This window comes from Amblyraja radiata, chromosome 1 (assembly GCF_010909765.2).
Source record: "Amblyraja radiata isolate CabotCenter1 chromosome 1, sAmbRad1.1.pri, whole genome shotgun sequence".
In the NCBI taxonomy this organism is placed as follows: Eukaryota; Metazoa; Chordata; class Chondrichthyes; order Rajiformes; family Rajidae; genus Amblyraja; species Amblyraja radiata.
This window is the reverse complement of record NC_045956.1, coordinates 88,250,778-88,312,499: the sequence shown is the minus strand read 5'-3', so window position 1 is coordinate 88,312,499 and position 61,722 is coordinate 88,250,778. Positions and strand designations below refer to the sequence as shown.

General features: G+C 41.7%; 1 protein-coding gene across 1 annotated transcript; it reads left to right on the top strand.

Moving 5' to 3' along the window:
* Positions 1-1,130: 1,130 nt before the first annotated feature.
* Positions 1,131-35,931, top strand: LOC116979790 (peroxisome proliferator-activated receptor gamma coactivator 1-alpha-like; the record flags this gene model as incomplete). The annotated part of the gene is given in 11 exon segments (XM_033031650.1): positions 1,131-1,170; positions 1,173-1,415; positions 1,418-1,563; positions 1,599-1,676; positions 1,678-1,735; positions 1,738-2,092; positions 4,493-4,609; positions 8,498-8,618; positions 8,707-8,828; positions 9,757-9,908; positions 33,699-35,931. Coding segments are annotated over 11 exon segments (1,536 nt in total), but the record flags the coding sequence as incomplete, so codon positions are not given.
* Between the last annotated feature and the right edge of the window lie 25,791 nt (positions 35,932-61,722).

Here is a 61,722-nt window from a genome sequence, read left to right as displayed (position 1 = left end):
CTCTCTCTCTCTCTCTCTCTCTCTCGCTCTCTCTCTCTCTCTCATCTCTCTCTCTCTCTCTCCCCCTCGCTCTGTGTCTCTGCCCCTCTCTCTCTGTCTCTGCCCCTCTCTCTCTCTGCCCCACTCTCTCTGTCTCTGCCCCCTCTCTCTCTACCCCCCTCCCTCTCCTTCTCTAGACGTGCCTGCGAGTTGCGGGCTATGCGTGAGGGATAGGGTGGGGATGGGTAAAGGAGGTGAATGAATAATATTAATATAATATCAAGGGGGGTGGTTAGTGTGTGTATGTAGGAAGTAGTTAGTGTGTGTGTGATGCCACAGGCCACCCCCACCCCCCCCCCCCCCCCCGCAACCGTTGAGGGGATGAGACCCAAAAGGTCCCACTTGGTCTAATACTTGCATAAGTCTGTCATTATTTGTGACCACAACACCAGTATAAGGATAGTGAAAGTGCTTGCGTCATATTGAGAAGAAATTATATATTAGCAATAACCATTTTAGCAGGTAGAGGACAAATTGTATAAGAATTCCGTATGAGCCATGCCAAATCAGATATGGAAATTTTATCAAATTTTGCCTTTTTGCTCTGCCACAGAAGGCAGTTGAGGCCAATTCACTGGATGTTTTCAAGAGAGAGTTAGATTTAGCTCTTAGTGCTAAGGGAATCAAGGGATATGGGGGAAAAGCAGGAACAGGGTTACTGATTCTAGATGATCAGCCATGATCATCAACTGGCTCGAAGGGTTGAATGGCCTACTCCTTCCTGTACCTATTTTCTATGTTTCTATGTTTCTATGTTTTATGTCTGTGGGACTGTATTATTTGTTGCGTGGATATCTGTATAAATCTGAAGGATATACTGTTTCATTTATAAAATACAAACTGCATTAGTAGTACTTCATTTAAACAATGAGCAGCAATGAGACAGGGACATTGTAATCAAGCCATTTAAAATCTGTTGCTCACTGCATTAATGCAAATTGTGCTGCCAACTGCACAAGGAAGCACTGTACTGAATACATCACAATGTGATTTAACTTTTGCCAATGATTATCTGAGAATGTACTGTTTCAAATTAATTTTAACTATTTGCCTCATAACTGGCAAGAACATATATTTTTTAATTTTATATTTCAGGTCTGACACCACCAACCACTCCTCCACATAAAGCTAACAGGATAATCCGTTTAAGGCTGCAGTCAAACACAGGTCATCTTGCGGTTCTTCAGTACGCAGTCCACCTCCAAAGAAATTACGGTTAAGTGTTTCTGCCTCAAGCTCTCAACGAAGCAGTCCCATAAAGATAGGCACTGAACAAACTGAACTCTATGCCCAACTCAGTAAGAATTCAGATTTACCCAGTGCATTTAGCATTACCCAAAGTGAAGAGAGGAAGATGAAACGGACAAATACAAGACTCTTGGTGATCATGACTACTGTCAATTCATGAATGCAAAGGCAGAGTCATTAACTACCATGACGTTCTACAAAGCAAGGGAACCCAAAGACATTAAACTCCAGGATTTGTCTTCCAGAGTGGCCTCGCCCAGAGACCGTAAAATAAATGTACTTCCTGTTAAAGAAGATCCATATGTAAGAAGGAAAGCCAGCAACTGGAAGCACAGCCCAGCAATTATTCTGGTCCCAGATTACAATTGAAAGACCAAGAAATCAGGGCCAGAGCTAAACAAGCACTTTGGTCATCCATGTCAAGCCTTCTTTGATGAAATGGAAGAGAGGCAAGTCTTCAGAGGGAAAAAGACTTTTGTCCTGGATATTACTCAAAACTGCCAACTTTTCTCAGTGCAGGAATGTCGCTGGACGGTGTGTTTGATGAGAGTGATGATGAGACTGAAAAGTTCCTCTATCCATGGGACGGAACACCTGATGGGTTATTATTAGAAAGATCTTGTTCTCGTTCTCTGTCCAGCTCTCCATGTAGCGATTCCATCTACTCACCAAAGACTTATGCACCTTCTCAAAGAATAGTCAGGGCAAGATCGAGATCTAGTTCCTATCCTAGACGTAGACATTATTCTCGCTCCCCATATTATCATTCCAGATCAAGATCTCCTTACAATAGATCCTCATCTAGGTATGTATACAATTTTCTAACTCATTCAGGTGGATGGGATGTGCAATATTGCTCTTTTATATCATATTGTGCAGGGATGCAAATGGATAGCCTATTTTCCTGCTCAAAATGATTGGCTGATGCAGCTACTGATAGACACTCATTGTCTCCATCTCAGCTTCGAGTTCTGATAGGAGTGGTAGAACCTAGTCCTATCCATACTATCAATTGATTGTATATCAGGAGTGATAATGGCACCTTCTAAATCTGCTCTGAAAGTGGGAGGAATCTAGCAAGAAAATACTTTTCAGCATTCCGTATTTACTGCAAGCTAAATTGAACCCTTTTATGTTCAAGAATTTTTTCTTCCCCTTTTGAATTATATACATTAACAACCCATGCATTAGTTTGTTGTACATTTTAAAGTTAAAAAAAAGAAAATAATAATTTTAGATTCAATGATTCATAAATCTACTGCACCTGCTTTAATTTAGGGTCAATGTTATTAAAGCTCTATTAACATTGCTATGAATTATTCACCTGAGCTCAAGATCTGTTCTTGGAATTCAAAAATGATTAAGAAAGAGCCTCACTTATGCCATCAGAGAGGTCACTTCCTTTTGTTGAGAAGGTTACATTTATATACAAGATCATTAAGATATTGTGGACTGTGCATCACGGTCGAGTAACAAATAGTGTAGCAAATCAATACATACCAATTTAGCAGAGGCAGCTGCCTTGCTTGTGATATAAGCACAGTATTCCTTTACCCATTATCACAGGAAAGCAGAAATAGTATTAGATCAAGAAGGTTCACTGCACAAGCAATATCGTCTGTGGCTGTCATTGTCACAAATGATTTTTTTTGCAATAACATGAGCTTTATATATCAGCATTATATATCGAAATGACTGAGAAGATACTTGAGATAGTTTACACTATGTTTAAGGATAATTGAAGAAACAAGACATTATACTTAGTTCAATTATTTGCAATAAAGATATTTTACTGATTAACAAAAACATAGATTGTGTACTGATGTACATTACATAAAATAAAGTGTGACCATTAATATGTGGCTGTATACCCAAGTATACCCAAGTATACCCAAGTATACCCAAGTATACCCAAGTATACCCAAGTATACCCAAGCTACTTGGAAAACAAAATTCTGTCTTAAGTCTGGAGACATAATATAAATTTAAGATATTTGTGTTGACGGTTGCAGTGGGTAATTGACAATGTCATATCAGCATACCATTCACACACTATAAAACTGATAATCCCATATATTGGCAAAAGCTGGACTCAGCAGGAGATGTGACAGGAGAGAGAGGGAGAGAGAGGGGGAGAAGGGAAAGAAATAATGATGAAAGGGCATTGAGTGCATGTCATTTGGTACTGGGAAACTTTATGAAAAGCTTGCGCAGGCTACAGTTAAATTAATGACCTCTACTGGAAAACAGATTTTATTCATTTATACAAGAACCTGACTTTGCAATTAGAATGCTTGATTCAAAGGCAGGATATGAATTGCTTTTTTTTCTGTTACATTTAAATGAGACATTTTTCCTATTGATTTTATGATTACCTGTTTTACTTGTCCTTGGTTAGCAATGAATAGTAATCCACAAGCAACATATGGAGATTTCAAAATATGATTTTTATTTTTTTCCTCTTGTTTTCTTCTTTCCTCTCCCAAAGATGTTGATTCCTTGTTGGTCAAGGATCCGGGGGCACTGCTTGCCCTCTATTATCATGCCCCACGCATTCTTCATACGTGACCATAGCCAGTGAATGGCAGCAGGTTTTTGCATCATGAAAGGCAACACAGCTTAAGCCAAATCTTTGCATAGATTGCCAAGCTGTACTTCAACCAGAGGCCACCGGATAGTAATCAGGTGGGAATCCTGATCCATTTTCTCTTTATTAACTCAGGGTAACTCTCATCCCCACTGCTGAGACCTGCTATCTCAATGCAGACCAAGAAATTCAGCTTAACCCCTCCTGGTTAACCATCACCCGGTTGACTATCTAGAATACCATCTAAGGAACTGAGCCATTGGGAGAATTATTTTATAATTTATGTACAATTTCGTCATGTAATTTAAAAAACTATTTTCCCTTTTTCTCATGTGCCCTTCTACCAGGTCACAACGTTCAATAATCTGGAGGTCATCTTCCTCACATGCTTTTGGTAATAAAGTGTACAAAATATTTTGAGCTTCTGGTGTGGAATTATCTAGCCTCTGTCCAGCTCCTTCCCTGAAGGTCTGGCTGTGCATGTGAAGAATAAATCCGTGGCCTACTTTTAGTGATTTAATAAATGCTGAAATGATACCCATTCTCTTACCTAAGGAAGATGAACTATTGGTTTTTATTTTTTTTAAATTGTATATTTATGTTCATTTTGCTTTATAGATCACACCACTGCTATGATTCAGGGCGCAGTAGGGTACAACACAGGTCTCGTGGAAGCCCTTGCTCATACTCAAGGTCACGCTCCAGGTCTCCCTTCAGTCGTTATAGTAGACCCAGGTGAGGGATTACAATAGTGTAGAAATGCTTTACATCATCTATTAAAGCGGAAAGATTATAACTTCAGGTGGCTTGTTACCAGCTTAAAGTTTTATTTTTGAAAGGTTTGTTGTGAAGTCGAAATTCGTTCAGGTGCACCAAAATTTCCTAACTTGCTTGTTTTAAATGGATTCCTTACCTAAGTTGAAACTTGGTCCTCTTTGTTCAGCAGCGTCAGGGGCAAGGTTGGATGTAGCTCTAAGGGGAAATTTGCTGGAAATAGCATTGATTATTTGTATTTAATGACTGAGAAGAACAGCAGCCAATAGTGCATATTCATTATCCATCCTTTTCCCCATTTATTTACCGTAGTCTAATGCCTTCTCGAGTATTTGATGCCATTATGCTTCTGCCTTCCTGTTTATGTCGAGTTCTCTTTGCGGGCACCTAGTTTCCCTATTGTATACTATTAGGTCTACCTCAAGATTTTGATCTCCTATTTCTCTACTTTCTTTTAAAATGTAACAGTCTCCCAAGCAACAAACATATCGCGTCAGTAAATACATCATCGTCACTCTCCCTTGAGGTGTGAATGCAGTCTAATTCCCAGTGAAGATAACAGAAGGTTTCAAAAAGAATAGTGACCTGGATAGCCTTCACTCATTTTCCTCTCAATGTTTGTGCAGGAGATAGTAGTTCTATTTTAGTGATCAGTGTTCTTGATAAACACAAAAACTAAACACAAAGCAAAGTAAGTATTGGTTTGCCTGCTGATGTTATGTAACATAATTCTGTACAAGTTCTCAACAGGTTTTTATTATTATTATTTATTTTTATTTTATTAATCAAAAAATGTATTCAATTATTAAAAATTAATATTTACACTACAATAAAACAAGTCAGAACCCACCACCATAATACAATACAAACATGTATCCATAATAAACTACTATACAACTATGTTACAATCTTTATTGAGGATACATTCAACACCCTGCGGAGCCCAGCGGTCCCGGAACTCCCTCAGGGTGCCCGTAGACAGGGCATATTCCCTTTCTAACCCCACCCAGGCACGGAAGTAACCCCGGAAAAGGGGCAGGCAGCCGACTCGGGTAGAGCCTTCCACCGTCTGGCGCCGTGACTCGCGGACGGCCAGCATCTCAACAGGTTTGGTAGGCTAGGAGTGCAGGCAACTCAGCGTTGTTTAAAATCACGAGGGGAATAGATAGAGTGAATGAACAGAGTTTGTTACTCAGGGTAATGGAATCAAGAAATAGAGGGCATGGATTTAAGGTGAGGGGGGAAAGAGTTAATTGAAACCCGAGGGGCAGGCTTTTCACATAGCTGTATAAAGAACAAGCTGCCAGAGGAAGTAGTTGAGGCAAGTACAAAAAACAACATTTAAGGGACATTTGGACAGGTACATGGATAGATATGTTTTCAGAGGGACATGGGCCAAATCCAGGCCAATGGGACTAGTTTGTTTGGCATGCACAGGTTCGGCTGAAGAGTCTATTTCCATGCTGTATCACTGTATAACGATAATAAAACTGCTGCTGTGGAAGTTGGTAATAGGTTTCTGTTGGTTCGGAACCTTAACAAATTATGAGAAGGTGCTGTGAAGATTAATTTAACTGCTTCTTGCAAGTTGTTTCCTGTTCAGTATTACTGACCTACTTCTAGAGTGTATGATCAATACTGTAAATTTCAGAGTGACAATATGATTACATGTGTTTTGCTGCAATGGGAAAATCACAATTTTAGTGCACTGCATGTAAAGCAAGGATAGAAGATGCTAAGCCAACTCCAGACATTTAATTTACAATAGCAATGTGTTTGGCAAGTGCAGGAGTGCTGCAACATAACGGCATGTATTTTGCAATTGGTGGCCAAAGGATGGTGCCTAGACCTTGACCTAGAAGAAAGCTTCCCACAAAGATTTAGCAGATTCTCCTTTTCCAGTGCGATTTGTACAGGGACTTGCTGTGTTCAGATCCAGCACGGTTCTCAAGCAGCCTGAGCAGTCAATAAGATTCAAAATCCCTTTATAGACCAGGCCAGAAAATAAAAAGCAGACAATGATTAACTAATACGTATTTTTCCAGAAAATAGAGAAACAACTGAAATGTAGGCACAAGGGAACTGCAGATATTGATTTACAAAAACAATAATATGAAGTGTTGGAGTAACTCAGCAGGTCAAGCAGCATCTCTGGAGAACATACATAGGCAACATTTCGGGTTGGGACCCCTCTTCAGACTGATTGCAAAGGCCAGAGATGAAAAGATAAGAAGTGTGAGATAAGGATAGAAGTACGATAGAAGAGGTGGCAAAACAGTTGCCTAGTCTGCACTTCAATCACTGATGTAAAGGAGGCCACATGAGGTGCACCAAATGGATTGGATTGGAAGGATTCATTAACCATGTTCCTTTCACACAACTCTTTATGTCTAAATAGAAAGAGCAGATTAAAATGGTCTGTCCCTCCGTCAATCAGTGGATGGGGAAACCTGAGTACCAAAGAGATGCGACTGCTTAGTTGTTAACTACACTCAAAATTCATGTTGATAGACTTTTGGACATAAGATTTTTGGATAGATTCGGCAAGTTTAGTTGAGGTGGAAGACCAACCATGAAATTGTTGAATGGTGATGTATCCTCTTTAACTTTGGAAGAAACCTTGTTGTGCAAGGTCTAAAATTAAAGAGTGATAGAAGCCCTGAGGAAGTTCAACCTACTTTATGTATCCAGATTCAGATCTTACTATATGAGGAATATGTTTATGAGGCCTATTCTGGCTCCCGAGTGCAACCCCATCCTGGAGACCAATGGACCAGATATATTCACTTAAATTTCTTAATGGTCCCCTTCCAATGAGTATGTTTTCTGTGCACTAGGTCCCATCCAATTTTGAGGGATAGGATCAGATTTGTGGTGATAGTTACAAATCTTCCTGCAATGGGAAGCAGTGAGGCATTTCAGAAAATTGGCCTGAAGATTGTCATAACTTCAAACACAGGGCTCCACTTTCAATGTCTTCACTAAGTACTTTTGACAGAAGCACTTATGCTTATGCCATCTTGTTAGATCAAATAATTTGCAACTTGCATCTCTGAGCCATGCATATCACGACAAGCAGGAGCCACATGGTCGGGTGGGGGTGGATAGGAGGAGCGATGTGAGAGTTCAGGGTAAGGGCATAGCTTGGATATCGAAGCTTACTGATAGAAGACATAACAGGTCTCATTAACACACTTCACCATGCAATAAGCTCATGGCTGAATCTGGATACTAAAAGCAAGTTGTTGATAACATGTTTCAGTATTGACTTCCTTATACAAGGGACTGGAAGAAGCTTTAATTGTCCCCCAGGAGAGTGTTAGCCTTCCCCTCTCCACTGGATAGAGGTTTGGCTGCATGGTTTCTGGTGCATGAGGAGACAGGTCCTCACAACGCTCAAAGTTGTATTGCTACTCACACCAAATAAAGTCCCCTTGAACTACCACCATAATTCCTGGTGATGCTCATGGAGATTGGCATGGGATGCCAGAACTTCAAAGAAAGCTCCATTTCAAAAGTTGTTAAGTACTTTAATGTTACTCCGAAGGTTTGCAACCAGGAACCTTAATGTACTTCTTCTGTTCTTCTATTCTAATCATGCATTAACTGTGGCAGCAATCCTGTTTTAACTGCTGATATTTTATCTTTATAGTCATGTTAGCTGAGGGAGCGAAACCTTGTGGAAGTTTAACCTGCTAATAGTGCCCAGATCCAGTTTCATATCATACATAGTTACCAGAGTTTCACTAGAAACTGTCAAACAGAACCTGTTTTTATTTGAAAATATCACATGCACAAATTTGACTGTTAAATTGTTTTATTTCCTTGCAACACAATACATTACTTTAGATATGACAGCTATGAGGAATATGAAAATGAGAGGCTGAAGAGGGAGGAATATCGAAAGGACTATGAGAAACGTGAATTTGAAAGAGCAAAACAAAGGGAACGTCAAAGGCAAAAGGCAATTGTAAGTATTATTGTGGCTCTCTTTTATTTCATTTAGATTTAGCAGCATGATGCTCTGGTTTACAAAAATGTTCTTAAAATCTCCCCAGGAGGAACGCCGTGTTATTTATGTGGGAAAAGTCAGGGGTGACATAACACGCACAGAACTTAAAAGACGTTTTGAAGTTTTTGGTGAAATCGAAGAATGCACTGTACATTTGCGTGAAGATGGGTAAGATTACCAACAGTTACATTTCTCATGATAAACTTGCTCCTGAAAAATTCAAATCAGTTTTTTTTTAATTAATGGAGCTGATAGAGAACTTTAATAATAACTGAATGGGCATGTAAGAGTTCTTATAATTTTGAAATATGTGTTGATATTTTGAATTTATATTTTCTTGGAGATTATCTGGTCATCTTTGTGGCTTGATTTCCATCACACTGACATCAAACAGACCTCCTGATACCAGTCACAGAATTTGTTGATTCAATTCAACTCATTGCAAAAAGATATTGTTGTGTGGATGAAGGATGGTTATGGCCCAAGCTGTCTTTTTGCAGAAAAATATTCCTGCTGCTACAGCCAACACCAACATAGCATTAGCTATAGTCTTGATATTTTACCATATAGAGTGTGCAGAGTATATTTCTAATCTAGAGAAACAATTGAGATCTTAGTATCTGGCTTTGTACTTTGACACGGTGATGCATTGGCAACTGACAGGCAGATTGGGCATCATGCAGCACTGCCCCTTTCAAATTTACAAGGTTTAATAGAGGCATGGCCAACTATTGTGCATTATTGCCAAAAATACCATAAATTGAAACTAATATCTACAGATAATAAAATCTTATTTTTTATTGTCTATTTCAAAAAAGAAGAAATAAGTCTCTTTGTGTGCTCCCTCAACCAATGACCAAACAGATTTTCAGTACTGTTTGTGGTATTTTTTTAAATCTGAAGAAATTTACATATTTATTTAAATATACATCAAATTGTGTGCAAATTATTTTTATATCTTTCTACATTGATGCAATGTTTTGTTTTTATTGGTTAACAAATGGAAGGTACCAAATTATATTCTGCAATTAATTCACAATGTGCACAATTGGCTACTATGAGTGACATCCGTTCATTGTGTTCTCATTTTTTCCAGTGACAACTATGGTTTCATCACATATCGTTACACTTGTGATGCCTTTGCTGCCCTCGAGAATGGACACACTTTGCGAAGGTCTCATGAGCCACCATTTGAATTGTGCTTTGGTGGTCGTAGACAGTTTTACAAGTCAAACTATGCAGATCTAGGTAAGGTTGGTATGTAACATAATAGCTTTACTTTCTCATTGACAGTATGGATATTTGAATTTTGATGGTTTTTAATTATTATTTTCAAAAACTTTGAAGTATTTAATCATAAATTCAGACTCTGCCTCTCTTATCATATTCTTACACGTGACTTTCAAAATAGAAAATCATACAGAGTCAGTAGAGGTTTGTGTAATACGGCATTCTGGGCAAAACTAACCCATATTTATTCTTGAAGTACCATGTGAATTTAACAGTAATGTTACTTGCTAACTTCACCTAGGAAGCAAGATTTAGAAAATACACGTTATTTTATGTACTGTACCTTATGTACATATGTACTGTACCTTATTGGAAAGTGGTGAAATCATTGGACAAAGTCAGCATGGATTTACGAAAGGTAAATCATGTCTGACGAATCTTATAGAATTTTTCGAGGATGTAACTAGTAGCGTGGATAGGGGAGAACCAGTGGATGTGTTGTATCTGGACTTTCAGAAGGCTTTCGACAAGGTCCCACATAAGAGATTAGTATACAAACTTAAAGCACACGGTATTGGGGGTTCAGTATTGATGTGGATAGAGAACTGGCTGGCAAACAGGAAGCAAAGAGTAGGAGTAAACGGGTCCTTTTCACAATGGCAGGCAGTGACTAGTGGGGTACCGCAAGGCTCAGTGCTGGGACCCCAGCTATTTACAATTTATATTAATGATCTGGATGAGGGAATTGAAGGCAACATCTCCAAGTTTGCGGATGACACTAAGCTGGGGTGCAGTGTTAGCTGTGAGGAGGATGCTAGGAGACTGCAAGGTGACTTGGATAGGCTGGGTGAGTGGGCAAATGTTTGGCAGATGCAGTATAATGTGGATAAATGTGAGGTTATCCACTTTGGTGGCAAAAACAGGAAAGCAGACTATTATCTAAATGGTGGCCGATTAGGAAAAGGGGAGATGCAGCGAGACCTGGGTGTCATGGTACACCAGTCATTGAAAGTAGGCATGCAGGTGCAGCAGGCAGTGAAGAAAGCGAATGGTATGTTAGCTTTCATAGCAAAAGGATTTGAGTATAGGAGCAGGGAGGTTCTACTGCAATTGTACAGCGTCTTGGTGAGACCACACCTGGAGTATTGTGTACAGTTTTGGTCTCCAAATCTGAGGAAGGACATTATAGCCATAGAGGGAGTGCAGAGAAGGTTCACCAGACTGATTCCTGGGATGTCAGGACTTTCATATGAAGAAAGACTGGATAGACTTGGCTTATACTCGCTAGAATTTAGGAGATTGAGAGGGGATCTTATAGAAACGTACAAAATTCTTATGGGGTTGGACAGGCTAGATGCAGGAAGATTGTTCCCGATGTTGGGGAAGTCCAGGACAAGGGGTCACAGCTTAAGGATAAGGGGGAAATCCTTTAGGACCGAGATGAGAAGAAACTTTTTCACACAGAGAGTGGTGAATCTCTGGAACTCTCTGCCACAGAGGGTAGTTGAGGCCAGTTCATTGGCTATATTTAAAAGGGAGTTAGATGTGGCCCTTGAGGCTAAGGGGATCAGAGGGTATGGAGAGAAGGCAGGTACGGGATACTGAGTTGGATGATCAGCCATGATCATATTGAATGGCGGTGCAGGCTCGAAGGGCCGAATGGCCTACTCCTGCACCTATTTTCTATGTATCTATGTATCTATGTAAGAGCTGTAGGAAAATGAATTATTTTTTGTTATTGATGAAAGACATGACGGCCCAGGAATAAAAAGAGGACTCTAGCTAATGTGAAACCTTATGACTAATTAAGGGTATTCAAAGAGAAATTGACTTCCTAAAATTATTGCACAACGTATGAACGGTCTTTTGTCAAAGAAATGAGGAAAAGTATAAAAAGCTGAGAATAACTTACATCAGTATCAGGCAAATAGATAATTGTCCCATTGATCACAATAGAATCAGAGAATAGACGGAAATTTCATTTTTTGAGGGATTGTTAGGCTGGGTTATAATTTGGAAGATGGCTAATAGTCAATAGACAATAGGTGCAGGAGTAGGCCATTTGGCCCTTTGAGCCAGCACCACCATTCAAAGTGATCATGGCTTATCATCCCAAATCAGTACCCCATTCCTGCCTTATCCCCATATCCCCTGACCCAGCTATCTTTAAGAGCCCTATCTAGCTCTCTCTTGAAAGCATCCAGAGAACCTGCCTCCACCGCCCTCTGAGGCAGAGAATTCCACAGACTCACCACTCTCTGTGAGAAAAAGTGTTTCCTCGTCTCCGTTCTAAATGGCTTACTCCTTATTCTTAAACTGTGGCCCCTGGTTCTGGACTCCCCCAACATCGGGAACATGTTTCCTGCCTCTAGCATGTCCAAGCCCTTAACAATCTTATATGTTTCAATGAGATCCGTCATCCCGGGAATTAACCTTGTAAACCTACGCTGCACTCTCTCAATAGCAAGAATGTCCTTCCTCAAATGAGGGGACCAAAACTGCACACAATATTCCAGGTGTGGTCTCACTAGGGCTCTGTACAACTGCAGAAGGACCTCTTTGCTCCTATATTCGATTCCTCTTGTTATAAAGGCCAACATGCCATTCGATTTCTTCACTGCCTGCTGTACCTACATGCTTACTTTCATAGACTGATGTACAAAGACCACCAGATTCCGTTGTACTTCCCCTTTTCCCAACTTGATGCCATTTAGATAGTAATCTGCCTTCCTGTTTTTGCTACCAAAGTGGATAACCTCACATTTATCCGCATTAAACTTCATCTGCCATGCATCTGTCCACTCCCCCAACCTGTCCAAGTCACCTGCATTCTCATAGCATCCACCTCACAGTTCACACTGCCACCCTGCTTTGTGTCATCTGCAAATTTGCTAATGTTACTTTGAATCCCTTCATCCAAATCATTGATGTATATTGTAAATAGCTGCGGTCCCAGCACCGAGCCTTGCGGTACCCCACTAGACACTGCCTGCCATTCTGAAAGGGACCCGCTAATCCCAACTCTTTGTTTCCTGTCTGTCAACCACTTCTCTATCCATGTCAGCACTCTACCCCCAATACCATGTGCCCTAATTATGCCCACTAATCTCCTATGTGGGACCTTATCAAATGCTTTCTGAAAGTCCAGCTACACTACATCCACTTGCTCTCCCTTGTCCATTTTCCTAGTTACATCCTCAAAAAATTCCAGAAGATTAGTCAAGCATGATTGTCCCCTTCGTAAATCCATGCTGCCTCGGACCGATCCTGTTACTGCTATCCAAATGTGCGGCTATCTCATCTTTTATAATTGACTCCTGCATCTTCCCCACCACCGATGTCAGGCTAACTGGTCTATACTTCCCCGTTTTCTCTATCCCGCCTTTCTTAAAAAGTGGGATGACATTAGCTACCCTCCAATCTACAGGAACTGATCCTGAGTCTATAGAACATTGGAAAATTATCACCAATGCATCCACAATTTCTAGAGCCACTTCCTTAAGTATCCTGGGATCCAGACCAGCAGGCCCTGGGGATTTAACAGCCTTCAGTCCCATCAGTCTATCCAACACCATTTCCTGCCTAATGTGGATTTTCTTCAGTTCCTCTGTCACCCCAGTTCCTCTGGCCACTAGTATATCAGGAAGATTGTTTGTGTCCTCCTTAGTGAAGACAGATCCAAAGTACCTGTTCAACTCATCTGCCATTTCCTTGTTCCCCATAATAAATTCACCTTTTTCGGTCTTCAAGTGTCCAACTTTGGTCTTAACTAATTTTTTCCTCTGCACATACCTAAGCTTTTACTATCCTGCTTTATATTCGTGGCTAGCTTACCTTCATACCTCATCTTTTCTCCCCGTATTGTCTTTTTGGTTATCTTCTGTTGTTCTTTAAACATTACCCAATCCTCTTGCTTCCCGCTCATCTTTGCTACCTTGTACTTCTTCGCTTTAATTTTTATACTGTCCCTGACGTCCCTTGTCAGCCATGGTCGTCCCTTTCTCCCTTTGGAATCTTTCTTCCTCCTAGGAATGAACTGATCCTGCACCTTCTGTATTATTCCTAGAAACACCTGCCATTTTTGTTCCACTGTCATCCCTGCAGTGTATCTTTCCAGTCAACTTTGGCCAGCTCCTCCCTCATGGCCCCATAGTCCCCTTTATTCAACTGCAACACTGACACCTCCGATCTGCTCTTCTCCCTCTCCAATTGTAGATTAAACCTGACCATGTTATGGTCACTGCCTCCTAATGGCTCATTAACCTCGAGGTCCTTTATCAAATCTGGTTCATTACATAACACTAAATCCAGAATTGCCTTCTCCCTGGTAGGCTCCAATGCAAGCTGTTCAAATAATCCATCATGAAGGCACTCTACAAACTCCCTTTCTTGGGGTCCAGTACAAACCTGATTTTCCCAGTCTACCTGCATGTTGAAATCTCCCATAACAACCACAGCATTACTTTTGCTACATGCCAATTTTAACTCCTGATTCAACTTGCGCCCTATGTCCAGGCTACTGTTTGGGGGCCTGTAGATTAGTCCCATTAGGGTCTTTTTACCCTTACAATTGCTTAGTTCTATCCATACTGACTCCACATCTCCTGTTTCAATATCACCCCTTGCAAGGGACTGAATTTCATTCCTCACCAACAGAGCAACCCCACCCCCTCTGCCCACCTGTCTGTCTTTTCGATAGGAGGTATACCCTTGAATATTCAGTTCCCAGCCCTGGCCCTCTTGCAGCCATGTCTCAGTAATTCCCACAACATCATACTTGCCAGTTTCTAACTGAGCTTCAAGCTCGTCCACTTTATTCCTTATACTTCACGCATTCATATACAGTACTTTGACCTCCGTATTCACTTCCCCCCTCACAATTGGCCCTGACCTTACTCTGTTGTCCATTCTCCATTCTCTGTAGTCAATTCTCTAATAAATGCATTAGATTGGGACTAAAATTTACGTTCTTGGCTCTGTAATCCTAACACAAGAATTCAGCAGAGGGACAAGAATCTATGCAATGTGTTGGATATGCAGGATCGCAACCTGAATGGGAACAGGAAGCCCAGAATCACCAAAATAGCCTTGAATCTACTCAGTGATCTATTGATAACAAACCTTAATGCACAGTCTATCCCATGATGTCAGAGGAGGTGAGCCTGCTTTCAATCCCAGCTTGCTTCTCAGTGTACTTTGGTACATGTGACAATAATATACCTAAACCTTGTGCACTAGGCTAAATAGCATGAGGTACATGTTCTGTATTCTGGCCTGTAAATCACAGAGTAAGATGTGATGTTGTAAAGGGCAGAAATGTTCTTTAATTGGTCTGATGTGGCAACGTCACAACCTAAAGGATGCACAGCTATTTGGTGTTTCATTGCTCATTTTTCCATTACTGGATATTTTCCCATTAATTCAGATCAAATATGTAAGTTTGAAAATATTGTAGACATTGACATAGACAAAAATAAGATATATAGACATTGTGACATGGTAAAACCATTTTAAAGCAAATTTTTAAATTCAATGAATGTAACTCAAAATGCCTCTTGCATAGTTCCAGATGTGGACTTTTGTTCAGATTTCATTCCCACAAATGATAAAGAATCTTGAGGCTCTATTGGAATTTTAGAGCTCAGTTATAGCTAGGTTCCGTGGTTTAGAGTTATTTAATTTGGTGAATTGCAGGATTGGAAAGAATATTACTTATTTTTAAATAATGAAGCTGAACATTGTTGGTCAGCTTGGAGGTCGTAGCTTTATAATCCGCACCTAATGTGCCAAGTTGGACACTGAATAATTAACCTCTGAAATGATATGCTGAATCGGGCAGAGAAGTTGGAAAATCAAATTTATTAAAAAAAGGTTCCTTGAGAGTTGAGGATATTCCCACTTAAAGGGGATCACTTTTTAATCAACTGTGACAGTGATGAGTCTTGGAAAAAATGGTCCTCTGCGGCAATCAGTGAGAGCTTTAGTGAGCGAAACATGAATTTTCAAGACCACTTAAATAGAATGGGGTTTTTTTCTCTCTCTTATGCAAGAGAGAGAACACAGTTAGTGGGTAAAAGTTGTGCAAGAGCAAAGCATCGACTGGATATGACAGATTTGATCATTTTAATCAAAGTTTGGGTAGAGTTGATGGGAATAAGGGGATGTGTTGAGAAAGGATTATAAAGAACATTAATGGGGGAATGGGTTTGCCATGTGAGTCATCTTGGGTAGATGGGTTGAGGTGGCCTCCTAGTATTCTTGCATGAAAAATATGAAATAACAACTTCCTTTTTGTACAGTTTTATATTTAAATAGTATTGTAAAATCATTTTACAGTATCCATGTCATGCATGATGAAATTATGATCAGCTGCTTTGCGCTTGTATGAAGCAGATCACATCTTCTGAGTTACCTCATACCTGATCTGGATGTTTGGGCAGTGGGCAGGTGCTATAGACTTGCCCGGGAAGGTAGACGCTACCGCCCCCATGAGTCTCGGGCTCAGCAGCCTGGGAAGGCAGTCCATCTAGGAGAGGGAAAACTCTGATTTAAAACCTCCACTGCCTTGTGGCCATATCCATGGAAAAGGCTCCAGGAGTAAACCTCAAGAAAATCCGGAGTCGGAGCCCCTAAGGAGTTTGTCGTTGTCTACAACCTCGCTCTGGCAGCTCCTGCGATGGCACTGGTGCCAAACTGTAACGGCCCTGCTGTTCCTTTGGATCGTTCAGCGACGTGGAGAGGGAGGACGTGCTGCATGGGCAACAGCCTGTCCTCCATATGACATCGCCCAGGCTTGCATCCAACCAGGATGCACCACCCATGGTCAGTCATGACCGAGAGGGGCCTACTAAGATATGGATGTGGAAGTTACTTTGTAAAATAATTAATCATCTAGGCCACAAATATCAAATAGACGTTTTCCTTATTAACTAACATATTAGTCCTACACGAGTTGTATGCAATATGCAAGATCCCATGGGGCAACAGTAAGTCTGGTATGTGTCCCATTTTGTCTTGGTAGCTTAATTTATGGCATGTCGATGCTTAGTTTGAAGGCTTCTTAAATAAAGTAAACTAGAACTTCTTTGGTGAAGTCAGAGTAAGTAAAAATGTTCCTTCAGAGTTCACCAAAAAGTTGACTCATTGGCAGCTAACTACCCGACTTCTTGCTACAGTGGGATAGCTTCATTAGTTCATGTGATAGGAGCAGAATGAGACCATTTGGCCCATCAAGTCTACTCCGCCATTCAATCATGGCTGATCTATCTCTTCCTCCTAATCCCATTCTCCTGCCTTCTCCCCATAACCTCTGACACCGTACTAATCAAGAATCTATCTATCTCTGCCTTAAATATATCCACTGACTTTGCCTACAAAGCCTTCTGTGGCAGAATTCCACAGATTCACCACCCTCCAAAGAAATTCCTCCTCATCTCCTTCCTAAATTCTGAAGCTATGACATCTAGTCCTAGACTCTCCCACCAGTGGAAACATCCTCTCCACATCCACTCTATTCAAGCCTTTCACTGTTCTGTATGATTCAATGAGGTCCCCCCTCGTTCTTCTAAACTCCAGTGAGTACAGGCCCAGTGCCGCCAAACGCTTATCATATGTTAACCTACTCATTCCTGGGATCATTCTTGTAAACCTCCTCTGGACTCACTCCAGAGCCAGCACATCCTTCCTCAGATATGGTGCCCAAAATTGTTCACAATATTCCAAATGCGGCCTGACCAGTGCCTTTTAGAGCCTCAACATTACATCGCTGTTTTTGTATAAGCCCTCTCGAAATAAATGACAACATTGCATTTGCTTTCATTACTACCGATTTGAGTTGCAGGTTGACTTTTTGGGAATCCTGCACCAGCATTCCCAAGTCCCTTTACACCTCCGATTTCTGGATTCTCTCCCCATAATCTACGCCTTTAGTCCTACTACCAAAATGCATGACTCCACACTTTGCTACACTATATTCGATCAGCCACTTCTCTGCCCACTCTCCCAACATATCCAAATCCTTTTGCAGAGTCCCTGCTTTCTCTACGCTACCTGCCCCTCCATCTATTTTCGTATCATCCGCAAACCTGGCCACAAAGCTTTCAATCCCTTCATCCAAATCATTAATATACAACATGAAGAGAAGCGGTCCCAGCACCGAGCCCCGAGGAACTTCGCTAGTCACTGGCAGCCAACCAGTGACTAGCTTCATCTCCCAGAGCCATCTTATCAGTTTGGTACTTGCATTTCACTGATGGTATTTGAATGATAACTGAATGTATGAGGATTCATCGGGACAAATATTCTCGGAATGGTTACTCCACTGAATCCTCTCCCATTCTGAATGCTAGTTCATTATTATAAAATTATCTGCAATCTGGTTTCCTAATGTTGGTACATAACGGCTGGAATTTTGTGTTTGTGATGATGTCAAACCATCAAATCTGTCAACCTTTCCGTTGATTATGTTGTGAAACTCACAGGATATTTACGTGTGTGCCTGGGTGGTTAAATGTTGAAATCCAGGATTTGCTCTAGCTAATACCCTTTTCCTCTTTATAAGTAATTGCAGCTGGAAAACTCTGAAGTAAATAAATTAACAGTAATGTCATATTTCATGTTCTATTCCTTGAGAAACCTTGAGAAAGTTGAACACTGTTCGATCATCTGCACTTGTGTTTTAATTTTCCGCATGGCACAATTTTTACTGCGTATCATTCTTGCCCTGAAAATAAAATGTTATGTTCAGAGTTTATTTGCCTTGGAGTAATTAACTCAAAATGTTATCATTCTACTAAAATAATTAGTTAGGAAAGAATTGCAGATGCTAGTTTAAATCGAAGGTAGACACAAAATGCTGGAGTAACTCAACTGATCAGTCTGAAGAAGGGTCTCGACCTGAAACGTCACCCATTCTTTCTCTCCAGAGATGCTGCTTGTCCCACTGAATCATTCCAGCATTTTGTGTCTACCTTCGATTTAAACTAGCATCTGCAATTCTTTCCTAACTAACTATTTTAGTAGAATGATAGCATTTAGGTAGATTTCCTTCGTAATTTTCAAATTAGACTTCAGCACGGTCATTATTATCATGTAAATATTCAAATTTTTAGTTTATTTTCCTTAAAATGTTATTTCCCCTATTGTAAGGTTTCTTCATTGCGATGGACTGATCAGCACATAATGCTGATGCCTCAATTAATTAATTCCAGAGAGGGGAATTCCGCACTCCATAGATCACTACATCTTTTTGGCAGCTTTGTTTGAGGTCAGTGGTGAGCATCATCACCTCGTTTCTCACTACAGAATACAGGCTAATAAAGTATATTACAGAAACTCCTTTGAATAATTAAATTTATGTTTGCATATTTGGCATTAAAAAAATGATGAAGTTGGACTTAGTTGCTGCACGCGAAACAGCTTCCAGCAGCATAAAGGGAACGTTAGAAGCAAAGCAGTACATTATACCTGGCAAGTTTATGATGGCAAGACAATGAAATAAACAGGTGCACTGAATTTTAGGAATAACAATAAATGTTGTCAGGCTATTATTAAAAACTTATTTAAAACCCATCTCCTTTTCATTCACCTTCTTTTTCCTCTTGTTTTAAAACAGTCCTAAATCCAGTTTAATTCAAGAATTAGATTGAATTACAATTCCAGCACTTAATTCAGGATACTTATTTTAATGTGGCGTTGGTTGTGCGCAAACATACCAAAGAGCACATCATTTAAAGAAGTGCAATATCTGTTTAAGTATTTCCTCGATGGTTGAAAGCATAAGAAAGGAAACCTGTTTTCTTGCTTGCAAACAGAACTGTGGAATATGTTTCTAGAATTGATGACCTGAATTTTGGAGAAAGTGGCCAACTAAGGTGAGGGTGAAATGATGCTAATTTTAGTCCACTGACCGACAGAAGAATGACCAATGGTGATGGCATGATCTGTTCCAGGAGATCAGGATTATCTAAGATGAAATCAGTGCAATCAGAGTGTCATAGATGTCGGTGAAAATCACAAGTGCAGAAGTGATAGTTAACTCTTGCATTAACCGCACTTTTGTCTCAACAATACGTCATAGAGGCATGCAGCATGGAAACAGGTAACTGCCAACTCATCCTTGCCGACCAAAGTGCCCCATCTAAGCTAGACCCATGTAGAATATATCTCATTGTCAGAAAGTTTTGCATAAATACTTCATGGCCTGGAATTGTAAATGCTTCCCTCAAAGAAGCAATTAGGCAAGAAAATGACAGATGCATTTTCTAAATAGTGAGAGAATATAATATGTTGGTGTATAGACGGGCCTGGATGCCCTTGTACACAAACCACTGAAAGTTAATATGCAGGATTATCAAGCGATCAGAAGACAAATTGTACCTTTGCATTGATTGTAAGAGGATTAGTGTACAAGATTAGAGCCTTCATGAGACCATATCTGTGATATTGTTGATAGATTTGTTTTCCCTATCAATAAAAGGATATATGTTGTATGGAGATTATGCAGGGTAGGTTCAGGTGCTTGATTCGTGTCATGGCAAGTCATGTTACTTTAGCAGAGATTAAGCAAACCTGATCCATCTTCTCTTGAGATTAAAAGAAAATAAGCAATCTTATTGAGGCATACAATATTTTTATGGTGCTTAACCAGTAAGATGCAGAGCTGATGTTTCTCCTGGCCGGATGTCTGGAGCCAAGAGTTAACATCCCAAAATAAGGAGTCAGCCATTCAATACAGAGATAAGATTAAATATCTTCACTCACAAGTTAGTGATTCTTTATTCTCTGATTAATAAAGCAATGGAAGATCAGTCACTGAATACGTTCATGGCATAGACTGATTCTAAAGTTAAGAGAGTCAATTGTATAATAGTAAGATTAAACGAGAACTTACCAGTTTGAAAGTTTGATCTGTATTTTATGAGGAGTTACGATGAGGGATTACATAAAGAACCCGTCCAGCACGCATGTGCGACATACTTCAAAGCAGCGGTGTGGAATCACAGAAAACACAATAATTAAAATAAACATAGTAAAGATAAGGAGAACTAAGATATCAGTTGATCTCTGTAATTGAGGGTGGGAGCGGAGGGCACGTAATCCCTCATCGTAACTCCTCATAAAATACAGATCAAACTTCAAACTGGTAAGTTCTCGTTTAATCTTACTATTTTACTTCGGAGTCACGTGAGTGACTACGTGAAGATTTTAAAGCTCTGTGATTTCAAACCGTGTAACAGTCCATACTTCACTCGCTGCCGAAGTCATCCAAGGGAGGAAGTATGTTATCGTAATCAAACATGAATCTGTTTGTAAAACAACAATGGTATTATTTGAAAATAATAACAAAGAAATTAATGCTCCCCCGGGCTTAAATTATATATTTTTTGCAGCGTCTAAAATTCTCTCTGCATGTGAAACAGGTTTTATAATGGCTTGTTGTAGAATGTTTGAAAAGTTCTTTCCATGGACCACCCCGCTGTTACCAGGGTAGGTCCAATGGCACATCCATACTGTTAGCCACCGACGTGGATGCTGCTCTGGTGGAGTGAGATGTGTAAATATCGTTATCCACTCCAGCAGCTCCCAATACTTGTTTGAGCCATCTAGAGATGGTTTGACTCAGTACCCTGACCCAGTGGCTTTTTTGTTGCTGACCCATTGTGCTTTTTGTCTCCCTCGGGAATTTTAGGTTGTGTTGATATATTGTAGAAGGTGAGTCATGACACATAACGGTGGTCAGTTGGGTATGCCTGGAATTCCATAATGAGTCCTGAAGTTCCTGGTCTACTCTGTTTTACCAGCTCCTGAATGGTGAATGTTATTTGGTCTGATGTTACGACCATATTGTCCAGTCTGAGTAGGTAAAAGGACTGGACCCTTATGCTGAGACTAAGCCATCAGCATGGCCGTATACAGGGTAGCTGTTTTCAGAGTAAGGGATCTGGCTGGTGGCCATCCCTTAGGTATGTCAGGACAACGCTGACATCCCAGATCTTGGTATATCTAGGTCTAGGGGTTTTTGAATAGAAGGTACCTCTCATTATTTGGCCAGCAGTGGACGAGACCCTATGGCCTGTTTCCCTTGGTGCCTGTCTTAGATAGGCTGACAGTGCACTTCTAGGACATTTGATAGCGCTATAGTTCAGGCCTTCATCGTGGTGAAGGCTGGCCAGGAACTCCGGTACATAGTTATGGTGGTTGATTAGTAGGTTGTCTCTGTTCTCGAGCAGTATGTTTCCCATTTTCTTATACTGGAGAGATATTGTTTCTTGGTGGAAGTCGGTGAGATGCTGTCATCGTGTCCATGGTCCTATTTGACAATCCCAGGTCCATCAAAAGGTCTTTTTGGAATCTGCAACCCAGTAGGCTTATTCTGTCATGGCATGGGTGACTTTCGCCTGATACAGGGTGGATCAGTAGATCAGGTCCGCTGGGAATGGTCATGGGTTTCAATGACCCTGTCAAGGACCACTGGGAACCATGGCTGTGTACGCCAGTCGGGTACTACCAAAAAGTCCGAAGCAAAGTTCATCTGTATTTTGCGTAGTACCTGATTGATGAGGCAGAAGGGGGGGGGAAACATAGAGATTAGTTCCCCCTAGTTCAGCGAGAATGTATCCATCGCCGCTGCCTCAAGGTCTGGTTCCCAAGCGACATACATCGATATGTGGTGATTCAGTCGGGATGCAAAGAAATCGATATCTGGTGTTCCATATTGCTTTGTAATTTCAGCAAATACTTTGGGGTTTAACATGTCTGCTACAGTATTTAGCTTACCTGGTAGGTAAGTTGCTGATAGCCAAATATGTTTGTCGACACACCATTACCAGATTGTGTTGATCAAATTGTCTCATGATATCGATTTTATCCCGCCCATGTGGTTAGTATAGGCCACCACTGTGATATTATCAAATTGTAAATGAACATGCAAAATGGTGCACTTTTGAACAATATGCTTTTAACCCATAGAACGCACCCAACATTTCCAACTAGGTTTTATGTCCAGTGCCTGTAGTAGTGATGACTATAGATTAGTCCATCTACCACCTGTTCTGGATATGGGTTATTGATAAATGATGGGACTGGAACTATGCCAAATGTTCTCTTTCCATCATTATAGGTCTGGAATAGGCAATTTCATGGTTCAGTCAAAGTTACCTGTATGTTGTTTAAAACGCTAGCACCTTTGCTCTAATGCAAAGGTCCAAGTTAAGTAGCTGATAATGCTGCTACTAATTTCCCAATTACTCTTGCCACTTTGTCGAATGGTTTGTTGATTGTTAACCATTAAATTGTTACAGGTTTGTGCTAATTCTGCTGACTTTTCTTTTGGCAACGTTATAGACATGTGGACTGAGTTAATTGAATACCAAATAGTCCATAGTTGTGGATGGTCAATGTAGATTTATCTGGATGTATGACAAAGCCCAAGGTTAAATAAGTTTTTAGTAGCTAATGCTGCTGAATTAGCTAATTCCATGGTTTTGGCTATTGTTAAATATCATCGAGATATGCCATGACAATATGTTTCCTTAATAGTGTCAGGGCTGGTTTAAATATCTTGGAAAACAGTTTTGGCTCATATTAGGCCATTAGTCTATAATTTGTACTGCCATAGTTACCTCATCCAGGTAAATTTTTAGGTATCTCCGATGATCTTTATGAATGGGTACTGAATAGTATGCATCTTTTAAGTCGATGCCTACCATAAAGTATCCTTAGGAAATCCATTGTTTGGCAGTTACAAATGTTTTCCATTAAAGTGTGTATACCTGACGAAAGTATTCAATGTGGTTAAGTCAATGATGGTGCGACATTCACCATCTTTTTTGGTTTTAGTAAATTTAATACGAATTCCAAAGGTTCATATTTAGACTTCTTTATGACCCCTTTGTATGTAACTTCTCCAGTTCAGCTTGTCCCTCATGTTTGTTTGTCGACACACCATTACCTGTGCTCCCTTGGCAAGCTTGCCCCATCTCCCGGAGCAAGTCTCGCTGGAGCTTTTGCTCCATGAGCCTTTCCATAAGGCTCTTCTGCAATGCTAATTAAATGAATATTAAGCACTTGGAGCAACATTTAGTCTTTTAGTTCAAATGGAATTCCCCCTGTTAAATGGACTTAACAAAAAAGTACTTTTCCATTAATAGCCTAAAATTGCTAAATAGGCAATAGTTAAAAAGAGAAATAAACTTCACTAACTTCACTTTAATTAGCTGATAGCTGTATTAAAGCAAAAATTGTGATGCATCTCATACTGAGTTTGAAAGACAGACTAATAGCTAGATTGATTGAAAAAAAGAAATTAACTGTAATGGAACGTCAACTCCATAGGATGTTTTCAACCAGTTTATTTTAGGAAACACTTTTTAACACATTAACTAAGAAATGCATGAAGATGATTTCCATTAGTTTATTGTGAATACCATTAAACAAATACAGCAAGAAACCATCTGGTCAATATTTTGTCCTTGGCATACCTATCATTGTTAACAAGTTAAAACTTTTCCCTATACATGTGACAATGAACTAAAAACTGAAACTGAAGTGCTGCACTTCTTGCTTATCCTTAATTGACATTAAAAAGATGGTGTTAAACCATCTTTTTGAATTACTGCAATATGTGTGGTCTTCATAATAGCATTTTCATGCAACAATTGGGCTTGCCAGTGATTTTAAAGGCCAGATAAGTGTCTGGACTTGCATAAAAAGTCGTCAAGTCAAGTCAAGAGAGTTTATTGTCATGTGTCCCAGATGACAATGACATTCTTGCTTGCTGCAGCACAACAGAACATAGTAAGCATAATACAGAACAGTTCAGTGTGTCTATATAGCATAGACCATATATATACACATAAATGACAGATAAAGTGCAATAGGCTGTTATAGTTCAGAGTTTGTTTGATGGCGAGTTTAATAGCCTGATGGCTGTGGGGAAGAAGCTGTTCATGAACCTGGATGTACCAGATTTCAGGCTCCTGTACCTTCTACCTGATGGCAGCGGAGAGATGAGTGTGTGGCCAGGATGGTGTGGGTCCTTGATGATGCTGGCAGCCTTTTTGAGGCAGCGACTGCGATAGATCCCTTCGATGGTGGAGGTCAGAGCCGATGATGGACTGGGCAGTGTTCACAACTTTCTGCATCCTTTTCTGCTCCTGGACGCTCAAGTTGCCGAACTAAGCCACAATGCAACCAGTCAGCATGCTCTCTACTGTGCATCTGTAGAAGTTCGAGAGAATCCTCTTTCACATACCGACTCTCCGCAATCTTCTCAGGAAGTAGAGGCGCTGATGTGCTTTCTTTATAATTGCATCAGTGTGCTGGGACCAGGAAAGGTCGTCGCAAATATGCACGCCCAGGAATTTAAAGTTCTTAACCCTTTCCACCATTGTCCCATTGATATATATGGGATTGTGTGTCCCTATCCTACTCTTTTCAGTTCCTTGGTTTTGCTGGTGTTGAGATTCAGGTTATTGTGCTGGCACCATTTGGCCAATCGGTCGATCTCACTTCTATACTCTGACACGTCACCATCAGTGATTCGTCCCACAACATTGTTGTCGTCGGCGAACTTGATGATGGAGTTCACACTATATCCGGCTACGCAGTTATGAGTATAGAGTGAGTAAAGCAGGGGGCTGAGCACGCAGCCTTGAGGTACTCCCGTGCTGATTGTTATCGAGGATGACACATTTCCACCAATATGGACACACTGTGGTCTGTGGATGAGGAAGTCAAGGATCCAATTGCAGAGGGTACACAAAAATGCTGGAGAAACTCAGCGGGTGCAGCAGCATCTATAGAAGCATCTGCAGTTCCTTCTTGAACTCCAATTGCAGGGGGATGCGCAGAGACCCAGATCTGAGAGCCAACTAAGGTAAAGAGAGCAGATTTCCTTTCCTAAACAAAACATTAGGGAACCAGATGGGTTTTTAATAATAATTCAATTGTCATTATTTCACGAATACCATTTTTATTCCAGATTTACTTATTAAGTTAATTGAATTACAATTCACCAGCTGACCTTGTGGAATTTGAACTCCTATCTCCAGATTTTTAATCTAGAATAGAAGAATAGAATAGAATTACCTTTATTGTCATTCAGACCTTACGGTCTGAACGAAATTTCGTGCCTGCAGTCATACATACAATAATACAATAATAAACAACAATAAACACAAATTAACATCCACCACAGTGAGTCCTCCAAGCACCTCCTCACTGTGGTGGAGGCAAAAATCTTAGCGCTGCAGTCTCTTCCCTCCTCTTCTCCCTCTGCGCTGAGGCGATTCCCCACTGGGCGATGGCACAAACAGTCCCACGGCTCACCGAGCCCCGCAAACGGGCCGGCTCAAACACCGCGGCCCGGGGTGGTCGAAGCTGCCGCCCTTCAGTCCAGCGTTCACAGCCGCTGGCCCGCGGCTGAACCCCGGACTCAGGTCACCGCCGCCAGAATGCCGTCCCAGCCACTGGAGCACCGTTCCAGCCCCGAGCTGGATCGCCCTCACGTGAGTGCCGTTCCTCCCTCGAGCTGGGCCGATCCGACGGGAGCGCCGTACCTCCCTCGGGCTGGGCCGCTCCGACGGGAGCGCCGTTCCACCCTCGGGCTGGGCCACTCCGACGGGAGCGCCGTTCCACCCTCGGGCTGGGCCGCCCTCACGGGAGCGTCACAGCCCCTCGCGGGAGCGCCGTTCCAGCCCCGAGCCGGGCCGCCCTCACGGGAGCGAGCCCAGGGCAAGTCCTGACTGGCTCTGCCTCCGCAGTCTCGAGGTCGCCAGCTCCGCCATTAGGCCTCAGCGCAGACGGAGGCAGAGAAGGGGGATACGACAAAAATGTCGCATTCCCCCGAAGGGAGAGACAGCAAGCCCTGTTTCAACCCCCCCCCCTCCCCCCCCACATAAACACAAAATCTAAAAACCAAAAACTTAACTAGACAAAACAACACAAAAAAGTAAAAACAAACGGACTGCAGGCGAGCCGCTGCTGCCAGGGCAGCGCCACCACTAGGTTGGTAGGTTACTGTTTCAAGAACTACCTTGCCAAAACTGGAGTATCAATATTTGTGGCATGGTAAAGTGAACATATTGAAAAATGGAAAATGTGTGATTGAATACAATGGAAGCTAAATGTTACGTATTTTGAGCTGGTGCAAGAATATAAATAATTTTGAAGGAATGGGTTAGGGAGGAGAAGTTGCATGTGTACAGATCTTTGCAGCTGATGGGATAGATCAACAAAGCAGTAAATTAAATATACGATCTTGGACAGTTATGAAGGATTTGAGAAGAAAACTAAATGTGTTTTCAGGGGAGTGGCTTTACAGTTATGTGGTTACACTGAATAAATTAGGGTTAGTCCCACACAGATGGGAATACTAAGAGGAGATTTGATTGAATAAGGTAAGATTTAGAATAAGTAGGAAAAGGTTTGATCTGGGAATTGTAGTTCATATGAAAGTCTTAGTCAACAAATAGTGAACAGGCAATCCATGTCAGCAAATTCAGGAGGTGAGTTGGTAAGTAATTTCTGTGTGTGCAAGATGTGCAAGGCAAGTGTGCATAAGCAGCTCCGTTCCCAGTTGTTTCATGAAGATATGCACATTAACTACACATAATTTCAGAAATTGTACACAAAGCACAAACTTGGGCGTGAGAAAGACATAAAGCAGTGGTTCTGAAATGGAACTACTGTTGGAAGTAATGGATGTCTTGAGAATAAAAGCATGGAAGTGGAGCAGGAACCCTGTTTCTCTGGGGCTTGATTGTGTATCATGGATGAATACCTAAGAAAAAAAAACTGGATGGGTCAAGTGCTCTCGCAAACAGGTTATAAAGTCATAGAACCATACAACATTGCAACATGCCTTTCGGCCCAACTTGCCCATGCAATCAAGATGACGTCTACACTACTTCCATCTTTGGCCCATATCCCTCTTTCCTATCCATGTACCCGTCCAAATGCCTTTTATATGTTGTTATAGTACAAGATTCAACTATTTCCTCCGGCGGCTCATTCCATATACCCACCACCCTCTGTGTGAAAAAATTGCACATCCTATTAAATCTTTCCTCTCTCAGCTTAAACCTACATCCAATTTCAAAATGTTAAAGGATCTGGTCCATTGAAAGACTAGAAAGGAATCAAGTCATTGTCTTCATTAGAAGACCACAAAAATTAAGAAGGAAATATTATTCCCTTTATGGAGTCCTAGAGCAGTTCTGTTTCCTATTGTTAGACTTTGCTTTCTGGGTGGAGGTTCAAGGAGTTTCCTCCTTGGTTATTCTCAATTAAGGGCTGCTGCAGTGATGATATTGCAGGCTGAATGACGCCAGGCACATATGTGCTGTGCGTGCAGCAAAGTGACAAATGAGTTTACACTTTAATCCACAGAACAACAATTTTTTTAGAGGATGAAAAGTCATTGACCAGAGTGCACAGACTGAGGTGATTATCAAAATCAAGGGGGGTCATGAGCAAGACATATTTTACTCAGTGTACAACTTTGACTTGGAACTTCTATTTGGCAGGGAATTAGAAACATTTTCAATACTAGATTTGAAAAGGAATTTGGTAAAACCTTGAAAGAGAAAGAATTGCAGGACTATGAGAAAGTAACTTAGCAGCCAGAAAGGCCGTAATGTTCTTTAATGGAACCAGCACAGACTTGAAGCCATGGGTAGCCTCATTCTGTACCTAGTGATTCTCTGAATATGAGTTTATTGTAAAATGAAAGAAGATAACTATTGAAATTAACATCTTCTTGAAGAGGCTGAAATATCCCAGAGATTATCTAAAAAATATGAATGGAGGCACATTCACTGAAATCAAAGGTATGTAAATCTGATTATTTCATTAGGTTATAGAAACATAGAAACATAGAAAATAGTTGCAGGAGTAGGCCATTCGGCCCTTCGAGCCTGCACTGCCATTCAATATGATCATGGCTGATCATCCAACTCAGTATCCTGTACCTGCCTTCTCTCCATACCCCCTGATCCCTTTAGCCACAAGGGCCACATCTAACTCCCTCTTAAATATAGCCAATGAACTGGCCTCAACTACCTTCTGTGGCAGAGAATTCCAGAGATTCACCACTCTCTGTGTGAAAAATGTTTTTCTCATCTCGGTCCTAAAAGATTTCCCCCTTATCCTTAAACTGTGACCCCTTGTCTCTACAAATAAAATTGCATATATAGAATGTGCACATATGTAGAATCGATAAATGATATAGTAATAAGCATCAAAGTAGACAGAGAAGATCAAGGGCAGCATTTCTTGTTCAATTGCATTCATACACAGAAAAACTAATGGATGTATTGAACCTGATTGGACTAATGGTCGGCTGACAATTACATAGACACCCGCCAGATAAGCTGCAATGATCCGACCTCCCCCCACACTGCGGACTCACCACTAAGTCCAGAGTTATCCTGTAAAGTGCCGAGTGAGGGATTGATACATTTTACACTTTGTATCTGGCTCTTTCAGCTTTAAGCCAATTACAGTTGGCACGTCTAGCTCAGCCCTACTTAAATGTGGCTGGCAATCTTTGTTTAAAACGATAAGGGTAATGTTTTATGACTCTTATAACAGTCCCTGAGCTCATGCCAACCCAACGTGCAATCGACCAGTGAGCACTGTCAACATTTCCCATTTTACGCTGCTTAACTCACTCTTGGCAGCAAGAACCCTGCCAGGATTCCACTGTGTCTGACCTTCAATCAAAACAACTGGATGAGTTCTTGATTCACACATTAAGTGAGGGGGGGGGGGGGGGGGGGGGGGGGAAGTAGCCCTCTATTGCAAAGGTCTGCCTAAAGACAGACGATCTGGACCAATAATTGAGTTGATAATTTGTAATCTTGTTCGGTCAATTGTAAATTTAAACTGTGTTTTATACTTAACCGGTTATTATTCTTTAATTAATATTCTGTACTCCACATTTGGTGAGACTGAGTTCTTGACCTAGTTGTTTCAGACCCGTCTACCTCTGGTACCTGATACAGTGATCATGAATCCAGTATTTAAGTCCAATTTAATTTGAAGGCATGGATGAAAGTCAAACCAGAGGGTTGGCAGCTGGCAGTTTACAGTGGTATCGGAAAAATCGACCTGAAATAACTACAATTTAAACAGCCCCAGGGAACATGTCAACTCTCTATGCAGTTGGCCACGTGTGTTGTCCTCTGGGAGAGGATGTCCATGTGAAATGAGTCTCCAGTGCTGCTTAAAAAGAGTGGTGGTAATGACCTTGAAGGCTGCATGAGCAAGTTAGAATGTGCAGCAAAAGCAGTTCTTCCAGTTTTCTGTCCCATGTAAAGTCACCCTCAATTTCAGCAGAGGTAGTAAACGAGCAAATCCAAAGCACACAAATAGATGAACAATTAATTTAAACAGTCACTGAACACAGGACTCCACCACAAGCAATCGACCGTGGAACATCAACAGCATGTCCCACTTTACATTGCATGGCTTGCTCGTGGCTGCAGGAATCCTGCCAGCATACCACCGCGGTTTACGTGACCTTCAATCCAGGCATTCAAATTGTTGATTAAAATGGCATGGAATAGGAGGGGTATTTAGGAGGGGAGCTCTGTCTCCAGTTGGACAATCCCATGGTCGACTTTGCCAATGCTTTCTTCTTGTCTATAAATGTCAAATTGAATATTTAATTTGGCTTAAATTCACACTCACTGTAGAAAAGTTACTCCAGCATTTTGTGTCTACCTTCAATCTAATCCAGCATCTGCAGTTCTTTCCTACACATCCCCTGTTAGTTTCCCAGCTGGCTGATTCTTCATGGCATGCACCTTATCTAATCTCCCCAAGTACTATTAGCCCTGGTCAGGATCAAAAGCCCTGTGAAACCTGCTTCCCTTGCATAAACGGATGATTGCTCCATCCTCATCACCTCACCCCACACCAGCATCCTCTAATAAAAGTAACACATCAGTCATGTCATGTTTAAGATCTGTGATTTAACTCTTTCCTAATAGCAACCAATACGTAACAAGAGTAAAATTTGTATTATTTTCTTCAATCATTGCTAATTCAAAAACGTGTTTGACTGTTATTTCTCTTACACTAGTGTTTTGTACTTCACTGTGAAAAATGTCCCAAAACAAATCAATAGATGTTATCCAGCTCAGGAAGGGCCCGCTGGCAGTTCATTGGAGCAGTTGTATGCTGCTACCTTATCCACCTTTAGATCAATGCATGGGCTTCTGCATCAGCATTGCAGATGAAGGTTGCCCAGAGCATCATTGATCTGAGTTAGGGTCCATAGGCTTTTCTGTGGTGAATGTCTTTGGCTCAAATTAAATATTCAATATATCACCCTTGATCTTTAGGATTATAGGTTATCATGAGTATTGTGCCAATTCATTCCATTTTATTTGCTCCCAAAGCTATTAATGGGACTTGCAATCAGGAAGACAAAAATTATGATGTCTTAATTGCAAAAGGGTTTGACAACAAGTGTAGCAATATTGTGCTCCAATTATTTAGAGCTCTAAAGAGACTGCATCTAGAATATTATGCACCAGGACAGTCTCCCTATCTCAGAAAGGGTGCATATGCAAAAGGAGAAGTGCTGCAAATTTTCACCATTCTTCGGATGGGAAGATAGACACTAAGTGCTGGAATAACTCAGCGAGTCAGGCAGCATCTCTGGAGAGAAGTATCTTGGGATGGGAAGTTTGTCATCTGAGGAGGAATTTGAGCAGGATAAGCCTTTATTCTCAAGGTTAGAATGAAGGACAATCACATTGAATCATACAAAATCTCAAGGGGCTAATGCCGCAGAGGTGATAATTCCCCTGCGTGGGAGTTCCAGAACCAGTGGTCAACAAATAAATTAAGAAGCTGATCATTCTTCACCAGACAGCTGAAGAGACTCAGTTGCTGAGTATATTCAACACGGAGTTCAATACATTTTTAATTTAAGAAATTAGGGGAATGGAGAGATATATAGTTAGTTCTGGAAAGTAGCCTCGAGGTAATAGATCAGCCAGATCTTATTAAATGGCACAGTCTATGTGAAAGACTGAATATCTACTTCTGCTTTTATTTCTTTAGCTGTTGTAATGGTTTACCAATGGGAAACTCCTTGCATGGGTAATAGGAAGGACTAAAACTGTCAGACGGATGAGCATTGATCTCAAACCTGCAAGTGTGGGGACAGTGACAAACCTTGTTTGCTGGACAATGCATTTGCAGGTTCCTAATCGCTTAAAAAGCTGAGCCTATTGACAAGTTGACTATCACTTATTTAGGCTCATCTTCAGAAGGACCCTCAGCAGATATGTTATACTTGTATGATATCAAAGTGAAATGCACCAGTGCACTCTGAGCAGAATACCACCAAGTGTAAGAGCTGTGGCATATTTCTGAGGTGTTCATTGTTTTCTCAGTCCACTATAACAGACAAGTATGACTATACCTCTGCTGCAAAATATCCCCAAATTCCATTCAGCAATAGCAATAGAATGGAGGTATCAGGAACAACCTAACTTTGGTCCTCAGCTTGTAAACATGCTGTAAGACTGATCAGTAAAGATGGTGCTATGGAGTTGCACAGAGGAAAATAACTTCCTCTGTGCATGGATTAATGGATTAGGAAGGTTTGAAGATGGAAAAAATAAGTAAAGGAAATTATTTGACTTTACAGCTCGAACCTTTATTCACTTGAACACAATTCTCATCGCTGCTCAAGGTTGAAGAAACAGGTGGTTACACATATAACCTGTTTTATGGAACAGAATAATAAAGACTTTTAAATAATTACTCATCTAAATTGTATGCATGTGAAAAGACATATTATGTTAATTTATTGAGAAATTTTTATTTAGTGAATCCCTTTGTTTAAGCTTGCAAGCTGTTTCACTCGAGCTCGGGGGACTTTTAATTGATCTCACTGTATTTTCTATCCAAGATGTTAAGACGTTACAAATCATATGAGTGAAATAAATGATTTTAGATTCTCTCTTCTTGAGATAAAGTGAAATCGGTCCATATGAAAAATGGCCTGCATCGACAATCCATTGTACTGATATTCACTATCAGCCCCCTTCTGAAATTGACAAATTCCAGTCTACAATGTCTTGTTTATGATTTGAAGGCCAGTTGATACTGGTTGAAATGTACAGATTCGAGACAAGTGGGCATTACATTATTCCCTTGTGGTCAATGAGTACACACAAGATTGTGTTACCCAACTTTTGTTTAGAGATACAGCAGGGAAACAGGCCCTTCAGCCAATCGAGTCCATGTCAACCATCAATCACCAATTCACACTGGTTGTGTTATCCCACTTTCAAAGGCACTCCCTGTTTATATAACTGTTATGAGTTATGCAATACTGAAAATTAAAAAAAAGAATGCACAAAAAATATTCCTGGAAACGAAAATACATATGTTCTTGTTTGTTGCACTACAATTGAGAATATTTAGAGGATTATAAACTTGCTCCTCGTTTTAATTACTAATCGATATCCTTTTAGCACACAGCACTCTTTGTTAACAAAGATTTCTTTGACTAAGTTGTTAAAAGAAGGGTCTCGACCCAAAACGTCGCCAATTTCTTGGCTCCATAGATGCTGCCTCAACCACTGAGTTTCTCCAGCTTTTTTGTCTACTTTCAATTTTTCCAGCACCTGCAGTTCTTTCTTAAACATGTTAAATTAGTAAAGTTGCTTTGAGGTCTTACACCACCTTATGGCTTACTAATTTTAGAGCAATTACTAAAATAAAGTACGAGGACAGCTTTATGACAAAAAAGATTAATTAAACAATGTTCCTTTGTTGTAGATTCCAATTCAGATGACTTTGACCCTGCTTCAACTAAAAGCAAGTACGACTCAATGGATTTTGATACCTTGCTGAAAGAGGCCCAGCGAAGCTTGCGTAGGTAACAGGCACCAAATGTGCTAAATGTGGAGAGAGCTGCAGTACCTTGCAGGCATCCTGTCATGTACCATTAAAGAACTTGCATTAGTCATCTTGGGATTTTATCCCTCTTTACACCCTGTACAAATGAAGTTTACATGAACACAGCTGCTGCAGTGTGTGAGGAGAGTTGAAGGATGTTCAACTTAAATGAAAAGGAATCCAAAAGCAAACGTACAGACAGTAGGCTAGTGATATTTTACATGTGGTATTTAAATGATATTCTGATTGGTGGAATATGCAGCTTGTTCAGCATTTTTTCTGACATTTGGATGTGGTATTACATTATTGACAAGAGTTGGGATAAATACTTGGGGTGTTTCAAATATTTTATTTACTAAATGCTAAAATGTAGTTACAGATTTACTAATGTTAAACTGAGAGATTTTTATTTTGTGTAAATATGACAATGTTTGTTTTTTTTGTTACAGCTATGCACTGTAAATGCAGCCTTCTTTTAAATAATTAAAACAAGAATGTAACCATAAGTTAAACACTAGTGTACAATAATATATTTAGAAAATTAGAGAGGTACAAAGCTGAGATGGGTAAAGTAGTCTGTGTGGCACATGGACCAATGCTCATTTCCTACAATGTAGCTTTACAATGACCTTGCAACTGATCAGCTTTAAAATGAATCAGGTCACCACTTCCATTGCTATGTTTAATCATTCAAGGTGCTTTTTATTTTTTTGTCGTTCACAGTAACTTAGATGAAAATTAATAAATCAGAAGAATAAAATGAAAACATATTCATGATTTGCTTCTGATTTCAAATTATAATTACAGACCACTGTATATTGATTAAAATATTATAGTTATCACACAAATTCCATCTATTTTAGAGGAAATCTTATGGACAGATAAGTTAGCAAGTTCCAAATTTTCTAAACTTCACCATTTGTTGAAATAAGGAAGTGGATAAAAATGTTGCCATTGATGCTCCAATGCACTATTAAATGTGATAAGCAATAGATGTCCAATGCACTATTGACACGCATTGTGAAACCCCAGATAATTTTGGAACTGAATATCAGGACAGGAAGACACTGTTAAGTAGCAGCTAGCAAAGGTGAATTTCTACCCCAGAATTTGCGAGATATGTCCCATGTCATCGTCGCCAACAGCGGCTACACCTAAGCTCTTTTAGATTTACACCTCTCGCAGGTGATAGTTTTATTTATTTGTCCATCTCCACTTTGTATTGAGTGATCCAAATGTCTGCCATTGGAAAATTGTCTTCATATATTTGGTAAACCAAACCGAGTTGTCAACTTTGTAACTATATACTAATAGCAATATAAAGGTTTTTGACCTAATCATTCATTCGCCGTGGTATCACTGGTCTTTTATCTCTGCTCGCACTATTATTAGAAATAGTTTCAGGTCTTTTAACTCATTTTATCATATGATGCCAAACTGAGGTTTACATTTTCTTCCCTGGATTTTGAATATTCTCTTCTTTATTGTAATAGTAAGATTGTAAAAATAAATATAAAAATAGCAATAAATGTTTATTTTTAAAGATCTAATTTTAGCATACCATGTTGTGAAGTGGAGGATCAGGCACATTACCCAGCTTCTTTAGGTGCTTGTTGTGTGTTTCAAGAAATGTTAGAATTCTAACCTATAACAACTACAGTATTTCATAGTTTTTTGTGTAGCAAAGGCTAACTTAAACAAAATAAGTGAAACTGTGTGTTCGTAGCTAATGTTAGTTCTCAACTATTCTTTATAACTTGGGTAATGATGTTTTGTTCTGTCTGGCAAACTTGATGAGGATTTTAATTGTAAAATAAAATTTGCTCTGTACAATAACTAGAATAGCAATGTATTATATCACTTGATTATTCTTAATTTTAATTAATTTCTGAGGACACTGTGCTGTTAGGTGTGTGGGTGAAAATATATTAGTTGATGGAACTGTGCTGACCAGGAAATGTGAGGAGGAACATCTATGTGAGTTCCTTTTTACTGACATTTCTAACTGTAATGTGTGGTTGAATCATTGTATAGAATTACTGTGATTTTTTTTTAATGTGCAGTTTTCATCAACCTCACTTAACTAATAAAGGGAAACAATGTTTCAAACACTTCCCTGTGTGCGTAATCATCATACAAATCAAATCTGCATAAACGTCATAATTTTTTTAATTATTGTAATTTTCGTATAATTTATTGTAAAATGCAAATGAATCGGAGGGTTCATAATTGATTCCTTAAACAACAATTTCAATTTATAATCATCTTTAACATACCAGTAGGTCACAAATGCTTCAAAAACTTGGTACTGAGCCACATAAGAAGATATCATATTATATGTAGATTTCGCATGAACGGATGTTTCTTAAAAATATAACTTTAAAGGAATGTCTTCAATGAGCAAAAAAAGTAGAAGGCTGAGAGTTTTACGGAGAGAATTCTTCAATTTAAAGGCTTTGACAGTTGGAGGCATCTTGAATGCAAACATTGGAACTTTAAAATGAAATGTCTAGAAACCTGTTTTTGTTTTGGTGTTACAAAACCCTAAATCGATTTTACCCAGAGTAGATTGAATTTGCAAATATTTGGGGTAAAAACACAAATTGACAAAATTGGACGACTTCATGCCACAGTTCAATTTCAGTTTGGTTTATTGTCACGTGTACCGAGGTACAGTGAAATGCTTTTGCTGCATGCTAACCAGTCAGCAGAAAGGCAATACATGGTTACAATCGAGCTATACACAGTGTACAGATACATGATAAGGGAATATAGTGTGCAGACACACTACAAGGATCTCAATTTCCAGGCACTGCAAGTTTAGTCCATTACCGACATGCATGAGAGCATAAATGACTGTCATGGAACAGGCGCAGAAGAAGTAGACATGCTCCTGATTTACTTGTGATTCCAAGAGACACTCTGTTAACACCAGGGCAGCTTCAGAACAGACGGCAGAGCCCTCAAATATTAACCAAGTACAGGAGAGTGTCCTAAAACTAGCAGGAAGTGCACTTAGCTGCTACTCTTTCAAAAAGTTACTCTTTCAATAGGTGCCTTAGTGATAACAATGGTCGGACATGTGCTGCAGAAAGGACAGAGAGTTTCAGGACCATGTGATAGGAGGAAAAAGATGTCTATCTGCAAATAACTTATTCCCAGAGAGTCTTCAATGCACCACTTTGTACCTGGATTTCTTGGATGAACATAATCTTTGTCAATGGTATCTCGCACTATGTCCAACAGATTGCTCTAGGCAGCTGTGCATCTTTATTGTAAAGGAAGTTACACAAAGATGTCATCATGGAGGAATTTCTTTTTTTAATTTTAAGGCAGAGAAAGTTCCCCTTCCCTCAGATATTATGAATATATACCAGCCCTACTACTGTAGGCAGCGTTAAAAAACCTATAACATTAGCGGAATCTCTCCATTACTAGAAAGGTGAAAGTAATCATGAGAAAAATCATCTGATGCTGAATGCCGGGTTTCCTGGCAGTTCCCATGCTTCTTTATCTTGAGGCAGTGCTCTTGGCCAGGCGTTACTCGCAGAGAACACTGCCCTTTGAGATGGATCCTGGGCTACTAGGATTAGGTTCCTTTCCATGACATCACACCAGTCAGCATGTCTCCAATGACTCTTACCAATTTCTACAAATGCACCACAGAAAGGATTCAGCTTGGTATGGCCCCTGCTCTGTCCCAGATCGCAAGATCAGACAGTTGTGAACCTGGCCATCGCACAATCTGGACTCTTCCCGCATTGACTCTGTCTACACTTCATGCTGCCTTGAGAAAGTAGGCAGCATAATCATGGACCAATCACACCCTCATCATCATTGTTTCTCCCCTCTGCTGTCAAACAGTAGATACAAAAACCTGAAAGAGTGCACAACAATATTCAAGAACAGCTTCTTTCCTGCAATCAGACTCTGGTACAGTCTACTCATGTGCTGAGGATGAATTCCCGATCTCACAATCTACCTCGTTGTGGTCCTTGCAATTTAAAAAAAATCTGCACTTTCTCTGTAGCTGTAACACAACATTCTGTTTCTTTTTTTCTTGCACTACCTTGATGTACTTATGTACTGTGTGATTTGCCTGGAGAGCACATAAAACAAAGTTTATCAGTATATATCGGTACAGGTGACGATAATAAGTCAATGAGCCACTGTGTAGGAAAGAACTGCAGATGTTGGTTTAAATCGAAGGTAGACACAAAATGCTGGAGTAACTCAGTGGGACGGGCAGCATCTCTGTAGAGAAGGAATGGGTGACGTTTCGGGTCGAGACCCTTCTTCAGCCTGATGTCAGTGGAGTGGGCGGGACAGAGATAGAATGTAGTCAGAGATAGTAAGACTGGTGGGAGAACTGGGAAGGGGGAGGGGGTGGAGAGAGAGAGGGAAAGCAATGGCTATTTGAAGTTAGAGAAGTCAATGTTCACACCACTGGGGTGTAGGCTACCCAAGCGAAATATGAGGTGCTGTTCTTCCAATTTGCGCTGGGCCTCACTCTGACAATGGAGGAGACCCAGGACAGAAAGGTCAGATTGGAAATGGGAAACACACCATTTCTGATTTAATTCTTAGTATCACACACCATTTCTGATATTATTACTTCCGTCTCTCTGCCCTCTAAAGCCTCCAACCTTATCGTTCCCCAGCCCTGCACGGCTCGACTTTATCTTCTCCCCAAAATCCACCAACAGAACTGTCCTGGCAGATCCATTGTTTCTGCTTGTTCATGTCCTACCGAATTAATTTCCACATACCTCAACTCCATCCTATCCCACCTGGTCCAATCCCTCCCTACCTATGTCCAAGACACCTCACACACTCTTCGTCTCTTCAATTACTTTTGTTTTCCAGGCACTGAAATTTATAGCAAGCTGGTGCAGGGATTTTACAGTGCCATTTTCAATGCTCCACAACTTTGCAAACAAAAACAGCAGTCTGTGCTTGAGGAAGAGCAAGTCGAAGACTTGAAGGCCAAGAGCCTTGAAACAAATGTTGAAGATCAATGGGAGGCAGTGGCAATGAAGGCTGCTGGGACTGTTCATGCCATAAATGATTTTCTGATTTAATTACTTACATAATTTGCCTCAACATCTCTATAATTCTTGATGAATAGCTATTTGTTTGAAGCACACTGATCTCTGTGGAAAATGCAGCTTTCTCCGAGGATCTCAATGCTGCAAGTGTAAATAGTGGTTGAGAACGTTTACACATTGGACTGCTGTTTAGCATTGATGGTGGATATATATTATCATAGGCAATGGAGTTGAGGCTTATGCACATCACAATATATTGATCTAATTAACATGCAATAAGTAGGGAGATTAATGTTTCAGGAAAATAAAGTTTGCATTCATTCAGCAAAGAAAAAAATCATCATTAAATGTATTTGAACCAAGTGACTATTCTTGTAAACACATGAAGCCTGAGTGATAGAGGTGCCATGTTTCACAACAACAGGATATCGGCATTGTGGTGTCACCCTGCCCTGCTCAAGCTGATTAATACTTGGAATCTCAAGAGTTAAGAGTGTTTTCTCATGCAAAATGAAAGCTTCAATGAGAATGGGCAACTTTAGAGCAGATGTTTCATCTCACAATGTGATCTTGCTCATTTTCTTCAGCCTTTTTTAAGAGTTCCCCCTAAAGAGGTTGCCACGATAAATATATTGAAGGACAAACCAAGATGGGAAAAGGAATCTGGACGTAGGAAACACTTTAGCTTTGGAGGTCTGACTGGGACTTGTCTCAGCAACCCAGGCCCAACAGCACTCAGTGATATGTGTTGAGCAGGGCCTATTTGGCTTTGAAAATAATTATATCTTGGGGCTCTGCATGGACTGAGCTGGGCTAACATTTTATAAATTAAAGCACTAAAGCTCAACACGTTATAAATAAGAGCATGTGTGAACTCACCTCTCTTCTACCGGAGCAGAAACTTGTTCCACATCACACTACTCTTCACCTTGCTGCAGCAGTGTAATACACTGACGTCACGAGGAGTGAAGCCAGCGGGCCTCTGGTCTGCAGGTTGAAATGACAAAAGCATAGTGCTATGCCCTCAGATGGTCGCATTGTTGTCAAAACAGTCCATTGATAAGCAGGTTCAAGACCTCACAAGACCAACTGTTCACATCCTGCCATGGCTATTCATCTGATGCTCTCATCAACACCCCACAGCTTACCATCCTGGACCACTCCTTCAAACTGGGCTGAGTGGCCCGGTGCTGTGTGTCTGGGCTGGGAGAAAATCTTGCATGGCAATAGTTAGGTTGGGTCGAGTTAAGGGGCTGTCCTACTGCGGAGACCTAATTGGCGAGTTTGAAAAAATGTCATGTTGAACACCTCCTTCGACTATGTAGAAGAACTCCTTCGACCATGTTGAAGACTATCTACGACTACCTTCGACTACCTTCAATTACCTTTGACTACCCTTGATTACCTATGAATAACATGCTGACCTACCACGACCTACTTCAACTAAACCTACGAATAAAAAATATACAGATATTTTCCATGGCGACCTTTTTTTACTCGGGGGCATTTTTCAGTATGTTGAAAAATATGCCGCGACCTAGCTGAGGCCTCGAGTACGCGGGGACTACTCTCGAGCATGAAGGAGAGTTACAAAGACCTCCTAGGTCCTCGTGTCGACCATGCTGTGAGTATGAGTTGAGGGCAAACTCTTCTAAATTCGTCAATTAGGTTGCCGCAGTGGGACAGCCCCTTTAGGTGGGAAAAACAATTGTTAGACATCATGTTTGGGTTGGGTGTTAATGCTATACCCATTGCAGATCTTTAGGTCATACTCATCGATTGCTAAAAACAACACGGTAGCTGAGGCATCAGTCTAAATTATTTAACAGTCATATTCTGTGCTGTAATGAGGCAATCGTTTTTATTTGAAAAGTATCTCCTACTTTCAAGCAGGAATAAAGATTTTCTTTGAACATGTTGACATGAGATGTACGACATTAGCAACCTTCCTAGGTGAGACATCACAGGTTACATAGCAATGCCACTAGCTGACACAACAGTATGAGTTATGTTTGTAAAATGAAGCATGTTATGTGCCCTAAATGAGAATGTATTTGAAATGCATCCAAGTCTTGAAAATTGTTTGCAACTAAACAAAATCAAATGACATATAAATGGAAAATTATGTCAATTGTCTACCAAGTTATCTTCTGACCACTGAGCAGCTGGGTTTCAATGATCAACTATTGCATCATTGTACGCCCAGCCACCTGATCTCTGAGCCTGCAGACTGGCTACTGAACCTTTTGTCTCTTTGCTTTAATGCCTGCAGAGAAACATTGGAATCTTGCAGACACTAGTAACTCACGTGGCCACCAAAGTGGATCGAGGAGCTTGGAGTAAATACCTCATTTAGGGTGAACACCAACCAGATGTGCGACTAACCAGATTTCAGCATCAGAAGAATCTTGAAACTTTCTTTTTTAATCTTCTAAGGAGCTGCTTTATTAACACGCTGTCCGCAATAAAGTTATTTTTAATGTTTAAATATCCTGGAAAAGAGAGAAACTTCGGCAGTATTTGGGCTAACTTCAGACGGCTAATTCTGGCCAATTGAACGGGCAGTCTAGGATAGTAAGCTGTGAAGTACTGTTAAGGGAGGCACTTGAACAACCATGGTGGGAGGTGAACTGTTGGTCCTGTGAGGTCTTGAACCTGATCAATTAACTGGGTAGAGAATAATGCAACAATCGATGGGCATCCACACCACACCACCATTGTTTCAACCTACAGAAATGAGGTTGAGCAAGCTACCAGATTCTGAATCACAGGTGTCCGTGCATTGCTGTCTTCACTCCTCCACTCCTCTTGATGTTGGTCCATTAGCTATTGCAGCAGGACTCCGCTCATGGTGAAGAGCAGTGTGATGGGGGGGGGGGGGGGGGGGGGGGGGGGGGGGAAACGTTGGAGTGCATTCACGAATGCCATATCCCTGATTGAGTGGGAGAGATGAGCACATTTTAACTTCGTTGGCACGCTATACATGGTGACTTTTTGCATGCTTTGTGTATGGTATGCAATACAAAGAATTTCACTTTGACATGTCACATGCGATAATAAAGTATCGTACATTCATTCAGTTATCGCCCACATGTGGCCACTCTCCCCTCATGCAGCAGAGCAATCTGCTGAAGTGCAGCATCTCTCTGTGGAGGACAGTTCGATGATGATGGTAACAGCCCTTAGCTCCTGTACAACAGTGAACTACTCACTGGTTGCATCTCTATTGAGAGTTGAATGTGATCATGAATGGCATCCAGCTATTCAATGTGGACAGCAATCTGCTCATGAGTTTCTTCTTTCTGCTCAATGGGTTTGTCAGGTTGCCTGATAGTGGCAAATCATTGTTTCTAATAAGCTTTGGGCTGCTCATCTGTAGCATAGACCTCTGGAAGGTTCAGGGTTAAAATACATAGAAATGCAATGACATTGCGTGACCTCTGTCTCACTTCTGTCTAGTGGCTGTTGCTTGAACCGTTAGTCAGTATGTGATGGGGTTATAACCTTGCAAGGATTTTTTAGGACACTTTCAAGTGAGCTCCTCCATTAGATTCCTTTTGCATTATTGCAGACAAAACCCCACTAGTTCCTGGATTACTACTGTGCATCTACCGTATGAGTGTATTTCTCTTGACAGCAGTCCCTGAGATAGTTCTGTGGGGCTCCAGGTGCAATGACTCAGTGCGATTGTCATCACGTTCCTCCTCTCTCCAGATTGTGCATACACTTCGGCTGTCAGCTGCAGTGCCTCGTGTTCCTCCACCCCTGGGACCTGATGCTGTGCTGAGGAAAAAAAGAGGATGGCCTCTCTCATCCCCTGCAAACACAAAGCAGAAGAGAGTTTTACATGAAATTTACACCCAAAACATACTAAACATGATAAAGGTGGATACATATTGAAGAAGTGGGCATAGTAATCACAGTGAAACATTGTTAATGATCTTGCAGGCAGAAGTTATACAGGATCTGCCAGAAAGCTTGATTCAGCCTTAGTGGATTTCTGTCCATGAGTGGGGGAACAATTGTCTCTAGCCTGTGACATGTTTCTCTTAAGTACCCTCTCACATTCAGGTGACCTTCCCAGGCCCGTACGAAGCTTTTCAAAAAGGGGGGTGGCATGACAGGATTACAAAAAACTTAATGTGAAATAACGTGCGCGCAGCGCACATCATGAGCGCGAAGCGTGAAGTCCCTCGATGCTGGTGTCCAGGGCCGCTTAAGGGCCCTGGGAGCTCAGGGGTTTTAGATGCTCTCTGATCCATTCTGAGCCTTGTTTTGGAGCATTTTTGCACCAAATCTATGACCAATATTTCAGAAATTAACAGGAATCTGAGAGGTCGCTTATTCACACAAAGGGTGCTGGGTGTATGTAACGAGCTGCTAGAGGAGGTAGTTAAGTCTGGGATTATCCTAATGTTTAAGAGACATTTGGACACGTACTTGGATAGGACAGATTTAGATCGATATGGGCCAAACGCGTGTGAGTGGGACTAGTTTAGATGGGACATGTCGGTCGGTGTGGGCAAGTTGGGCTGAAGGGCCTGTTTCCACACTGCATCATTCTATGACTAAAAAGTGAAGAAGAAAAATGCATGTAGATAAGTAGAGCAGATTTGAAAGAGGAGTGAAATGTAAAGGCAGAGAGAGGTTTATGGTTGGAAAGGAACATAGGAAAGGAGGGGGGAGAGTGGGCTTGGGCAGATGGGTGAAGGGAAAATAGTCACAAAGTGCTGGAGTAACTCAGTGGGTCAGGCAGCATCTGCGGAGAATATGAATAAGCAACGTTTCACAGAATGCTGGAGTAACTCAGCAAGTCAGGCAGCATCTGTGGAGAACATGGATAGGTGACATATCACAGAGTGCTGGAGTAACTCAGTGAGTCAGGCAGCATCTCTGGAGAAAAGGTATAGATTATAGTTCGGGTCAAGACCGTTCTTCAGTAATATTCATGATGTGCCATGCATAGACATTCCTGAATGTTACCCAAACCATCGTGAACTACTTTGTTACTGTGCTTGCCCTCTCCTAAAACGTCTCTGCTGCCTTGGGTGATGCAGGACAGGACACAAGCTTTGGGACACGGTGTGAAGCTGTTGCTGTCTGTCCCAGCCTGGTAAAAACCTGGATGGAGTGGATTTGGAGAGGATGTTTCCGCTAGTGGGAGAGTCTAGGACCAGTGGCCACAGCCTCAGAATTAAAAGACATTCCTTTAGGAAGGAGATGAGCAGGAATTTCTTAAGTTAGAGGGTGGTGAACTGTGGAATTCATTGCCACAGACAGCTGTGGAGGTCAAGTCAATGGACATTTTTCAGGAGGAGATTGATAGATTCTTGATTGATACGGGTGTCAGAAGTAATGGGGAGAAGGCAGGAGAATGGGTTTGAGAGGGAAAGATAGAGTCATAGAGTGATACAGTGTGGAAACAGGCCCTTCGGCCCAGCATGTCCCATCTGCACTAGTCCCACCTGCCCACGTTTGATCCATATCCCTCCGAACCTGTCCTATCCATGTACCTGTCTAACTGTTTCTTAAATGTTGTGATAGTCCCTGCCTCAACTACCTCCTCTGGCAGCTTGTTCCATACACCTACCACCCTTTGTGTGAAAAACATACCCCACAGATTCCTATTAAATCTTTTGCCCTTCACCTTAAACTTATGTCCTCTGCTCCTCGATTCACTTACTCTGGGCAAAAGACTCAACCATATCTATTCAAATCATGATTTTATACACCTCTATTAGATCATCCCTCATCCTCCTGTGCTCCATGAAATAGAGTCCCAGCCTACTCAACCTCTCCCTATAGCTCTGGCCCTCTAGTCCTGCCAACATCCTCATAAATCTTCACTGTATCCGTTCCAGTTTGATGACATGTTCCCTATAACATGGTGCCCAGAACAGAATACAATACTCTGAATGCGGCCTCACCAACTTCTTATGCAACTGCAACAAGACCTGCCAACTTCTATACTCAGCCTGACCCGCTGAGTTACTCCAGCACTCTGTGAAACGTCACAGACCAGGGCAAGATTAGCAAGTTTGCTGATGATACAGAAGTGAGTAGTTTTGCAGATAGTGAAGATGGTTGTGAAAGATTGCAGCAGGATCTGGATCAATTAGCCAGGTGGGCAGAGGAATGGTTGATGGTTGCATGGTTCCTTGAAGGTTGTGTCACAGGTATATCAGGTGGTCAAAAAGTATTTTGGCACTTTGGCCCTCATCAGTCAGAGTATTGAGTATAGAAGTTGGGAGGTCATGCTGCAGTTGTATAAGACGTTGGTGAGACCGCATGTAGAATATTGTGTTCAGTTCTGGGCACCATGTTATAGGAAAGATGTCAAACTGAAAAGAGTACAGAGATTCCCATCCTGGATCAGTCCAATCAGGGTTGTGTCATCCGCCAACTTGAGAAGCTTGACAGTGGTGTCTGTGGTGGTGCAGTCATTGGGTGTGAAGTGGTGATCGGAGTGGGGTGGGTGTAGAAGGGCACAGTCTTTGCAGACTGAGGTCAGGCTGTGAGTGGGTGTGAAGTGTTGGTTGGGGTGGGAAAGTGGGTCTTTTCATACTGGAGTCTTGCCTTAAGTAGGTGTGAAGTGGTGAATGGGAAGGAGAGGGTGCAGGGTCCATTCTTTGCAGACTGGGGTCTGGCTGTGTTTGTTGGGGATGGGTGTACCAGGGTTACGTTTCTGATTTTCAAGCCTGCAGTAAAACTCATTCAGGTATTTCATCAGCTGATGATTGTCCATAGAGCGGGCGGCTTTCCTCTTATAGCTGGTGATTTCTTGCATGCCCTTCCAAACTGAAGAAGAGTCACGAGCTGAGAACTTACTCCTCAACTTCTCAGAGTACCTTTCCTTGGCAGCTCTGATTCCTCTTCTCAGCTCTTTATCGATTAGGCTATCTTTTAACTCTTTGATGATTAGGCTATCGGCTTGACGCATATTTGCCCCCTCCCCCCCCGATCTCAAAATGGAAATGTTACATCTGTATATAATGATCCCATTAAAATGTGTATTTTGTCACAAACTATGGATTTCATATTTTTCAGTATTGTTATCAAGGAAAAGAAAGCAGCTCCAATTGTTTGATATTATTTGATATTGTTTAATATTATTCATATGGAGGAGAAAATATAATAGCTCTAAAACCTACCTTAATTTTGCAATCTCACGCAAGATAATCCCCCTTTCCCTCTTCCCTCCCCCATCTCTCTCTCCTCTCCCTTCCCCTCTCTCTCTCCCCCTCTCATTCTCCCCCTCCCCCCTCTCACATCCCCCCCTGTTCCTTGCAGGGAGGGGGGGGCGAAGATGAAGGTGGCGCGGGCCCAGCGGGGGCCCAGCGGGCGGGGGCATGATGGTGGCATAGGCCCAGTGGGGGTGGCGGAGGCCCAGCGGGTGTCATTGGGGGTGGTGTGGGCCCAGCGGGGGTGGCGTGGGCCCAGTGGGGGTGGCGTAGACCCAGCGGGGGTCAGCGGGGGTGGCGTGGACGTAGCGGGTGTGGCGTGGGCCCAGCAGGGGTGGCGTGGGCCCAACGGGGGTGGCGTGGGCCCAGTGGGGGTGGCATAGACCCAGCGGGGGTCAGCGGGGGTGGCGTAGACGCAGCGGGGGTGACGTGGGCCCAGCGGGGGTCAGCGAGGGAGGCGTGGACCCAGCGGGGTTGGCGTGGACCCAGCGGGGGTGGTGTGGGCCCAGCAGGGGTCAGTGAGGTTGGCGTGGACCCATCAAAGGTCAGCGGGGGTGGTGTGAGCCCAGCGGGCGTGGTGTGGGCCCAGCAGGGGTCAGTGAGGTTGGCGTGGACCCAGCAGGGGTCAGCGGGGGTGGCGTGGGTCCAGCGGGGGTGGCATGCGCCCAGCGGGGGTGGCATGAGCCCAGCGGGGGTGGCGTGGGCCCAGCAGGGGTGGTGTGAGCCCAGCGGGGGAGGCATGAGCCCAGCGGGGGTGGCGTGGGCCCAGCCGGGGGTCAGCGGGGGTGGTGTAGGGGAAGATGGCTGGGGCCCCGGCGGCAGGGGGAGGCGAGGGGAGCGGGCTCCGCCGTAGCGGTGTCTGGTGTTGGGGTTACAGCCGTTGGGTTCAGATTCAGCCACTCCCTCCTGGGGACGGGAGAACAGAGAACTGGCCAAAGTGGAAACGTTGATTTTTTTTTTTCGATTTTTTTTGGTGACTTTTTCTTAGGGGGAAAAAAAGGGGGATGCAGTCGCACCCAACGCACCCCCCCTTGGGACAGCCATGCCTTCCTCATTCTATCTCTGACACCTCTCTCCCCTCTCTCGATCTCTTTGTCTCCATCACGGGGGGGGGGGGAGGGGGGGTGGGGGGCAGATTATCAACTGACATCTACTACAAACCCACTGACTCCCACAGCTACTTTGACTACACCTCCTCCCACCCTGCCTCTTGCAAAGACACTATCCCTTGAGGAAGGACATTCTTGCTATTGAGGGAGTGCAGCGTAGGTTTACAAGGTTAATTCCCGGGATAGCTGGACTGTCATATGCTGATAGAATGAAGCAGCTGGGCTTGTACACTCTGGAGTTTAGAAGGATGAGAGGTTATCTTCTGAAGAAGGTTATCAGTCTGAAGAAGGGTTTCGGCCCGAAACGTTACCTATTTCCTTCGCTCCATAGATGCTGCTGCACCCGCTGACTTTCTCCAGCATTTTTGTGTACCTTCGATTTTCCAGCATCTGCAGTTCCTTCTTGAACACTATCCCTTACTCCCTGTTTCTCTGTCTCCACCACACAGCTGCCAGGATGAATCTTTCCACCACAGGGCATTCTTCAGTAAATGTGGATTCCCCCTGCTGTTGTGGATGGAGCCCTGCATCCTTCTTGGTGCTCTTGATACACGGGCTCAAGGCCCACAAAGCCGTCCTGAATGCACCGTCTCCAGTTGAAAGTTCATAGACTAGAGGTTTGCAGACTCAGTGAGGTGCTGGAATTTTTCAAGGAGATTTTGAACACATTCTTGAATCTTTTCCACTTCTATTCTAAGCACTGACAGAGGTTAAAATAGAGTGTCTGGTTCGGGAGTTTGGCATCAGGCATCTGAGCAACCTGGCTGCCCAATGCAGCTGCCTAGGTGTAACTGGAGCCCCGATGTTGAGAATGTTGGCCTCGAAGAGGATACTGATACTGGTTTGCTTATCCTTGCAGTGACTATTTTCACTGTTTTCCTCTCAGCAGCCATTCCACTCCATTCCCATTATGGAACTTGGGTATTCCTGGGGAATTGCAGTCTTTACCTCTGCTGCTTAACTAAATGAGTCGGGAACCTCTGACATGGATGTTGGGCATCCATGTGTGTGTGGAACTTCCAGACATACATCAGATCAACAGTTGAACAAATGAATTCGATTTTTGATCCACATGGAGTCCTGTCTTATTCAATGCCCAACCAGAAATTCACGTGCAGTCCAGTGAAGAAGCAGTCTGACAAATGTGGTGGCTTTTATCATTCAGTTAGATTTGGAGGAATCTGTTCTTGTCTGGAGTCTACTTGCATGGGAATGGCAAAATCCAGCTGTTCCCTTCCAGACTAATGGCCACAGGCAACAACATTCAGGCAGCTAATGGAGGAGGTTTCAGCTTGTCCAGTGCCGGTTGATAATTGAATGGCTTAACATAAACCATTCTAGTCTTATTTTAAAGTATTGTTTCAGGAGGAAAAAGGAATGCTTTCTATTTTGTATCTGCATTGTCACTCTTGTGGGAGCTTCCAGGTCTGAATAGCACAGGAAAATGCCTCCTCTCCTCTGCCCATGTCTACGAATAGGAACTCTCCACTTCCAACATGACTGTTTTAATTTCTCTTGCTATCATAGAAACATAGAAACATAGAAAATAGGTGCAGGAGTAGGCCATTCGGCCCTTCGAGACTGCACCACCATTCAATGTGATCATGGCTGATCATCCCCAATCAGTACCCAGTTCCTGCCTTTTCCCCATATCCCCTTTCTTTAAGAGTCCTATCCAGCACTCTCTTGAAAGCATCCAGAGAACCTGCCTCCATCGCCATCTGAGGCAGAGAATTCCACACTCACAACTGTGAGAAAAAGTGTTTCCTCGTCTCCGTTCTAAATGGCCTACCCCTTATTCTTAAACTGTGGCCCCTGGTTCTGGACTCCCCCAACATCGGGAACATGTTTCCTGCTTCCAGCGTGTCCAAACCCTTAACAATCTTATATGTTTCAATAAGATAACCTCTCATCCTTCTAAACTCCAGAGTGTACAAGCCCAGCTGCTTCATTCTCTCAGCATATGACAGTCCCGCCATCCCGGGAATTAACCTTGTAAACCTACGCTGCACTCCCTCAATAGCAAGAATGTCCTTCCTCAAATTAGGGGACCAAAACTGCACACAATACTCCAGGTGTGATCTCGCAAGGGCTCTGTACAACTGCAGAAGGACCTTGCTGCCAGTTTAATATTGCTGCCAGTTTAATATTGGCTTGAACATCATAAGCTAGATAACCAAGAATGGTTTTGGCTTCTCATTTGGGGGCTATATTTGAATATCCTGGCCACAGAATGGGGCCCTGAACGGCATGGTGGTGCAGCGGTAGAGTTGCTGCCTTACAGCACCAGAGACCCGGTTTGATCCTGACTACGAATGTTGTCTTCTTCTTCTTCTTCTTCTTCTTCCTCTTCCCGTGATCACATGGTCTTTCTTTGAGTCCTCCTGTTTCGTCACACAGTCCAAAAACATACAGTTTTGTAGGTTAATTGGGTTTGGTAAAAATTGTAAATTGGCCCTAGTGTGTAGGATAGTGTTAGTGTACGGGGATCGCTGGTTGACACAGACTCGGTGGGCCGAAGGGCCTGTTTCCACATTGTATGTCTAAACTAAATTAAAGTAAACTAAACTAAAATGCTATTATTTAAACCACTGAATCACCCAAGCTCCTACACCTCATGTTATACTTCAAATCTTCCGTAAAATTCATGTTTGACATTCAGGTTTATGGATCCCCATGACACTGTGTTATTTTTTATTTCTTCTGAATTCCCTTTCGACACACAACCATCAATTATTAATCATCATGCTCCCTATCGAAGCTGATGTGTGGCCATTCCCTCAATTTCACTTGCAATATTTCACAATCAATATTTTGATTGTTCAGTTTTTTATTTGTATTATACCACGTAGTCATCTGCGTCTTATCAGATATCACCTTGGTGCAGTAACCTCAATCTTCATGTTTTTATTTTATAATTCACATTGATGGAATAAAGAATTCAGTCTACTTTTCGCACTGGAATAATGACCATCACAGTTGAATGCTGATTGATCTACTTTTGCTTTATTTGCATAACTATTCAGCGACATGAACACAGATGGTGGCAGATTGCCTACAGCATCTATAAGAGTATCATTAAAATGTGCTTTTGCAATAAAATCGGGAAACAAGTTCTAGATACATTTCTGCATCTATCAAGCCTTGTGCATGATTCTGCATTGATGAGGTAAATCGACTCTAGTTCCCTTAAAATGATTTACGTTGTGTTTTTAATGTGATTTTTCCCCTTCCGAGTTCCTTTTATAGTACATTTCATTGATACAGAATTTGAGCCAAGCAAAAAACAACACTATTTCAGCTGCAGCACGGAGATAGATCCATTTACAGAAACAAATTATTGCAGCACCAAAGCTAACACTTACATTCTGTGTACATATGATGAAGAAATGATGATAATCGAGAAAAAAAGATGCACATGAACGTATGCAGGGATCACCCATCATCTAAAGATCATATGAAATATTTGAGTCCATCATACATAACGGCAAATAAATGAAACCAATTCCTCAAGAGAAACTGAGAAAGAAGATTGGTGAATTTTGTATAATTGACGAAAAATCAAATTATTATACGATAGACACAAAATACTGTAGTAGCTCAGCGGGATAGGCAGCATCTCTGGGGAGAAGGAATGGGTGATGTTTTGGGCCGAGACCCTTCTTCAGACTGAGAGTCAGGGGAGAGAGAGACATATAGATATGGAAGGGTAAGGTGTGAAAACGAGAGATCAAAGGGGAGGTGGATCAAGGAAATATTTTGTTAAAAAATTATGTGTTTTGGAAGACCATGGTTCAATATCTTCTTATTTCGTGTTGCTATAATGTCATTAAAGTATAGCTTGTGGCAGAGCCTTAAGACCTCATAATTTTTGGGATCAAGTCTGATTCCAGATAGTCATTATAAAGTTTCAGGCTGACAATTCTGCCACATAAAGAGAAGTTTGCATTTAGAGCATAGTAAGATCCTTTTGAGCAGATGCTAAACAGCTCACTTGGCACCTGTAGGTGGATGTCTGTGCTTCCATGACAATATCTTGAAGCTGAGCTTGGAGTTATCCGTTTTGGTAAAATATTTTTTAATCAAAATCTTTTTTATTTAGTTTTCAGGACATAACAAAGTGCAAAGTTGTCTATTTGTTACAGTGTACGAAAAGAATAAATAAAAGACAACTTATGCTAACATATAACAAGACAACAACAATAAAAGATAAATGAGATACCAAAAATAACCCCTCCCCAGTCACTGCCAGTGAGCATATGCAAATATCAGCCTGTCACAACAATAATCCATGATAAGTGAATGGGTGGACTGTTAAGCTGTTAAACTGTACTTGATGATCAAGCATTTATAAAGTCTGGAATGCATTTAAAAAAGATCCCCACGCTTTCTGAAACCTTCCATTTGAATGTTGAAGTGAGTACCTGATTTTCTCGAGCTTTAGGCAGGACATAATATCTGTCAGCCATTGTGTATGAGTGGGCGGGGTAGGTTCCGTCCACCTGAGCAGGATTGTTCGCCGAGCCAGAAGAGAAGCAAATGATATAGTGCGGCGTTTATCTGCAGTTAATCTAACCTCCTCACCAGTGACCCCAAAAAGAGTGATTGGAGGCTTTGGTTCCAATTTGATGTTTAACACCTGGGATAATGTATGAAAGACCACTAGCCAGAACTTGTTAAGGCTGAGGCATGACCAATACATATGGATAAGAGAGGCTTCAGAAATTTTACATTTAACACAGAATGGACTAACCTCAGGGTAAAAAGTAGATAATTTGGCTTTTGAGATACGAGCCCTATGTACCACTTTGAATTGGATCAGGCAGTGACGAGCACATAGAGAGGTGGAATTAACCAGTTTAAGAATGGAACTCCATGTATCTTCCGAGAGAGAGGAGCCCAAGTCTTCCTCCCATGCTGCCTTGAGCTTGTCCATGGGGGCGCGCCTTAGATCCAACATCCTGCCATGTAAAGCTGAGACAAGTCTATTCTGAGATGGGTTTAAAGAAAGAACTGTATCAACAAAGGTTGTGTCTGTTGGTATAGAAGAGATGGGCAGTTTATAGAACACATAATGTCTTGTTTGCAGGTATCGGAAAAAATCTGACTTTGGAAGAGTGAATTTGTTGCTTAATTGTTCAAATGATGCTACAGTGTTACGCATAAACAGGTCCTTGAAGCGCACAATACCCTTCCTATGCCATTCTTTAAAGCCAGGGTCCTGAGTTGATGGTTTAAAAAGGTGGTTTGATGCAATAGGGCTCAGTAAAGAAAAGTTATGCAACCCAAAACATTTCCTGAATTGAACCCATATCCTCAAAGAGTGTTTAACCACTGGATTTTTTACAGATTTAATTGAGGGGAGTGGAAGTGAGGAACCATGTAGTGCAGGTATGAACATATTATCACCTGTGTGTAATTCCATGGCTACCCAGTCAGGGCAATCGGGCTGGCTGTGAAAGAAAGACCAAAATGCAAGGTTAGCAGCCCAATAATAAAAGCGAAAATTTGGGAGAGCCAGGCCACCGGCAGCCTTGGTTTTTTGAAGGTGGGTCTTATTAAGACGAGGCCGCTTAGTTCTCCATATATAGGAGGAAATAACTGAGTCAAGATGGTCAAAAAAGGACCTGGGGATAAAAACCGGTAAAGCCTGAAAAAGGTACAAAAATTGTCATTTTGATTGAATTTATCCGGCCAACAAGTGACATTGACAAGGGTGACCACTGTGTTAGCGTCTGTTTGATCTGGTTTAACAGAATGATAAAATTCTCTTTGAAAAGATCCTTGTATTTCCTCGTAACTGAAATGCCCAAATATGAGAGCTTGTTTTTTTTTCAATTTTGAATGGCGTTGGTAAGATCCGAGGGTTGTATTTCATAGTTAATGGGAAACAGTTCGCTTTTCCAAGATTTATCTTATAACCTGAAAATTGACCAAAATTATTGAGCAGTGACATAGCAGAATGCAGAGAGGTGCCTGGGTTTGAGACAAAAAGCAAAAGGTCGTCAGCATATAGTGAGACCTTATGCTGTGTACTGCCCCACCAAATACCGGCTATGTCCTCACAGCTGCGAAAGGCCATGGCAAGTGGTTCGATGGCCAAGTCAAAAAGCATGGGGCTCAGAGGACACCCCTGGCGGGTTCCACGGTGCAAGTCAAACGGCTTGGACAACGGGAATTAGTCCGAACTGAGGCTGTGGGATGAGAGTATAGTAACCTGATCCATGAAATAAAGTTCGTTCCAAAACCAAATTTGTCCAGAACAGCCCATAGATAGACCCACTCAATGCGATCGAATGCTTTTTCTGCATCAATAGATACGACACATTCAGGGACATCCTCAGAAGCAGAGTAGACAATATCTAATAATCGACATATGTTAAAGAAGGAATATCTGCTCTTAATAAAGCCGGTTTGGTTCTCAGATATAACAGTAGGGAGGGCATTCTCTAGTCTACGTGCTAGAACCTTAGATAAAATGTTAGCATCCGTGTTTAGAAGGGAGACGGGTCTGTAGGAGACGCATTCAGTTGGATCTTTACCTTTTTTGGCGATAAGAGTAATACAGACTTCGGCAAAAGATGGAGGAAGAGAACCTTGTCTGTAGGATTCAGATAGAACGGAACACAACTGTGGGGAAAGGAGTAGAGAGAACTTTAAAAAAAACTCTGCCAGGAAGCCGTCAGGGCCCGGACATTTGCCTGATTGCATTGAGGAAATGGCTGAAGCTATTTCTGCCTGTGATATAGGTTCATCCAATCTTTCCCTAAAATCTAATGAGAGTCTGGGAATATTTAGACTGCTCAGGAAATCATGCATTACCTTATGATCAGGTTGAGATTCTGAAGTATAAAGCTGGGAATAAAAGTCTCTGAAAGCGTCATTAATTTGCAAGTGATCCGAAGTGGACTGGCCATTAGGCATGCGGATTTTAGAAATATTCTGTCTCGCTTTAGCACCTTTAAGTTGATTTGCAAGTAATTTGTCCGTTTTATCTCCATATGTATAAAACATGGCTTTATTTTTTTTAAAGTATGTGTTCAATTGAGTGAGTAGTGAGTGAGTAGTGAGTAGTGAGTAGTGAGTAGTGAGTAGTGAGTAGTGAGTAGTGAGTAGTGAGTGAGTAATGAGTAGTGAGTAGTGAGTAGTGAGTAGTGAGTGAGTAGTGAGTGAGTGAGTGAGTGAGTGAGTGAGTAGTGAGTGAGTGAGTGAGTGAGTGAGTGAGTGAGTGAGTGAGTGAGTGAGTGAGTGAGTGAGTGAGTGAGTGAGTGAGTGAGTGAGTGAGTAGTGAGTGAGTGAGTGAGTGAGTCGGTCAAATTTGGTTTTGTGTTCCAATTGTCATTTATAAAGAGTTGGATTTTGAGTTTGCGCAAATCGCTTGTCAATTTCTCCAATTTGATGAGCAAGATCTAAACGCTCTTTATTGGATTTCCGCTTCATTTGAGCAGTGTAAGATATGATCTGCCCCCTAAGGTAAATTTTTATTACTCAATCCACATCAAACATTAAAAAAAAACCCTGAACATTACAATGTTGTTATTTTGGGGAGCTTGCTGTGTTCACATTGAGTGCTGCTTTTCATATTTTTCAAAGGGGACTGCACTTAAAAAAGTATTATATTGGCTGGAAAGCACTTTGAGATGTCATAACAGGATGAATTACCATATACAGATACATGCCTTTGTATCTTAGGAAGGAAATACATAGACAAAATTTCGGGTTATGACTCTTCTTCAGACTGCTGGACGAGGGAAGAAAGTTGATAAAAAAGTTGATAGAAAGAGGTGAGGGGAAGGGATAGGGCAAAAGCTAGCTAGTGATAGGTGAATCCATGAGGAGAGGTTTAATTCACCTTCCCAGTCCCAAACGGACCTGTGTTGTCCTCTGCCTCCTCCACTGCCAGAGTGAGGCCATGTGCAGTCTGGATAAACAGGACCTCATATTCTGCATAGGTGGCCTACAAACCAATGGCATGAACATTGAATTCTCTTATTCCAAATACCCCCCTCCTTCTTGGAATAGGAATAGGAATACTTTATTGTCACATGTGACTAGGCACAGAGAGTATTTGCTTGCATACACAATGTATAGAAATAGCAGCCACCTACGGTGCTGGCAAAGTTACAAAGCATGCCGGTTCTCGCTTTTGTCCCCCCAATCCCCCCCCCCTCCCCCCCACCACCCACCACCCCCACCACAGCAGTTCCCCTGCACCGGGTCCACATTGTCCTTTGTCCCCTCCCATTGCCCATTGTTCATCCCCTCTCCCCTCATGGTGCCCCCCCCCCACTTCTTTCCATGTACCTAGTTCTCCTCCCCACCCTGCCCCTATCTGACCTTATTTTCCACTCCCTCCTGCGTTTCTCCAGAACTTTGTTTGTTGCTCAAGATTCCACCATCTCTGTCTTTGTCTTTGACTTTTTGTTTTCCATTCACGGAGCTTGAAAAGTATGACATATATCATTACAAATGAAAGTTCTCATTTTATGTCAACAGCTGCTGGTATTTTTAAATTGCAGTGCATTTTGCATTCTTCTCCCATGAGTTGACAGGTAAGATTTTAGTTACATTTTCACTGGAGCATGACCCATCTTGTGATAAGTCTCAGATGTGCTCGTTTACATTATTACTGACAATGAGCTTTTCTGATTATACTCCACAGACTAATTGTTCTTGTATTACAAATGAACATTTTGTAAATTCAGATCCGAAACAATGCTCACATTGCTTATGATTCTGCTGCTGATGATTTTGGGGTGAATAAATAGATTGTTAACACTAATCACATCAAAGGAGCAATTCCGAACATTTTAATAACATCCTTGCTCAATCAGCAACACACATGCCTCTGACTCAGAAAAATCCCAGCTCTTAGTGTTATTGTAATCTCCAGCCCATAACTGAGGCTGATACTGCAGGGCTGAGTAAGTATCACATTTGCCAACATGTTAATTGAATGTTCTATTTATTTGAGTGCATGGGAGGATGTAAGATGTCCCATGATATTATTTGGAAACAAGAAGTTCCAAACTAACGACCCACCCTCAATCAACACGATCAAAAAGAGAATCTTTCCCCACATTTCAATTGTGTGACCTAGCTTGCAGAAATTTTTTGACTTACATTTGTCTGCCAAAATGAAAGTGACTATAATTTAAGAGTAATTTGTAGTTTGTGTCATGAACTGACATGCTGCCACATGACATCACAGTGGAGAAAGGATTCAAAGATTGCTGGTCGGTGCGGACTCAGTGGGCTGAAGTGCCAGTTTCCATGCTGTACCTCTAAACTAAACTAAGATGCCAGCAAATAAAGTGAGTTCCCTGCTAACCCTTATCTCAGCATGTGCAGTCTGATGTTTTAATGCTAAAACTCACGGGTGAATTTTAATAGTTGAGACCCAAACAAAGACCAACCCTCTTCTGATGCTGATGATAGAGCTGTTGCTTTTTTTGGGGGTTGAGCCTTATTGTCTTCAAGCCAACCAACTGCAAACACTTTGGCCAGCGACATCAATCAATTTATAAGTCATGTTCGCACTGAGCTGATGACTGGAGCAAAGTGTGTTTAATTCCCCAAGGGAAATTTTAAACGGCAGGATTTGACTGGGATTCGATTGTGGAAAGAACCTCACGTAGAATATTATTTGACAAATACACAGCACTACAAAGGTTCTGCTACCCTCTTGAATACAAATTACTTCCCTTTCATTAACATGCATATGGTTTGTCATCAAAAGTGCACTTCAGGCAAGTCTGTGGACACTTTTCCAAAAGTTCAATGATGCTATCATGTTGCACCAAACTTCCACCCTCCTGACCATTGACCCTGTACTGCAAAGAAGAAGGTTGCCCGGATACCAAAGACTATATTTGGTTCATGACTCCTCCTGCCATTTCATGTTTGATGACCAAAATATATTGCCACTTTATTCTTGGTAGAATCTGAAAGTTAATTGAATGAACAATTCTCTGCCTAGGTTCAGATTTAGGTTTACTATCGTCATGTGCACCAAGGTACAATGAAAAGCTTTGTTTTGCATGCTATTCAAATAGATCAGATATACTATATATAAGAACAATCCAGTTAGCTAGCTCTCCTTAGATCCCATGTGATCTAACCTTCCCGAGCAGCCTGCCATGAAGGACCTTGTCAAATGCCTTGCTGAAATCCATAAATACAACATCAACAGCTCTGCCCTCTTCAATCTTTTTTGTCACATCTTGAAAAACTCAATCAGATGTGATCTCCTATGTACAAAACCATGCTGACTATCCCTAATGAACCATGCCCATCTACATGCATGTACAACTGCAGCAAAGAATGTGCAGCATGTGCAACAAAGAATTAGGAGATGCATTTAATTGGGAATCATACAGATCCCATTTTGGAGCTTGATCCTGAGTGTAAATCGCTCTAATGCTGTTTCACATTGGAGTTTGGCTGATATGGGCATTGGCAATAAAACAAAATCAGGTTTCAGCCACAACAGATTTAAGTACAAACTAGTTTATTGGGAATGGAACCACAAATTAATAGGTGACCATCACTTTGATGAGGAAAATTATACTGGAGTGTTAAAGAGTTGCGTGGAAGCAGGAGACCAGCAGGTTTAGTCCACAGCTAGAGGTCTTTGGCAGCAGCTCATTCAACATTACCTCTGGTGAGCAATCCTTGATCTTGTATACTTGAATAAATAAACCAAAATAATCCAGCCTTTAATCAATGGCTTTTATTGTTAATATGCATGTCACCTTATTGTCACATGTCAGGCAGTGTAAACAGCTATTATACTCTGCACACTCTCATTTCAGCAAGGTTCATAGTATTGCTCCCTTAAATAAATAGCAACAATTTGTTAGTCCAGGTATTAACCCATAATACCTCTCTTATCCGGTCTTTTAAGTTGTTGTTCCCGCTAGATGCCTCCTGATGGCCTCAGCTTGTGCAATGCAAGGAGACTGCAGTTCAGATGGGGAAGTGGTTTCAGTAGAGGCAAGATAAGACAACCAATGGGCTGTAATGGTGAAGCCAGAAAGAGCCCCTCTGGCCCTCCTGCATCCTCATTATAAAAAATGAAAAACAGTTCCAGGAGTCCATAATCCATCACTGATTAGGTGTTTGGGCTTACTATATTTTGGACCATGAACAGGATTTGAATCACTGATTACCACAATCACAATACTTTGGGAGTGAGGTAGATGGAAATGTCAAACAATGAGCAACTCATCTGAAAATGGAATGGATTCCCTCAATGTAAAGTTTACACCTAAACACAAGCATCAAAGTGATCAATTCCTTTCCTTTTATACAGGATGATATTGATGGACACATCCATCTTGGCTGAGAGAGCATTTGGCATTAGTGAACTTCACAACCAATTGCTAAATGCTATTAAGTTTATGTTTCAAAATCCAGGCCAGTTTAGCCAGGGACCTTCATGGTTTGAGTTTACAGTAATTCGTCTTCTGTTTCATGAATAAGATTTAGAAAAAGAGAAAGCTCACTATTTATTATTTTGTTTATTTGACAAATGTAGAGAATATATATTATACTGTGTACTCCTCTATTTTATAAAATTTGCCTTTTATTGGTTCAAATCCAATGCCACAATTTGAGAGATAACTTTACGAGTCTGCTGTCTGCACATAGAGAGGAAAATTCTCCTGACAGCACGTAAAACATCCAAATATCCAGTCCAAGACTCACTGTTTTTATTCCCTGGTAATATAATCTTTCTGGGAATTGGTCAGAAAAACACAAACACAAGATCAAAGGGCATGTAAGTTCAGTTTGGATATACAGCTGTTGATGCTGAACCAAAGGGACCATCCACTGTTAAAACAAAAAATACTGTAGGAAGTATTTAAATAAACATTAGAAAGTATAAAAGTACACTTTTTTTGTGAACTAAATATATGTTTTCACTTCTTCTGTCTCAATCATAATGTAAAAAGTTAGGCTAATGAGAAAACAAGAAGTAGTGGAAATATCTTGTACGTATTTGTCTGTACCTATAGAAACTGCTGGATAGGACTGTTCTGGATTATCATAAATAATTAGTCATGGGCTTTATCTTTGCTTTAATAAAAAGGGTAGATGAATTCAGCAAAAATTTGAAATCAATCAGATTTTAAAAATTCTCCTGGTAATTAGATTATATGGGAATGAAAACAACATTTGCACAGAATGGATTAATCAAAGGGGATATAATAAACACAAAGACATTTTGAATTCTGGTGATTTTTTAAATTTTATAAACCTCACTTAGGCAAACTACATGCTTCTGTCAACAAAATGATGTTCAAGTAGGGGGAAGCTAAGCAATAAATTACCACTATGATGTGCACTGGCATGACCGAATGAAAATAAAAGATGCTGGTGGCTGCAAATTCCAAAAGCAAACAATGCATTTAAGGTGTTATTATCTGTAGACGTAGCAAAAATGCCTGAATCAAAGGAACTCCTTTTGACGTTGTAAGGCAAGAAAGTCACCTTGCCGGTTTGAACTGTGGAACTCACATGAAGTGCTTATGCCTAAACGCAAATAAGTTAATGTTTTTACTATCCATGTCTGGAATGCAGTTCTGGGATGCTGGTGTTTTACACAAAACAGCACTGTGTGAAATGTTTACGAAGGAACTGCAGATGCTGGAAAATCGAAGGTAGACAAAAATGCTGAAGAAACTCTGCGGTTGAGGCAGCATCTATGGAGCAAAGGGAATAGGTAACGTTTCGGGTCATAACCATTCTTTAGACTGATGTGAGGATGGGGGGGGGGGGGGGGGGTGAGAAGAAAGGAAGAGGTGGAGCCAGAGGGCTGAGGGAGAGCTGAGAAGGGGAGAAAGTAGGGACTACCTGAAATTAGAGAAGTCAATGTTCATACCGCTGGGGTGCAAACTGCCCAAGCGAAATACGAGGTGTTGCTCCTCCAATTTACAGTGGTCCTCACTCTGGCCATGGAGGAGGCCCACGACAGAAAGGTCGGATTCGGAATCGGAGGGGGAGTTGAAGTGCTGAGCCACCGGGAGATCAGGTTGGTTATTGCGAACCGAGCGGAGGTGTTCGGCGAAGCGATCGCCAAGCCTACGCTTGGTCTCACCGATGTAGAGCAGCTGACATCTAGAGCAGCGGATGCAATAGATGAGTTTGGAGGAGTTGCAGGTGAATCTCTGCCGCACCTAGAACGACTGCTTGAGTCCTTGAATGGAGTCAAGGGGGAGGTGAAGCGACAAGTGTAGCATTTCCTGCGGTTGCAAGGGAACGTGCCAGGAGAGGGTGTGGTACAGGTGGGAAGGGATGAATTGACCAGGGAGTTACGGAGGGAGTGGTCTCTGTGGAAAGCAGGCAGGGGAGGAGACGGGAAGATGTGGCAAGTGGTGGGATCACGTTGGAGGTGGCGAAAATGTCGGAGGGTTATTTGTTGTATGTGACGGCTGGTAGGGTGGAAGGTGAGGTCAAGGGGGACTCTGCCCTTGTTACGCGTGGGGGAATGGGGAGTGAGAGTAGAGTCATGAGGTATAGAAGAGACCTTGGTGAGACCCTCATCTATAGTAGAAGAGGGGAACCCCCGTTCCCTGAAGAATGAGGACATCTCCGATGCCCTGGTGTGGAACACCTCATCCTGGGTGCAGATGCAGCGTAGACGGAGGAATTGGGAGTAGGGGATGGAGTCCTTACAGGAAGCAGGGTTTGAAGAAGTGTAGTCCAGATAGCCATGGGAATCAGCGGGTTTATAGTGGATGTCGGTCAGTAGACTTATCACCTGCGATGGAGATAGTGAGGTCCAGAAATGGTAGGGAAATGTCGGAAATGGTCCAGGTGTATTTGAGTGCCGGATGGAAGTTAGTGGTGAAATGGATGTAGTCAGTTAGTTGTGTGTGGATGCAGGAGGTAGCACCAATGCAGTTGTGTGAAATGTTTAGTGTGGAAACTAAATGTTAAACATTATCATTCTTTACTACGGCCTTCACAGGCTCGACTGGAAATTATTATTATCTTGTTATTTTCTTCAGCATCTCGGAACTGCTGCCAAGGCCAGTATTTATAGGTTGTCCTTAATGGCCCTTGAGAAGGTGCTGATAATCTGCCTTCATGATCTACTACAGTTCATCTTGTGAAGGTATTTACACAGTGCTGTTGGGTGGGGAGTTTTAGAGTTTAATCCCTGCAATGGGGATGTATTTCCAAATCAGGCTGATAGGTGATTAGGAAGGGACGCATAAGTGGTAATGTACCTATGCTCTTTTTGCCTTTGCCCTTCTTCTGAGTAGAGGTGATGTTTGGGATGGCCTGCATAGCTAATACCCACTGTGGCCACAGTGCACGGATTGACAGTGATTGGCAGGGCTCTGGGGAGTGTTGTAGAGCAGAGGAATCGAGGAGTGCAGGCACATAGTTCCTTGAAAGTGCCATCACAGGTCAGATAGGGTGGTCAGGAAGGGTTTTAGCACATTGGAAGCCGATTTTAAGAAAGATGTTGTTATGCTGGAAAGGATGAAGAGAAGATTGACGAGCATGTTGCCAGGACTCGAGGGCCTGAGCTACAGGGAGAGGTTGAGCCAGC